At 38.5% G+C, this 54,608-nt stretch overlaps 4 protein-coding genes and 1 long non-coding RNA gene across 5 annotated transcripts in view; 2 read left to right on the top strand and 3 right to left on the bottom strand.

The window, feature by feature from the left end:
• Positions 1–208: 208 nt before the first annotated feature.
• LOC144638828 (uncharacterized) lies at positions 209–17,884 on the bottom strand. Its single transcript, XM_078498110.1, has 10 exons — positions 17,801–17,884; positions 13,710–13,887; positions 12,389–12,583; positions 11,405–11,434; positions 7,465–7,646; positions 6,546–6,696; positions 5,570–5,952; positions 4,269–4,581; positions 2,265–2,470; positions 209–1,299 (listed from the first exon to the last, which is right to left on the bottom strand). The coding sequence occupies exons 2-10, from the start codon at positions 13,879–13,881 to the stop codon at positions 1,090–1,092; spliced, it is 1,842 nt and encodes a 613-aa protein (XP_078354236.1). The 5' UTR covers positions 13,882–13,887; positions 17,801–17,884; the 3' UTR covers positions 209–1,089.
• Positions 17,885–17,927: 43 nt separating this feature from the next.
• On the top strand, positions 17,928–21,025 carry LOC144638896 (uncharacterized). Its single transcript, XR_013568039.1, has 2 exons — positions 17,928–17,987; positions 20,856–21,025. It is a non-coding gene; the product is annotated as an uncharacterized LOC144638896 (long non-coding RNA).
• Positions 21,026–21,113: 88 nt separating this feature from the next.
• On the bottom strand, positions 21,114–27,271 carry LOC144638845 (RNA 3'-terminal phosphate cyclase-like protein). The gene is made up of 9 exons (XM_078498134.1): positions 27,138–27,271; positions 26,973–27,044; positions 24,956–25,131; positions 24,594–24,668; positions 23,928–24,052; positions 23,432–23,557; positions 22,719–22,875; positions 21,953–22,056; positions 21,114–21,798 (listed from the first exon to the last, which is right to left on the bottom strand). Exons 1-9 carry the CDS (start codon positions 27,262–27,264, stop codon positions 21,642–21,644), a joined length of 1,119 nt encoding a protein of 372 aa, XP_078354260.1. The 5' UTR covers positions 27,265–27,271; the 3' UTR covers positions 21,114–21,641.
• Positions 27,272–36,592: 9,321 nt separating this feature from the next.
• LOC144638876 (DNA-directed RNA polymerases I, II, and III subunit RPABC2-like) lies at positions 36,593–42,067 on the top strand. Its single transcript, XM_078498172.1, has 6 exons — positions 36,593–36,635; positions 36,867–36,930; positions 38,978–39,020; positions 39,621–39,714; positions 40,558–40,629; positions 41,726–42,067. The coding sequence occupies exons 1-6, from the start codon at positions 36,613–36,615 to the stop codon at positions 41,814–41,816; spliced, it is 387 nt and encodes a 128-aa protein (XP_078354298.1). The 5' UTR covers positions 36,593–36,612; the 3' UTR covers positions 41,817–42,067.
• Positions 42,068–44,473: 2,406 nt separating this feature from the next.
• The window catches only part of LOC144638799 (protein patched homolog 1-like), a 53,571-nt gene continuing 43,436 nt past the window's right edge, over positions 44,474–54,608 (bottom strand). The window contains exons 14-24 of the mRNA XM_078498056.1: positions 53,073–53,460; positions 52,007–52,243; positions 51,744–51,822; positions 51,211–51,353; positions 50,158–50,268; positions 49,378–49,447; positions 48,969–49,057; positions 48,035–48,364; positions 47,245–47,387; positions 46,235–46,334; positions 44,474–45,798 (exon numbers count right to left, since the gene is read on the bottom strand). Of these exons, the coding sequence (XP_078354182.1) occupies positions 45,508–45,798; positions 46,235–46,334; positions 47,245–47,387; positions 48,035–48,364; positions 48,969–49,057; positions 49,378–49,447; positions 50,158–50,268; positions 51,211–51,353; positions 51,744–51,822; positions 52,007–52,243; positions 53,073–53,460 (1,981 nt within the window). The 3' untranslated portion in view covers positions 44,474–45,507. The remainder of the gene's footprint in view (positions 45,799–46,234; positions 46,335–47,244; positions 47,388–48,034; positions 48,365–48,968; positions 49,058–49,377; positions 49,448–50,157; positions 50,269–51,210; positions 51,354–51,743; positions 51,823–52,006; positions 52,244–53,072; positions 53,461–54,608) is intronic.

The raw sequence follows: 54,608 nt of genomic DNA, 5'->3' as shown, positions 1-54,608 counted from the left end.
TATCTTCATTTGTATGAAAGTGTCATTTACAATGCTCGAAAATCATCCTTGCTTGTTATGTGGCCGTGATTTTGCCAATAAAAGACTTTTGCTCTGCCAATTTAAAGAAAATAAATAAAATTCCCTAAAATACCGTGACCTAGTAGCCGATCAGTGAAAAGCCACTTCGGTTTCATTCAAGCGTGTGCAATCACATTAACACAGAAAATACTCATTTGATCTTTAATTTAAAATGTGTATCAATGTTTCGACAGAAGTAGCCTACATAAGAATTGAATTACAGTGAAAATGAAAAGATCTCACTTAAAAAAAACTCGTTTACGGTACGATTCGGTGATGAAACTTTTTCTTACTATAACATATCACATAAAGCATTTTTGCCTTCACGACGGATGAAACTTTCGCTAGCTAATTGATTTGTTATTAGTTTAAAACCAAAAACATCGTCTGAATTTTAAGTACGTGGTTATTCCTTTCAGAAATTACAATATTTTCTTTCATATTTATCTTTGACACGGAAGAAAAATTATTATTTATATGTTGAAAATGTTCGGAAATGAAACAGTCGAAGAAATTCAATCTTGGAGCAAGTGCCGTCTTCGGTTAATTTTCGTCGAAGCACTCGAGGAGATTCCGATCCGTTTTAGCCAATCAAAAACTAGCACGAGCACTCACGAACGCCCCGGAAAACAGTCATGCCAACATGGCACAATATAATGAGATGACGTCACGTTGCTTAGCAACTTTGAGACAAAATCCGCAGGCTCAATAAGTTCTTGAAGACGAGGCACTTGGTCCCGCGACTGAGATTTCTTGTTAGGAATTATAGGAATATAACTAATCTTGCCTTAATTGAAGTAATTCAGAGATGCTTTAAAGTGTAATAAATTATTTTTACAGTACATTCACGTTCAAACTCTCTTAGTTTCAAAACGTTCCGTCAAACGGATCAGTCAAATGCCTGAAGGCTATGAAATTTCTCTTCCCTCGGGTGGGTCCGCGTGTAGACTGGAAACTAAACTTCTCTCGGCTCGTACCATTCCTCCTCTTGCAGGAGATTTTCTTGGAGATTTGACTTCTAACCAATCACTAGCTATGTCGCACGCTTCGTTGTTCGTCTCCTTCAGCCTGCTGTACTTGTGACGCCGTTATGGCTTGAATCTGTCCCAACAGTTGTTGAACATCAGGCTGATTGGGATCAATAGCGACATACACTGCGTCATTATCTACCAGCTGTACGCCATCTTCTGACGTCACTGGGACAGTGGTACTCTCCTGTATCACATGCTCCGTAACAACCTAAGATGAATTAATGGATGTTAATTGAAGTAATTATGATACATTTACGCGCTTGAAGTTTTTTTAAGGTCTGGATGTGGGTGCTGGAATCTCAAGTATCAGTGAAGTTTTCGGCAATTTCTAAGCTATAAGTAAAATATTTAGCCCATTTCTCGGCTTTAAGTGTAAAAAATGCAATCCCAACAACAGGGGTGTTTCAATACAAATAAGCTAACTGCCAAATAAAACTACAGTTGATAAAATCGCTTAGAAATGACAGCAAATTTTGCAGATCTCAGCTATTCGTTTTCAAAAAAATGCGTCGTTTTTCAGCACTAAAGCCAATATGTTTTTGGTCATTTGCATTAGATTCGATTCGTGTGAAGTTCGACGTTTGGCCCGGAACTAAGTTTCACTTTTGTGTTTGTGAATGGTGAAAGTGGTGCCTATAATTAATTATTTTAGCCGAATAATCCAAATATTTCGTTTATAAAGAAGTGTGTTTGGCAGCTGACTTGATCTTGATAGTGGCTTGATAGTGTCCTTTTCCGGCAGTATCACTTCCGTACATTTCAGTCATATTTATTCAGTTTCTACGGGCAACTACGCCGTCTTTATTGACAACTAAAAGTACACAATAAATCCCGCAAATTCAAGATAACAACATGAAATGATTGAATAAGTCCTTTGCAGCTTTAATACAGTCACATGGTTCGAAATCCGCCTTGCTGGAGGGAAAGCTACGCTCTGGGACATTCAAATCAAAGGAAAGTCAAGCATGACTGGTTGAAGTCGCTTTGTTTTGAATCAGTCCCAGTGCGTAGCTTGTCCTCCAGCAAGGTGTTTCTTTGTACCATGTGATCGTTAGCTGCAAAGGGCCCATTAGGGGGGGCAAAGAGGAAAAAAGAGTCAGAGAGTCTGTAGAACGTGAACCTTTCCACGTTTTTATTTAAACTTCAACGTTGTCTTTACATGACGTAACATACCTCAGAATGTTGCCCATCAGCCTGTTCGTGAATCATAACTTCCGTTCCAACCACCATCCCTGTTTGACCAGTTCCCTGAGAAGCACTAGCATCCGGGACATGTAACAACCCGGCGGGAGTCTGGATCAAGTCAGCTGCTTGTTGCGCTGCCGCCGCTTGACTCACAATCTGTTCCGCTAGTTCAGCACTGATCTCTGGAATGGTGACTGAGGAGATGATAAAGTAAACACAGCGATTTTTTAATAATTGAGTATTATCTGCTGGATTTGGTTTTGCATTCGCCAGGCTCTATAATTGGTCAGAAAAACTCGTCCAACCAGCTCTGACCAATCACAACATACGTGTTGTTTTACAACCAATGAGAAGCAACATCAAATCAATTGACACCAAGAGAGGCGCCGGTTGGCTGTTTTCCCGCGCTTTGTTTTCCCGCCCTTGGCACTGGGTACGGTTTCCCGCGCTGGGCTAGTAACAACCTGCGCTGGGCATTGGTTACATGATTCCCGCGTTTGCCAGTTTAATGTATTTTCTTGGAGTTATTACTGTTGTATTTGCCAGAAAAGTTGTCTTCGTTTGTTGATTACAAGTGATTACTTTCGCATTTATCTTTCTACATTAAAAAAGAAACACTCTATAAGTTTTTTGTACCAACTGCTATACATTTCTTTTAATTGATGCGAGAATTCGGTGGCGTATATCAAGATAATGTTCTCATAGTTGATGAATTTCTTTTTACTCATCGCATCTCTGCTTGGAAAGGCAATCTTCATCTGCATTTATATTTAAAAAGAGTTATCAAGGGCGCTCACGCTAGTAGGCAGTTTGCACTTCTTAAACTCATAAATAGTCCATCAAGTTAAAACAAAGAAAATCATAACCGTGAAGGAGGTTTGGATACCTGGTCTTAATTAGCACTGGTTTTTGCGATTTTATTTCTCCGTTTACTGCATAGTTTTGTTTCGATTAAGGAGGCTCGATGTAGATTTTTTAGCCGAAGGGTGGTTGTTTTGAAAATTAAAATTATCTAGGAAGCCAATGTTCGATTTTTGCCAAAATACACCATAATGATCAAATATGACCAAATTTTATTTTTTTACCTGTCACTTTGTCACAAAGGTTACCATAGCAACCATTGACGTTTTCTTTTGTTCTCAAACAAGCTTGGTTTTCTCGAAATCTAGACTGACACTTGGTATTCATTTTTTGATATGTTCAAGTACAGTAGATTTACTATCTGTGCTCAAAATTTTAGGAAAATCTGTAAGAGCGTTTTAGAGTAAATCAAGAATGAAGTTTTTGGTATTTTCTTATAATTTCTTACAATTGGCAGTCGATATATTTTAACAAATTAAAGCAAAAAGTCTTTCGCTTTTATATAAGCTAATGGTCTTTGATGGTGTAAGTATTTATATTTCAGTGAGAGAAACTGTGCTCAAATAATACGAAACAATTTTAAGGCGCCTATTTTATATTAAAACGGTGTTTTTCTGAAAATTTCATTCTTGATTTACTTGAAAACGCTCTTACAGATTTTTCTAAAATTTCTTCAACAGTTAGTCAATCTACTAAACTTTAACATATCAAAAAATAAACACCAAGTGTCAGTCTAGATTTCGAGAAAATCAAGCTTGTTTGAGAATAAAAGAAAACGTCAATCGTTGCTATGGTAACCGTTGTGACTAAGTGACGGGTAAAAAATTAAAATTTGGTCACATTTGATCATTTTGGTGTATTTTGGCAAAAATCGAACATTGGCTTCCTAGGTAATTTTAATTTTCAAAACAACCACCCTTAGTCTAAAAAAACTACATCGACCTCCTTAAGAAGATATATAAAACACTCAAGACAGAGTTTCATCGGCTATACAAACACCTCGAATTTCGTCCAAAAACTCTGCTGCGCGTTGTATTTTGTTGTATTTTACTCTCTTTTCGGTGTTCAGATATCCCGATGAAACACTGTCGCTCGTGTTTGATATATTACATGAAAACGTAAAAAATCTACCTGTTGTTATTTGAGGCTGTTCCCTGTCTTGATCTCCATCACCGCTGCTAGCCCCGCCCTGTCCTAGCCGCTGTGTTTGCACTTGGTTCAATAGATGCTGTGCTAGGAGCAACTGCTGCGCTAAAGTGATCTTGAACTCACTTCCCGCCTGGTCTGCGCCTTGGACAACAATCTGTGGTCCCCCGGCCCCCTCGGTCAGCTCTGCGCTCAGATTGTGAGGGATGATCTCGCCGAGGACCTGGGTAACTTGCTGAAGGAGAGACGCATCCGGGACCTTTGGTTCTGACGCTTTGGTTGCATCCGGGACTTCGTTCTAGTAGCACGAGAAGAAAAATCAGCCGTTACTAATAAAAACAGGATATTGCAAGTCTCTATATTCTAAGGTAATAAATCACAAAAGAGAAAGTTAAACTGTTTGTAGAATAATAAAAATTCCATAGTCTACCATAAAAAATAAAGAATAACTAAAAAATTGGGGCATGAAAAGGGGGCTAAACAGAATTTTTAAATGTAATTTTTTTGTCGGCCAGTTTGTAAACTAAATTATCTTGTAAAGGCATTGAGGTTCAGGCTTATTCGAATTATACGTTATGTGAAGAAAATGTCTTACTGGACATTTCATCTGCAAAAGCAGTAGGGTAATTTCTCAGGCTACTAAGGGACGGACCATTATTTTCTTAGAGGGGGGGGGGATGAAAAATTTTCCTCTGCAAACTGTTTTTTTTAGTTTATGCACCTCTGCAAACATTTTTTTTCGAAATTCTTACTAAGTTTTGTTATACATATCGTGTTTTCAAACAATTTATTTTGTCTTTCCAGGCCCTGCAAACAATTTTTTTCAATATTTTTCATCCCCCCCCCCCCTCCCAAAAAATAATGGTCCGTCCCTAACACAAAGTTAGTCAGTTTGTGGATTAAGCCAAGTTCTTAAGCGATGCAAGCTTATGAAAAACCGCTTATAACAAAGGATCGAAATTTCCCTTTTTCTTTTGCTTGTTCTTATGTTTGCTTTACCGTTGTGCTCGTTAAAGCCGGAAGCTATGTCACAGTACATTAAGTCATTTTTCGGATTACTTTGAAATCGAAGGAGAACTCAAAATAATAGTTTTGTAATGTAGAAATACACCAGAGAAGTGATAAAAACCCGAAAAAAAGCAAGGATGGTTTCGATTGACGACGATTAAAACAGATTACGATCGACAAACTTAAAAAACTTGCCAATTTTTTCAAGATGCGTTGTCCGTGACATAGCTCCTTTAAAAGAAAAATACGACAAACGCTGGTGAATGTGCAAATAATACCTCTTCCTCTTTACAGGCTTCTGTTTGTAACTCTCCATCAGACTCGGTACTACACACCTCGTTCTCGACCAGTCTTTTACCGTCGTTCTGTATGCTTTGGGCAGCGGATTCCGCCTCCATGGTACCCAGGTCATCCTGGCTATCCACGTCCATGTTTTGACGAGAGGAACTGTCATCGTACTTGAAGTCAGTTTGGCTCTCTTGACTGGAATGTTTAGCGTGAGTGTTGAGGTGGTTTTTCAGGTAATTGAGGCGTGTAAACTTCTTATCACAATGCTCGCAGGCAAAAGGTTTCTCTCCTTTGTGTATGTTTAAATGTCGCTTGTACGTTGTGAGGTAATTGAACTCTTTCTCACAAGTGTCGCATTTATAAGGACGGTCACCTACAAAACAGTAGAAAATTATAACAAAAGTGACCTAGCCACCTTAAGATACGAACTAACAAAGTCACCTTTCTATATGAACTAAAAGAAAACAAGATTTTTTCAAACGCAAGTCTCGCGCGCTCAATTCTTCTCCCGATCAAGTGACGCGTGAAGTCCCCCCCCCCCCCCCCAAAAAAAAATCCATATCGTAGATATGCTTGTGCAGTCGTTTGCTTAATACAAGATGACTTCGCTCAAAACGCCATAGGTCACTTCGGGGTTCCGAGCCGACCCCTTTTCATGGCTAGAAAATAATAAAGCGAAACATTTTTTTTTTAATTGGGTAGTGCATTTAGTTATTAAAGGCCAAGGTTTTCGACCGGACGCCATCTTGGTTGGGGCAGACATGGTGATCATCGACGTTACTCCATACATATCCATGTAGTGTCTCTGATAGGTTGGTACTTTCGCGCGAAAATTCAAAAACCGGGCAACAACCAATCAGAGACACTTCACGGGTCTCTGTAGAGCTACGTTATTAGTATGGAATGTTTCGGGTCGGAACCCGGAGAACGCGAACAGAGATTTCTGAAAAAGCGATTCACTTTTACCTGTATGCAGCCGAATGTGGTTTTTGTAGCTGTCCAAGCGAGTGAATTCCCTGTCGCAGTGTTCACATCTGAACGGTTTGAAGCCAGTATGAAGGCGAAGATGACGCTTGTGACTCCCAAAATCCGAGAAAACTTTCCCGCAGTATCCACACTGATAAGACAAGAAACAACTCGTTACATCAGGCAGAATGGAATTAGAAACCATTGAGGAGTTAGCGGCTTTTCTGGTATTGTGGAAGAGTGATTTGAGGGCTACAGTGGTACAAGGGGGTGTGAAGTCGTGTTTTTATTTCTTATTTTTACCTTTGTTGCTAAGGACAAACTAAAGTCCGCGTGCGAGAAATTCAACAGAAAAATGTGTACATGTACACAGAAAACTGCAAACGCAACTACAAGCTTAAATTTCATCCATCAAATTTGATTTTAGTAAAATCTCTTCTAGCCATTATTTGAAACTGAAGTGGGCGTCCGAAATTTTCTTTAGGGTTGGTTCTAGACAGTTATTAATGGAGCAACATGCGAATAAAATAATTATTTTCTCTTAACAGTTGCCGTCTGGCTACAAGCCTGCTTTTGTTAAAGAAGTGTAGATTTGGTAAACAAGAATGACGAAAATGATTTTAAATCGGATTCCGATGCCAATACTGTATTTTGCACTACTTTGCGCCTTGTGGAAAAAAACCCTGTTAATTTTTCTATTGGCTTTACAGAGAAAAGTTGGCTTTACAGAGAAAAGCTAAGGAAAATAACTTTCAAAAGGCTTCTTTCCTGTGAGTGTCTGTGCGGAAAAGTTAATAGACAGGACGCTTAAATTCCTTCCCTAAAATACAATATCGGTGAAATCTTTTGGCGTAAATATTGAAAAGTATGAACAGGTCTTGCAACAATAGCGTTAAGGAGATCGACTAAAGAAACTTACTTTAAAAGGCTTCTCTCCTGTGTGGGTCCGTGCGTGTCGTTTGAGATCTCCTAAGTTAGCAAATCCGTGGCCACACTCCTCACACTGGTAAGGTCTTTCACCAGTGTGAACACGAATGTGCGTCTTGAGATTGTAGGATTTGTTAAACTCCTTTCCGCAGTATTCACAAGGATAAACTCTTCCTGTTAAGTGAAAAAAGAGAAGACATTTCATTACTAGCTACTACAGTAAAAACCCGCGTATAAGAACCTAGGTTTTTTCAAGTTAGCCTAAACAGGTTCTTATATAAATGGTATTTAGTGTAGAATTAGGCTAACTAGGTTCTTAATTAGGTTCTTAACTTTTGTTCAAGAAATAAAGTAGAATTTTTAAATGATCTGGTCTTTAATGTACAATAACAGTATTCTTGGAGTTTTATGTAACTATGCTGTAACTATAATGTGTACAGACTGTATAAATATATTTTTGAGGAGATTATTTTTTTCTTTTTTTGAAAATAAGAACCTGTTTTAGAATTTTAGCCTAAAATGGTTCTTATGTGAAGGGTGCTTAAAAATGAAATTTTAGCCTAACAGGTTCTTAAATGTTAGGTTCTTATATGTGGGTTTTTACTGTACTAGCGAGACTTGATACAGTATAGAGTGGCAATGCTGGGGAGAGTGCTCCGTTTTTATTAACCGGGCGGAGACTGGGCCCGGTTCATAAATCGCCCGGAATTTTTTCGTCGTAGTAGTAGTAGTCTTGTCGGTAAATCGTTCCAGACCCGCTCGGCCGCTTCCTTGGCCAGGATTCAAAACACGCACTTTTGATATTTACTCGGCAGGAGCTATTAAATCACTCTTCTATTTAAAATTCTATCTAAAACCTTGATTTCTGTTAAGCGTGAAATATATGTTTTTATTTTATTCAAGCGTTTTACTCAAGGGAGTACTGCCGAACCGCTATGTCAGTCACGCAATGTTTTTGAAGCAAGCTTTACGCATATTAAACTGCTTTAAAAAAACGGCTGGTAGCCAGAACATTTTTAGCCAGAATACTTTGAAGATACTTTCCGAATTAATTATGTCCATTTTCATCCGTGCACAGTTGAGCACTTGAGTTCTTGATAAAAAAGCTTTACTTCAGTGTTTTCTTACACACTTCCCAAGACTTCAGAAAAAAATGGTAATGTATAGTACTTCTACGAACTATGATGGAATTTTTGAAAAAAATCCGTAAAGTGAGCAAGTAAAAAAAAATGGTCTGCAAAATTAAATCTTGGTGCGGGAAATTACATGTAATTAAATTCTACCACAGCATGCAAAATTTCACGGTTTTGAAATTTAAATCTTTAAGCCTTTCAAAATGTTTCTTGACCCCATCTTGAATAAAAATTCCGTTTGAAACCTTTGTTCATGTTTCTTTCATTTGTTCGTTTTTGTTGGGTTTTTAGGCTTTTGAAACGAACAACATCTATTTATAGATTGAGGTACCGTGTGATGTTTTTGATTTACCGTGTTTGTCGTAGTAGTTTGCTTGGCCGCTTTCTTGGCCAGGATTCAAATCCCGCACTTCTGATATTTACTCAGCAGGAGCTAAGATTACTCTCCTATTTAAAATTTTGCCCGATACCCTGATTTCTGTTAAGCGTGAAATGTATATTTTTGTGTTTATATTCAAGCGTTCGACTCAAGCGAGAACAAGAGTGCGAAACCGGTGATTGTTTTGACAAAGCTTTTTTTACGTCAGTCACGCAATGTTTTTGCAGCAAGCTTCTGCTTTTAAAAACGGCTGGTAGCCAAAGCTCGACAAAGCATATTTGGGCCAGACTCTACTTTGAAGATGTTTTCTATTTAGCAAGAATTGTGTCCATTTTGTCCATATTCATTCGACCAAGTCGTGTGTCACAGACGAATTGAATGTTTGCACAACAAAATAACTTTGTTTTGGTTCTTGAAGTAAAACCTTTACTCGCACACTTTTCAAGAGCTTAGAAAAACAAAAATGTAAATGTAAATTAGTAATATAATAATTTCTAAAAACTAGAATGGAATTTGGATCGGTAAAGCCATCGAGTAAAATAATAGACGGCAAAAAAAAACTTGCGTTTTGGCTAATTTTACGGCTTTAAAGTATTTAAATTTTTAATGCCATTAAAATGTTTCTAGACCTCATCTTGAATCTTTTTTTTCTTTTTTCACATTTAGTTGGAATTTTTAACAGCATATGTTATCTACGTGACGCGTGATCTAATGCATGCCCTTTTTTAGTCTGTGTTTTGAGGTTTTTCTGTTATTCTTGATATTTATGTAACTCGTTTTATTTTTATTCAATTTTATTTATGTGACTCGTTTTATTTGAGCAGGAGCCAATACTGTAATTTTCTGGTTACTCCGCTCTTTTTTCGAGAAATCAATATATTTTTTGGTTTTTCATTCAAAAGGGTTTTGAGTTTCAGTCGGAACCAAACGGCGAGAGAGAAATTACCTGTAATGAATCACGCAAGCAAGAACTGGTGTTTGCGTGACTGCTTCCCAAAATGCAGCACATAGGCAGGTTTTTCGATCGAAGAATCAGCTTGACTTGAAGAGCTTGCATTTTTAAAAGCTAAAAAGCTTTCTAATTTTTTATTATTCCCTTTATTGTTTGTGATACATTTTTTTTAAAATAAACCTTAAACGCTTCTTAGTATTTAACGAGCTGGTTTGGGTTCATTTATTCAAGATTAGAAATACACAAAACGTAATAATCAGTAATTTATCCAGGCATGTTGATAAAAGCAGCTAATGTAATGAAGGACATTTTGACATATTACAACTCACGGAAACTGCATAACTTATGCAAACCTCAGACTTGTGTGTCACAGCTACTCGCCCCCAAACTGCTTCTCGGCTGGCGCCATCACCGAAGAGTAGAATGAGTGATGGGAGGGAGTAAAGTCAAAGGCTGCAGGAATGGGGGAGGACGGAGTAGGAGGGGAGATATTCGAAGGTTAATGGCTAAGAAAAGAGGAAATGGGGGGGGGGGGAGAGTTTGGAGGGGGGGGGGTGTTGAATAAAAATCCATGCTTGATTGTATCGCGCAACCTTTGTCCTTTTTTCATGGTTTTCTTATCAGAACAGCTGTTCAAAATTTTATGAGTAGTCTGCACTTTGTTAAGTGTATGATAATGTTAATAATCTAATCTTCCATTATCCTTAGGTAAAAACTAAAATCTAAAAATACAGAGATTATTCTTTATTAACAAAAAATTGGAAGCCTAAGCAGGAATTTGTTCAAGCATGGAAAAACTAACCACAGACTTGTGTGCTTCTCAATTAAATGGTATTTTAAAAGTTTTTGCTGCACTTGCCTAATCAAATAGTTAAACACTAACCGCCCGGTTTTAAGCTTTAAGCTTAAGGCGTCTTGTTACTAATTAAAACATGTTTGGTCATGTAAAGGTGGATTTCCACTGACGCGTAAATTTTTACGTGCGTAAAAAATTTAGAGACATTGTATGAACGACTTGCGTACACATTAACGCAAGTCGTTCATACATCGTCTCTAAATGTTTTTACGCACGTAAAAAATTACGCGTCAGTGGAAATCCACCTTAACACACGCTCTGATTGGTTATAAATTAAAGTCGTTTTACATCACTTGCTTTACTTAATAAACAAAATAAAACAAATGTCTGCTCTCTGATTACTAAACACCTGTTGAAAATACTCGATATAGTTAATAAAAATTTTAGACTCATGGAAACCCTTGTCTGTGGCCAAAACTTCTAGGTAACTTTCAAAATTTTCCCGAATTTTCTCTCATTTTTCCATCAGGTTTTGCAAATACGTGCATAGTGTTTTGGCTACTCGAATTAAATCTTATCATTGTCTATTTCTTAACGACTGTAAGTTTGAATGTGATTTCTATGGTATCAATATAGGAGTATAAAAATAAAAAAATATAAGCGTTTAATTACCTCCATTTGAGACGATTCTTGTTGAAACAGCTGGAAGTGTTTAATAAAAATACGGTTAGTAAGGGCAAATGAACTTATTTCTTTACAATAAATTAGACAAACTACACATGTGCACAGTGTTTCGGCCTAGGCCATCTTTTCAAGTTGTTAGAAACTATTGGTTCATCTCAGGAACTTCTGGCTCCTCAGATTAAAATCTTATGCATTCGTCTTATAAAAAGTTGGCTGGTCTCACATAATTCTGGCCTCCACTCCTTATAGAGATACAAAACACCCCCACCCCACCCCTTGAGGGACTCCCGCATAAAAGTGACAGGGTGATTGCAGTATAAATCCATGGCTGCACTTCCATAAAGTTATCCATTAGCACAAAGTAGTACAAAGCTCAGTAGCATAAAGTTATCCCTTTTACAGGTTTCAAGCTGGAAACAAATAGGACAGAAACTACTTATCAGTTCGACTTGGTACATCTTTAAGGGTGAAAACGAGTTGGAGCCACGCCCATAATACCACATTCTGCTACCTTAACCGCCGACCGGTTAGCTCAGTTGGTAGAGCGATGGACTACAGTGCGGGAGGTCTCGGGTTCGAGTCCCAGACCGGACCAACACTCAGGGTCTTAAAATAACTGAGGAGAATATGCTGCCTTTGCAACAACATCTGCAAATGGTTAGATATTGTAGTCTTCTCGGATAAGGACGATAAACTGTAGGCCCCGTCTCCTGCATCTTCAGTGTTATGGTCAGCAGGGGACATAAAAGAACCCACACACTCATCGTAAAGAGTAGGGCATGGAGTTCCCGGTGTTGTGGTCTGGTCTTTGCCCCTTGTACTGTGCTTACTGTGAAATGCTCGGAGATATTAGCTGTATAAGCTACTCTTCAAATCCGAGGGTAAACAAAGTGATGATGATGATTGAGGAGTTCCCTTTAAAATTTGCAACAATGACCCCTGCCCTGTGACCTATTCCACAGTTCAACATACCTGGTGCAGACGTCACTGCATCACCTGGGCCAGGCAATATGGCCACTTCACCACTCTCCAACTGGGCCTGCACTTGTTCGCTGGAGGTGTCTACGACATTAGGGCGCTGTATAGTCTGTACAGCCGTATGAACTTGTCGCAGCACTTCACTGGCCTCTTCAACTTGAACATCACCTTGTACAATCTCCATAACCGCTATAGAAGAATTACGGACTGATTAAAAAACTCATTAATAATTCATAAAGAAAATACAAAATAAATTAATGTTTAATGAGTGTCTTTATATCTGAAAAAGACACGGCGAAACTTTACATCCAATTTTCTAGGCCAAAATAACCCCAAATCTAAATATTGGTGCAAGAATAAGTTGATCTACATCAGAAGACTTTTAAGCCGTTCAATAAATTCGTAGTTTGTGTTTTATCAAGTCAAAAACACTCGGCTGCGCCTCGTGTTTTAAACTTGATAAAACACTGCTGCTCATTTATTAAACATTACGTAATTTGATTGATATTGCCTTTGGGATGTGTGTCTACTACATGGGATCACTTTGTCCTGTTACCACTTGAAACTTTCATTTCAGACTTATTTTCAAAAAGTTGTCACAGAGACATGGTTCATATCATACATGCTGTATTTGGAAATCAAGGCTATACAAGTCAATAAAAGCCTTGTTTAATTTTTGCCTTAACAAGATGATCATTATCAGCAATATTAACATTCACTGGCAACAACACTTATTTATAACCAAAAACAATCATTAAACACAATACTAATTGAGTGGCTCCAGAAAATATCTTTACCCACCCCACAGAAGGGGGTATGGGTCTCACAAGCCAAAATTATGAAATGAAAGTATGAAGCTTAACTGGAATTCCAGAGGGATGGGGTGGGGGTTTTCAAACAAAAAAAGCCTTCCTTGGGGGAAGTATTAGCTATAGTGACCCACCCCCACCACAAAGAAGGACTTGGCAATTCCAGGGGGGTTCAAAAGCTAAGGTTTCGATAGGGAAATATGACTGAAGGGAGAATTAAATTTCTAGAGGGGTTGGGGGGGGGGGGGGGTTCATTCCGAACACCATCCATGGCATGAGTATCCATGGATATTTTATGGAGCAATACATTATCAAGACCTGCAGCTACCAGGAAAGATTTCCTGAATTTTACCTACCCAGTACCTTGACAAAAAGTTGGAGTTTCCTTGACCAGATAAAAAATTTTGTGTTAGTTTCTTGACTCAAAAAAGTTTTTTTCCCGACTTTTTTTTTCTGACCTGCAGCAACCCTGCAATTTTACGCAAAGGGAAAAAAATACCATCTACCTTGAGTAGCTGTGGTCTCCACGTCACAGTGATGTCCAACATTGATAACTGTTGCCTCAATCGTTTCACAGCTTATCTGCTGAATCTGAGACATCCGCGACAAAACATTGGCCGCAGTAGCTTCTTCTTCACTCGACATGACTGAATCTGGCTTCTTTCTTCCTCTGACCATCAATTTCTTTTAATCAAACAAAAATGTTTATTAAAAACAATATGTTCAAAAAGTGATGATTTTAGGTCTTTTTGGTCTATCCCCCTAACTGTTATTTCTGTGCCCTCCAGTGTATTCACATTACCCAAGATTGTCTTGGGTAATACTGTCAGAGAAAAGGTTTGGGTAACAAAAGTCTTGGGGTGAAGAAGTGATTGGAAAGCATCACCTTCACATTTAAGAGATGGGGTTGTAGAGAAATTTGTTGTTGTTTGTGGGCTGATGTAAAAATTAATGATCTTAATATTGCTTAGTATATATCCTATACCCTGCTGTGGTAGTGTGGTCAAGTTAACAGTCACAGGGATGTAGCTAAGATTTCCAACAGGCGAAATTTTCTTGATCATAGGTGCAAAATTTGGGTCACATTAAAAGAAAGATCTAACCAGACACGGTCTTTTAGCCGGAAAAATCAAGTCCTTGGGTGGTTATGTTTTCCACCTTCTGCCTATTATTTACATCACTGAGTCAAGCCTAGTGGCCCATCAGGTTAGTAATTATAATCCCTGTAAGAGTATTTTTTATTCCACCCCCCCCCCCCCCCCGAATGGGATGCTACTCCATCGCAGGATTATAAGCAGCACTTAATCTGCTCTATTTATCATACTCCTAGGAAGAGGGAGGCACTTCAGGTGAAGTGTCTTGCCCAAGAACATGTCAGCCCAGAGCCAAGGATCAAACCAACCTCATTCCCAGGGTGTCTCTCTCTCGACAAGGTTGGGGTCAAACCAGGACCACTCAAACAAGAGTCCAGTGCACTAACTATATTTAGTCCACCATGGGGGAGAAGGGCCTTCCATATATTTATAGCGACAGGGGTGATCACTGGAAATGTTAAAGTTAACATCCAACATAGATAGCAAAGACATTTTATATGAGTGGCTCAGTTCACTAGCTTTCACCCAGGCTACAAGGTAACAATCATTTTCTGACAAGTAGTTCCTGACAAATCTTTTGTCAGCAAACATTGTAAAAGGCCCTTTGATAACTTCATCTGTAATAACTCCTAAGTAGGGCTTGAAAAAAAAGAATATTTTCAGGTGGCCCTTTGGATAAGAAGGTCAGATATTTTTTTTTATTTTTTTCTCAAGCATCTCAGCAGTCCGGAATCCTGAATCCTTTAATCTGATTGGCTAATTGCGCGCGCTCCAGCGGTCCGGTTTTTCACAACCGGACCCCGCATACGGACCGTTCACGGCGCGAAATCATTTTGCACCTTTGAGTCTAACGAACACATGAAAGTTTTGCTCCCCAAAGACAAAAATAGCCTCACCATCCATTGTTAATGCTAAAGGACAAAAAAGCAGTGGAATTAAAAGCCTCAAAGTTCTTCAAAAGGCGAAGTATTTATTTATTTCTCAACAAAATCGAGTTGTAGTTTACCGTTCGCAGTTTGCCGTTGTTTGTTTATCTCGCAATGATTTTCACGCCATTGCGGTAAAATTCATTCGGTTATTTAGACTCTATCTATGTGCTAAACTGCACTGTTTATCTGTCACTTTTTGCTTAAACAGAACACTATTTACCATCATTCAAGGAAATGAGATTCTTTGATTAAAAACGGACAAATTAATTATCGCAATATTGTGCTGTACGTAGACGCTACGCATTTCATTCAGTTTGGCACTGTTTATCAGAATAAAAATCAACGCAGAGATTATTAATTTGTTAAATACAAGTGTATTAATAGCTTGTTAAACTGCTTTTCGGTCAAGGAGTATTTTTGAATTAGAAAAGTAGGCTTAGCAAAGTTGCAAAGCTTCTATCAAGACTTTTCAAAACATTTAAGCTTATAGGAAATTGTTCGGGAAGCCGAAATCGATTTAAAAGTGTTAGGTTTTATGGCATATTTGTGCTATGTTTTAGTATGAGTTCATTTACTTTTCTTGGTTTTCTACATTGTAAATTAAGCTGAACATTTCTTGAGTACGGTTCATTTTAAGCCAAGCTATTTTATTCGAAATTAATGTTTGTCTTGCTTAATGCTTGACTCTAGCTTGCTTGTCAATCGAGTCGGACTTAACATTGAAATCAAATCCGCGCGTATACAAACAAAGATTTTGTGACAGATTTTTTCACGGTTTCTTAAATCCAAACAAACTTAAGTAGGAAAAAAATAAAAACGTTATTTACCGGCCTAGGTCGGTCCGTATTGGAAAAAACTGTACCCTCGGTCTTGAGCACCGCCCTCGGCCTGCGGCCTCGGGCCGTACTCAAGACCTCGGGTACAGTTTTTCCCAATACGGACCTCCCGGCCGGCAAATAACATATATATAATTTAGTCAGGAAATAACTTGCCTGGACCCTTGTCCATCAGGCAAGTGACTGAAGTGAGCATGAAAAGTTACTTGTCCACCCAGGAAATCTACTTGTCTCAGACAACCAGACTGCCTTAAGTACCGGTAGTACCAATTATTTAGCAATGAATTCTTCATCCCACTTTGCAAGCATAAGAGGCTTTGAGGGGAGAATACTGCCATATTATTTTTACAGGCCTGTCTAGGCTGGGTTAGTACTGCAACAACCTCAGGCCAATATTCACTAGTGCAAGAAATAATGAAAGTGTTTAAGTAGGAAATATATAAACTTCCTAGACCAGATTAGTTCCAGACGCCATAAGATTCCTTGTTGACCGGTACCTATGAGTGTTCAGCTGGAGGAGAATGTGGAAAAGTGCGGGGCACAGGCAAGGGATTTGCCAGCAATTACCAGTCTGTAGTGAGGACTTTTGAGTGGACAGTGACAATTAATTTTTAGTGGACTTTTTATCAAATTTAATGAAAGGCGAAGTGGCCTTATGGTTAGCATGCCGGACTCCGGATCAAACAGTCGGGGTTGTGTTCTTGGGCAAGACACTTAACTCTCATAGTACCTCTCTCTACCCAGGTGTATAAATGGGTTCTGGCAAAATAATGCTGGGGGGTACCCTACGATGGACTAGCATCCCATCTAGGGGGAAGTAGAAATATTCCTAGACAGCTCCGGCGGTACAAGCCACTGGGCTTGAGAATTCCCTTTTTTATCAAATTTTAATGAAGTTCAATGACTGTTTTGGTCATCTACAAATGCTCTGGAGTGGGTTGAACAAAAAAATCTCAACCCTTGGGTGTGTTTAAGAGGAAGTAGAGCCACAAAAAGCATAAACAGAAATGGGTGTGATGTAGCTGATCAAGCTTTGTGCTTTGAATTAGATATAAAAAACTATTTTTTATTCTTATTGAATTCAATAAGGTAACAAGAACAGTAAACAGGATTTGCTGATTTGTGACCAACTTATGCAAAATGCAAGCCTAATGTTCACTTTTGCTTTACAAAGGAAATTTTCAAAAAGTTTTACAAGCTTAATACGTCTTGAAATGTATCCTATCCACCCTTGATTTAAAAATAAACAATATTCCTTCGTTAACGTTGCGTGGTGCTACTAAATGCCTATCGTAAAAGCCGATTTCTCCTTAAAACGACAGTAAGTGTAAGTTCAGATTAAAACACTTTCTATTAGAAAGGGAAACATGTTGAATCATATAAACCATTTTATACGCCGACTATTATTTCAAATTCATTTCAAACACGATATCTGCCGTCTGAAATATTAGCTGATCGAAATCGTTGGCTTCATTTGCAGTGAAAAGAATCAAGGTGAATATTAACATCACCTTTTACACAAAACTTTCTTATTTTTGAACCAAAGGAAACCTTAGATTTCGCAAGGAAAACAGCTCAAATCGACGCTCATTTGCAAATACAAAGAAATCAACAAACAGCTCAACCCAAAGCAAAAGGCGATGGATCAATATACGATGTGTTTCTATCGTATTTCCCCATAAAACCGCACTAAAATGATCCTATTCCATTCCCAAGATGTTTGATCGTAAATTCCTACCTCCAAAAGCAAGGAAAGTGGAAATCTTGCTAAGTCACCGCGCCTTTCCAAAACAACACACAAGATGGTGGACGCTAAGCACAAGCGTGGTTCCTTTGCGAAGCCAACGTGCTTCCCGTGAAACCTTGCGCGTGACGTTTTCAAGATGGCGGCTTCAAGGAAAGAATATGCGTGAGCATCAAAAATGGTAAATATCGCCCTTATTTTGCAGTCTTTTCTCTAAATTACTAGAAGAAGACTTTGAGAGTAACTTTAAGCAGTGGATGTATTCACTTTTATGAGTAATAAGTGCATTGATTTAGGTTTGTGGCCGTTCAAAATCACTCCATGCGCGCACGGAAAACCCTCTACCGCATATCTGTCTTGATTTAATAAAAGGTGGCTACAGTCTGGCTGTCAAGAAAATTGAATGGGGTTGAGTTTTTTTTTTTTTTTTTTCTTTTAAGGACATGGGAGATTATTTGGCTTACTTTCAGTGGAAATGAAGTGCTTTCAATTTTATACTCATGGCTTTTATCCCTTCTACCTACCTACCCCCCCCCCCCCTTTTCCATTTACTTTTGGTTAGTTTACCCAGGCTCCAACTCGCCATATCTACCGAACTTTGAATTCTAATGGCGCGCGCTGACTTGTAGAACAGAGGTGATCTAGTTTTTCATTTTGCTGTCTAAAGGAAGTTTGCCGGAGGACATCATTAAGTCCTATGAAGGTGGAAGTCTAACGATTTGCAAGTTTTGCGTCGGCTGTTATTGTACCTTAGAACAAAGCTTTAACGGGTTGAACTCTTGACTCGGTACAGTTTTGCTAGGTGCAAATAGCGTTGTGCTTGCTTTAGACGGCAAAGGTCTTCAGCCACATCAACTAGGACTCGGAACTAGACTTTAGGGCTGATTTGAAGGCGGTCATGGCGATATTCGGCTTGAACTCTTCCTTGGCTGGAGACTTAGAAAAATTCTGTTGTAATGTCCGGGGGTATTGGTTCCCTTTATAACGATTTTTTCCACATCCGGGGTATTACATTGTGATTAAGATGGAAAGGTTGCAAAGAGCGCAGCTGATGGTCGAAAGGAAATCACTTCAAACCCTTATGTGAGTAGAATTCTCTTCATTTGATGATTATTTTGCCGTTTGGCTAAGCTAGCAATCAGAGCGGCCTGTGATTCGATAGTCAGCAGCAATTCGATATGCGGGGTTTCCGGCCGTGAATTGACATGAACTATGACCGAATGGTCTCGCTGAGTCATGAATTATTTAGTTATTTTAATCCCGAATTCGTTGAAAATGAAGCGATCGTCGATGTAAAATGCTTTCTGATAGTTCATTTTAGACCATGCATGGATTTAGAAAGCTTTAGTCCATCTCTCGCTCCGGCGCCTTACAAATTTGTTTTCATTTGATGTTATTTCATGTTGTAAACAAGTTAATTAAATTGGTAGAATTCATGATTTGAACAAAATGCCGTAAATGCAGTCTTTTTGGTTCATAAAGAGATTTATTAGAGTAATTTACGTTGAACATGAGCTACAACTAGTCGATTCATGCAAAGCTTCTTGCAAAAATATGTCTTTAGAACTAGAGCTGTGTCAAAATCTTTAGACACCTTTTATTAAATCAAGACAGATATATAAGAGATTATGTATTATTGTAGGAGATTTTGCCTGCCTATGTCGATGCATATTAGTCACATTAAAAATTTTCTTACGCCCCCGCCCCACTCGATGGGCCGATCCGCAGGGATGACTCATTTTCAACATTTTTTTGAAATTCTCTCTCTGTAGATATATACAGAGGTGTTCAAAAGTAAGGGAGGGGAGGGGCAAGTGAGGACCGACCCTTTTGGAAAAAAGGGAGGGGTGGCCGTTTCTTCCTCAATAAATATAGCAGTCAGTGGACTTTCATTTGCTAGTGCATGGGGGGGGGGGGTGGCAAAATCACTTGCAGTGGATTCCAAATATTTCCCCCCCCCCCGCTTCCTTGCAATTGGTAGGCAAAAAGGTCATATCCCCCCATTAATTCACCCTGTTTTTAATTATTTATGTTTTTGCCCATAATTTGCTGTATTGGGGTTACTATAACCCCCTATTTAGATATTTTCCAAAATAAAATACCCCCATTACTAATAAATGAAAGCCCCATTAATCTCTTGTGAAGAACACTTTTGAGTGTCAGTTGCCACACCACACTTCTGAAATGCCAGTAGATGGCATGCAATGCCCCAGTTCCCTGGGTTATGATGCTAGTTCACTGGAAATTATGTTATGAGGGAGAGTAAAGGAGTGTATTAAGTAAAGGTAAAGTCTGTGTCTGAGCCATGAGGCTCATACAGCCGGAGCTTATCCCGGTTTCCGTAGCATTAAGCGACTAGGAGTATTACTACTCCCCCATGGATGGGATGCTAGTCCATCGCAGGGTTACCCCCCAGCAGTAAATTCGCCGGTACCCATTTGTACACCTGGGTGGAGAGAGGCACTGTGAGAGTAAAGTGTCTTGCCCAAGAACACAACGCAGCACCCCGGCCAGGCCTCGAACCCGGGCCGTTCAACTCCCAACACATCGAGGGATGTCGCTAAGGGCTGGCTGCAGGCTAATTTCACCAGCTGAAAAAGAACTAAAATCCGGCTGAAATATCACATGAAAACAAAGACTTACTAGGTAAACTTTTAGAGCTGCCAACAGAAACTTAAGACTGTCCACAGCCTCTCGATTTTTCAATGTAAAAAAGCAAACGAAGTTCGCTCCCCGCCACCCACCCCCTTGCTTCTTTCGTTTTGCGCTGGCGTCCAGTTCTCTCGCCGTTCTCACCGAGCGCTCATCGATCGAAAAAAACACGGAAAAATAGAGGGCTGTGGACAGTCTACAGAAACTTTAGCCACCTGGGCTTGTTAATCAGCCGGCTAAGTGATTTCTTAGCTACATCCCTGCACATCACATTAATTTTTTTGGAAATGATGAACATATTATAATATTTATGTTATATTATTTTCAGGAAGTACCACATACTGTGAGATATTCATTTCCAAATAAGGGATAACAGCATTATTTATCTGTTAAACAGTTCACCATGATTTCTCGAGGAGCTAAAGTTGCGTTAGGAGGAGCATTTTGTTTTGCTTCTGCCATCATAGTCATGGTTCATCAAATGCAAAACGCTGATCGCAAGAGGCTCAAGGAAGGAGTGATCAGGGATTTGGAACGTCAGGAAAGGAAGAGAAGAAATACTGAGGAGTTAAAGGAACAAATTGAATTGACAAAGAAGTTAACAGAGCAAAGAGACAGTGGTCATTCAAATGAAACCGAACAAAATGACACAAGATGATGACGAACTGGAGTTTATTTATTGTTTTATGCTTCTGTCAGCAACTAAAGTGTTGTGCATAAAAATTGATGCTTTGAAAAGTTATAAGGCTGTAGTGGACTGGACTACTGCAAAATGGGACAGTAGAATTTTTTTAGCATTGGAGTAATCTATGGCTGCCCACTTCTGCAAGACTTGTATGACAGACTCTTAACTTGAAAGGAATAATATACTTTCAAGATTATTCAATGTACCACAGAGAGAGTAGAGTAAATCTTGTACATGTGTAATTTCAAACTTCTCAAAGATTGTAATAATGAGTGAGGACATTTTCTACATGTAGTGTAATTTGAATGTCTCATGCAGCTAACACTTGTGAATGGGTATTTTAACTGAAAGCTAATAAAAAATAACTTAATAAATTATGATTGAAAACGAGGGTTAAACATTCTTTTTTGCAGCTTTTTATTTCAGACTCTGATCTAAGGTCTTTCATAACTTTTTTTTTTTTATAAAAAGATTTAATTTATAAACTATGTCTGACAACTAAACCATAGTCTTATTAATATTTGTGTATCCAACTCCAACACAAGATAACAGGACTTTGCTTTCCCCTCCTGTCGCACTATCGTCATCAGTTTGTTGTGCTTGGATTTTGAACATCACGCCAAAGTATTCTTTAAGATGTCTTAAGAACTGGATGCTGTTTGCAAAGGAAAAGACAATGATAAAGATAATGAATAAAACATGCTTTAAACTGAAAAAAAAAACATACAAATTATAATTAATTATGTCCCGATTAAAGTCTAAACCTTGAGAGGATGCACTAGTATTGCATAACACGAGTAAATTCTTACGTGTAGGGTGTCAGTGGTCCCATCAGAATTTTGGACACATCTCTCTGTCCAAGGATCATGTAGAGAAGCACAAGGCTCTGATGTCGAGAATCAACACAACCTCCCTAATGGCAGAATAAAAAATAAATAAATATAAAATAAATATATTCATGGAAAATTATCTTGTCAAGCAATTCTATGCAATTAGAAGTTTCACTTTGTAAACATTTATGGACTGCAATGGTAAGAGCCATAATTCTTATTTTGTACAATAAACCATAAACTTCAGATAGCACTGCAGTAGTCATGTATTGCACAATACAAGAAGCTACAATATTATGCTAAGGGTTGTTACAATTCATGTTCACGGTGCAAGTTGCCTCACAATTTTGTTGTAACACAAGTTGCACAAGAACCTGCCCAGTGCAGCACACCCTGAAATGTGCATGCCTTGTGATGTTTAGTTACAAAATCTTCACTTATGTCCAGGATTGAACACAGGTATTGTTTAATGAGTACTTCATGTTTGACTGTGTTATTTGACATTTCCATATTACTTCATATTAATTTTGACAAAATTTGGTGTGTTTTGGTGAATTTTTATGAATAAGGACACTTTGTGATGCCTGTCATGAGGAACGTGCATCTCATTAGCGTTCAATCCTGGACATATCTGAAAATGTTTGGTGTTTTTGTTAGCAAAATTTAACATAACTTGTCTGGCAACAGTGCAACAAAGTTGTAAGACAATTTTTTAATTTTTATTCAGACTGTCACAGTGACTGACCCTGTAAATCTCTTCAAGTAACATTTCAGCTGCCTGCTTGCCGAGATCCTCAGGGACAACAGACTGACCCTCCCCTGCTGGAGCAGATGCCGTCTGTACACTCAGAATCCCACCAGTCGTGGTTTCTGCTACCAATGAGATTCCAAATCCTGGTGATCTGCATGAAGAAAAACACAAAATATTCTCTTTATTTCAGGACTAACGACACAAAGTTTATGGTTCAAACTACAAGCATGATGAGTGGGTGGTGTATGAAGAGACAGTAGTATTCCCCCCCCCCACAGAAAAATGTACAATATTATTTAAGGAGGAAGCCACATCAACCCTAGCTGGTTTTCGGGGAGGTCCTCCATCGCGGTCAAACTGGAATTTGGGAATGTTGTTGTTTTTTCAGAAAGGAGAAAAACCAGAGAACCCAGAGAAAACCCCCCTAGAGCAAGGTGAGAACCAATAATAAACTCAACCCACATAATGGCACTTGGCCAAAATTGAACCCGGGCCACATTGGTGGGAGGTCAGCACTCTCACCACTGCGCCATTCCTGCTTCCTGCAACGTGCACTATGAATGTGTTTGACAGATTTGCTCATCATTTGACTCCACAAGGACCAGTCTGTTTACAGCATAGGTCTGTACAATATGAATTTCCTGGGCAAATTTCATATCTTAACATCTCCGTCAATAAAAAAAGTATTGAGCAGTAAGATAACATACTTTCCTGATTGTGCTCCCTTGCAGTGATCAGTGTAAATGTAGATATCAGAGACAAACTGATTCAACACACCGCGTGTTGCGTCAACCACCCTGTTACATACAGCAGGCGACACTCGCATTGCATAACTTTATAAACCAATCAAAATTAAAGGTTGGTTAAGGCTAACACATTCAAAGAATTGAAATGAAATTGTGTCTTTCCCGAAAATATCAGTGTTTTATTTGAATCCAACCCACCCCTCTGGAAATTCCAGTTAGGCCCCATACTTTCCTTAAAAAATTTTGGCTGTTGAAACCCTTCCCCCCCCCCCCCCCCCCCTTCCATGGAGTGGATATGGATATGTTAAGGAACTGAACATTATGGGTACAAATTAAACATGTTTTAATTTAAGAAAAAATAAGAAAAGATACATGCATTTATTGTGCTCCTTGAAAAGGGCTTTTCAGCAGCATTATTAAAAAATAAAAATTTAAAATTTCACAAAGTAAAGGATACGCAAGGCCTCTTATTCTTTTAATTTTACCAGGGTCTGTAAATTGGATTGGTCGCAAGGTTCTCCTGACAGGACAAGAGAATACCACTTCACCTCCCCCCTCAGGAGGTGCTCCTCTTTTCACAATCTGCAATAGTGGAAGTTTAGTTTTACTTAATAATTTATTGTAACAGTTATATAAAGTTCAACAAAGTGCAAGACCTTTTACAACTGTCAAAAATCACATCGAAAATAATAGACTAAAATCTTTGAACAAATGTAAGTAGTAGATAAAATATGAGCGGGAGATCATGTAAGGGTGTTTGTAAACAGCCATGGGATACAGATTGGACGTGAATGTTTTATTCTACTTGTGAAATGAAAACAATAAATTGAATGCAAAGTATTGTTATGCGAATCAGTACAGATCTGTATCAAAAGTTAATGAATACTAATTAGCTGAGCAGGAGTTTGTATCAAAAGTTAATTCTATTGTTTGATTTGTATTGGGGTTTACAGTTGTGTATATGTGATCTGAATATGGTACTGGGATTGGTTTGCATGAATATTAAATGAATTTTACAATCACTTATAAAAGAGACTTGAAGTTGGAAGAGGAGGGAACACGGAGCAGAGACTCCCTCCACCCCACCCCCCAACTCTGTTGCCCTCTTAATTTGTATTCATACCTTCAGATCAAGTCCTTCATCGTCAACCACAAATTTCTTTACCAAAGGAATAGTCACTGTCTTAATAATATCAACCTGAAATTTCAGAGATTGGAGAAAAAACAGTTTAAAATGATCCAGGATTGTGTAATCAGTCATAAAAGTACAAAATTGTAATATCAGGTTTTTAGCAAAATCTTTGTATCTATAGAAGTATGGGTAATCAGATGATTTTGGTTACAGTTTATGATGAATAAACACAAGAAAATTTTTCAAAGGTAAACAAAATGATGTGACACTTTTTCCAGCTTCTACTTAATAACTACTGTCTGTAATTACTTAATACAGGTTTACTAGGTCAATCTAACATTCACTTTACATACCGTTGGGTCATGTCTGTCATTTGTTACTCCTCTCAGAGTCAGTCTGATTGGTTTCTTGCAAAACGGTGCTAGTAGTACCACAGCCTCTAAGTAGTAGCCAATAGACCGCTGAGGATTGCATTCATGGTCCACAAGTCCTCCTGCTAGTAAACCAGGTTTATAAAAGAGCATTGTACCTTTGAAATGGGAAAGAAAGGAGAAAATGACTTCATTATTAGAGGAACAAACAAGTGTACTCAATCATGTCCCCTACATCTGGAGCTCATGCTTGGTCAGTAGCTATTTACAGGTAGATACAGGTCTCCAGGGGTAGCAGGGGGAGGGGGGACTCTGGTATAATAGGGTCTATCCTGGACACCCCAAGTGAGACCAAAATCTGTGATTTACACCTGTATGCAAGACAACGAACATGCCCATCCGTTTAAGGGAGTGGTCATAATTTATGGGGAGGGGTGGTTGGTGAATGGGATGGGGAGTCAAAAAAGTTTGGTCGCCTGTAAATGGAGGGCAAAAAAGTTTTTGCATGACTGATGGGGGGGGGGGGTCACAAAAGTTTGGTTGACAACCACCTGATGTCCATTTCTAGTAATGCAAAGGAAAACTTCTCTTTAAATAAAACTCTGACTAAGGTATAAACACATTGACAAATGACTGGTCAAATTGCTACTATTAGCTTACTTTACAATGTCCTATCAATGTTTTTTCTATCAATTTATCCAGTTAATTTGCTCTGGGTTGATGACAACCCCATTTAGAGGGCTTCCTCACACCCACTTCATTAAGTCTCCATTTTACAATTGGTATCTGGGAGGCCATGGGTTCAATTCCCAGATTTTTCTTTGTCTCACGCTTGTGACAGATTATCATAATTTTTTTTATCTTTATCGTTTTTATTGTTGTCAAGTTTAACTAAGGGTTTGGCTGCCCTCTGTGTATCAAGATTATCAATAAAATGTCAGTAACAGTTTAGCTAGTCGAATGAGGTGTCCAAAAAACATCTTAAAGAGTATTTATTTCTTTGATGAAACAAAAAAATCATTTACATGTCGTTTTGATGCTGGGCAGGTTTTTAATTTAAGCATTCAAGGAGCTCACTCAGCGGCTTCATTTGTTGGTCAGTTTTTGATCCTATGTTGATTGCGGGGGGAAGGGGGGGGGGCAAAAAAGTTTACTTGACCCTAAAGGGGGGAGCTAAAAAGTTTCTGATGTTGCCTTCTCCCATTCAGGTGTACAGGTATGATTGTAAAAATTGTCCCAATTCTTGGATTTCATGTTACGTCATAAAATTCTGAAATCAAAATTCACTAGGCCTACTAAATTTTTGTTGTCATTAGACGTAAGATGAACTAAAAATATATCTTTTTGCAAATTTCCAGATCGATAGTGTCATTCGTTATTTAAACAGAGCATTTTGAATATTTGAGTTCTCCGTCGTATGTGACATCAAGCTGAGTGCCGTGACAAAGCTGTTTTGTTTGACATTTCAGATATAATAAGTGGTGTTTATGTGAAACTGTACTAGCTCATGAACCAAAGATTGCCGCTGTTGTAGGCAGAATTGAGTTCCAGATGGTTTCTCTGACATCACGGCGGCCATATTCGTGTCCCTCGGAAGGACACAGTTATGGCATCTCCATACCAAGCTTTATAAATTTGCGTGGAAAGGTTCGGAAAATAACTCGCGAACGATACACCGCACAGACCTGAAACTTGAAGAAATTGTTTATCTATTTATCGTCTATAATATTTGAAATTTACAGCTTCTGTAGTTGAATGGTTTCGAATTTATTTATTGATTGCGTGACAGTGAAAACAAGCAATAGAGGGCGACTTGGTGCAAGTCTAGGCAAGATTTCCGCAGAGTACCCTACATTAATTATGCATACAATTTTGTAACTCTCGTTCTGTTCATGACTGCCGTTCGTGTGTGAAGGATTATATGGAATATTTGTATGCATAATTAATGTAGGGTCCTCTGCGGAAATCTTTCCCAAGTCTACATATGATCTAGACTTACCTGTTTCATTCACTTCTATTCTTGATCCGTTTGTTAACTTGTCGAGTAGCCGTATAAAACTGGCTTCGAAATCTTTGAAGAAAAAAGGAAAGTTTACCAAATGTTGCTTTTCAAATAAAGAACAGCGCTGCGATTTCTGCATTAAATGTAAGTTAACGGCCGTACCTTTTAACCCAGGATCATCTTCAATAGCTCTTATGTTTTTAATCTTCACCGATTTTCCGCTAAGAGTCGCCAAAACAAGTCTTTGCCGAAAGAAATTGCAACCTTCGTAAGTCAAATCAGCCGCCATATTGAAAACAAACGCACGTGGCTATCGACGCAACTGCTCATGATCTTCAAGTAAAGCTGCTGGCCAGATTACTGCTGACTCTTGTACCGATTAAAAGATTGCGGGGTTACTCCCTATAATGGCCTATACGGGGAGGCTCCGCCCGAAAGGGGTACCTTTTTCAGGCTCCAGGTATATAAAAGGGTAGGGATTTCACAAATTTAGGTATATGAAAGGGTAGGGAAATCTGCCATAATGATATTTTAAGAGGCCTTTACATTAAATATTTCAGACGCAACTTTTGGCTGTATCGTCTTCATTTATTAAGCGCTACATAAAAATGACAAGAAAACTTCCCGTTTTAGGTAAATGTGATGTCGTGTAGGTATATGAAAGGGGTACCTTTTTGCAATAAAAGGTATACAAAAGGCCGGGGGGGGGGATACTCCCTATAATGGCCTATACGGGGAGGCTCCGCCCGAAAGGGGTACCTTTTTCAGGCTCCAGGTATATAAAAGGGTAGGAATTTCACAAATTTAGGTATATGAAAGGGTAGGGAAATCTTCCATAATGATATTTTAAAAGGCCTTTACATTAAATATTTCGAGCAGACGCAACTTTTGAATGTATCGTCTTAATTTATTAAGCACTACATAAAAATGACAAGAAAACATCCCGTTTTAGGTAAATGTGATGTCGTGTAGGTATATGAAAGGGGTGCCTTTTTGCAATAAAAGGTATACAAAAGGGGTACCTTTTCTATCAAAATGGTATATAAAAGGGTAAGGGGTTGGATCTTCGGGCGGAGCCTCCCCGTTAGGCATAAATTAAATAGATTGTGCTCGGCAACTTTTAGCGTTTTTAGCACCTTTTTGTAGTACCAGCAACCTAGGGCAACTTTTGCCCTCCTTGGCAACTTTTGAGCAACAAATTGATATAAAACCATAAAAGGTCTTTTCGTTTTGAAGGATTTTATTAAAACTGGTTTTATCAAAACTGATTTATTAAAACTAAGGAAATACAATAAAATGACAATAAAATAACACTTGCTTTACGCCCACGAAATCTGGACAGCGGCTATCTATCTAACGGGCGCTTAAATCCAGCGGTTATTTGCTTCAACATAGAGCCTGCCGATCTTGGTATTTGCTGAAGTGCGAGTCACTTTTGGCATCGCAATTAGATGAAATTTCAGACGAAGAAAAAGAGAGAGAGCAAGCAACTTCTCTAAATTTTGGTGGCAACTTTTTGATATTTGAGCAACTTTAGAGCAACTTTTGAGTATATTGTGAAGCAACTTTTCCTGAATTTACTAGCACAATCTATTCATGCCTACTCCCCGTACAAAACTTTTTCGAGTACCCCCCCCCCCGGGACAAAAGGGGCACCTTTTCTTTCAAAATGGTACATAAAAGGGTAAGGGGTTGAATCTCCGCCATTCTCCGGCCGGAGCCTCCCCGTACAAAACGTTTTCGAGTACCCCCCCCCCCCGGGGGACGACGACGACGACGATTACCAGTCAGTACAGTGTTGGAAACAGGGCGGGAGAAGCCTTCTCCCGCCCTGGTTGGTAATTAGCACTCGCCCGCTTGCTTATGCGAGTATTTCTAACCAGGGGAGGCCCATCCTCGTTCCTAGGGTCTTCGTTCCCTTTGACAACGGTCAGTAAACCTGGTAAACGAGCGTTAAGGGAAGCTTGCACACTAAGGACCGATCGCAGACTCGAGGTACGAGAATAGCCTGGGGGAGGCCGAATCTTGCAAATGCCAGTTCTCTCGGCATAAGCTTTTCAATATACGCCAAAAAGGTCCTGGAATTCCTCCTCGATAGGTCCGAAGACCGTAGCCTCTGGACAGGGGTGTGGGGTCAGGCCTCCCGCCTCCCGTACCTTTTACTTCCGCTTACCGCACCTTTCAGTAGTGATTCCCTCCGCTTTGTCCATATCAATTGCGAATATAACGAGATGTTGCGAAATTTTACTCGTTTTCTCCCTCTTCCCGCCCTCTCTTCTCCCGCCTAAAGCTCCTTTTCTCACGCCCCCTGTCCCACTAAAATTGGGTATACAGTAATCTTAGCTAAAATTGGGCCTTTCATGGGTATACTGTGTTTTTCCACATTTGGGTGATTTTTGCATGATTTTTAGGGAAAATTTTGTGGTATACTGGGTACATGTTTTTCAGGTTAGTATACCACTTACCCCCCTGGCCGACCCTGTTCAAAGGTTCCGACATAAAATCTATCCGCCGGATGATACTGATGATAGAAAGAGAGAAAATTGAGGGTTCGCATTCCTGTCATCTTTTTTAGGGGGTGGGGGTGCGGATAACGTTCTCCGATCATGACTGTTGTTGAGTGAGAACAAGATCAGCCATTCGAAAACAAAGGACTCACGTACATTTCCCACAAACCAATGCCATTTTTAAACTCAATTAATCATCTCCAGAGGCCCAAAGGAGCCCCATTACCATAGAAAAAAGATAATCATGCATGCATAGAAGTACCATGCATTTAAGGTGGCTCGACCCAGTTTTTTTCTAGCGATACCTAACAACTTTGAAACCCTGATACTTAAAGGGATTGATGTCAATGACAAAACTACTACATCACATGCATTACACATAGACTGAACTTCAATATGATATAAATTTTTGGGCGATCAGAATGAATATCACGTGGCAATGACGTCACACAGGGTTTTGCTCTGAATCGATTTTTAGGCGGTAACCGCATTTTCTCTCGAGATCCTCCACGCTACGTATACCTTAGGTGTTTGCCTTCATCTCAGTGGAGTTTCATCGAAATCTACAAGAGGAATTTTGAAATATCTTGGAATTTCTTTTTAGATGGTATAATTTATGCGTAAAATAAAGCCAAGACTTCATATAAAGAAATTTGCTTCTTTTTTATGTTTAATGAGAGGATTTAGTCCCCATTCCTTTTAGAAATGTCCCATATACTACATCCAAACCTTTAGAAGAAAGAAGACTTGCGCGATTTCGAAATATATGAATCATAGTGAAGCTCAATGTTTACCTCTATTTACAAATTTTCCGCCTACTTTCGCAAAAAAGCGATTATTTCAAAAACCCGTCGATGAATTTTTTCCAAATTTTTTCAGGGTGACAAATAATCAGTACACCACACAATCCCTAAATTTCATGCTCATTGAAAATATCTAAGGTTGTCTAAACTAAAAGCAAAATTGAGTAAACATTGAAGCGTTGTCGAAGTTTTGAATTATTTTGTGCTCTGGGATTTCCTATTGTTTCGATTTAAACACAACATCGAATTCCTGTGCACCACGCGTGTAATGACCACGCTTGGCTACCCTCCGAAAGCTTTCCGAAATGGTTCGGAATATGGTAATATTCTCATCGAGTTCAAGTAAACAATAATGGATGAATGAATACATTTCCAACTGAAGAAAGCAGTCACACAACACCAAACTCAAAGCCGGTTTTTTTTATGCCTCCTCAGTCATTTAAAAAAGTAAAACGGACAGAAAATAGACTTCCCTTATTATAAGCAAGCTGAATCTGGCGTCCAGTATTTATTAGAAAAGATTGTTTACTTGTTGCATTTCTAAGTTCAACTGAAAGAAGTGGCAGCACTTCAATACGAGAAAAAAACCTAATCTTCTTGTTCTTGGCATTTTTAACTTTTATCTCAGCCAAGACGTCGACCCAACAAGAAAAGCTAATGCGCGACAATTTCTTTTCCATTGTTCCATATTTTGGAAAGATTTCGGAAAGCTTTCGGAAGGTAGCCAAGCGTAGTCATTTCACGCGTGGTGCACAGGAATTCGATGTTGTGCTTAACTCGAAACAAAAGGAAATCCCAGAGCACAAAATTATCTCAAACTTCGACATCGCTTCAATGTTTACTCAATTTTGCGTTTAGTTTAGACAACCTTAGACATTTTCAATGAGCATGAAATTTAGGGATTGTGTGGTGTACTGATTATTTTTCACCCTGAAAAATTTTGGAAAAAATTCATCGACGGGTTTTTGAAATAAGCGCTTTTTTGCAAAAGTAGCCGTAAAAATGCTAAATAGAGCTAAACATTGAGCTCTACTCCGATTTAGATAATTTCATATATTTCGAAATCGCGCAAGTCTACCTTCTTCTAAAGGTTTGGATGTAGTACATGGGACATTTCTAAAAGGAATGGGGGCTAAATCCTCTCATTAAACATAAAAAAGAAGCAAATTTCTTTATATGAAGTCTTGGCTTTATTTTACGCATAAATTATACCATCTAAAAAGAAATTCCAAGATATTTCAAAATTCCTCTTGTAGATTTCGATGAAACTCCACTGAGATGAAGGCAAACACCTAAGGTATACGTAGCGTGGAGGATCTCGAGAGAAAATGCGGTTACCGCCTAATAATCGTTTCAGAGCAAAACCCTCTGTGACGTCATTGCCACGTGATATTTATTCTGATCGCAAAAAAATTTATATCATATTGAAGTTCAGTCTATGTGTAATGCATGTGATGTAGTAGTTTTGTCATTGACATCAATCCCTTTAAGTATCAGGGTTTCAAAGTTGTTAGGTATCGCTAGAAAAAAACTGGGTCGAGCCACCTTAATATTTTGATTTTTAGAACACCTTCTTCGTGCGACCCAGAAAAATTCTTCTCCGTACAGTTTTCATTGGGGTTTTACAAATCGGCTGATACTCGAAGGAAAGTAAAATGTATTTCTATTCTATTATCAGTCACAATCGTTGATTTAATTTCACTTGTAGAGTGAACACTTACAATGTACACTTGAAGCGAAACTTCCATGACAACCACCAGCTCGGAGGTTCATTTCCCGTCCGTTGCGGGAATAACTTCATCTGAATCAGTATTAACGCTTGACTTTCACAAAATTGTGGTTTATGTAACACTACTATAAAGGTAAGTGAAACCAAATGATGCACTTCATTTCAATACGTAAAAAAAAATACGATGTCACATACATTCTCTTTATAACTCTACTTCAGATGGGCTCCTGTCTTCTTTCATAGCAAGACCTTGTGTGACCTGTATCTTAGGGTGCGTTTCTTTGGGAAAAATCCAAATCCGGATTCTTGATCCAAAAACGGATTTTGCGTTTCTTTACCTGTATCCGAAAATGGATTAATCTCGGATCAATGATCTGAAGAATCCACACTTCGAGTGGATACATCAGATCATATCTGAATCCGGATTTTTAGGATTCATGATCCGTGCGTTTCTTTGGGAAAGGATTCGAAAAAAGTACCTTGGCCCAGCGGTCTTTGCTGTGAAAATACAGGTTCGCTCTTTGTAAACACTGCCATACGGAAAGTTTTAGGCGGTTATTTCGATCAAAGTACAAAAATATTTCACGATAAAAGGAAACGGTAGCTTCAGATAGGTATGTAGTATCATTTTAAACGGGATACAGGTTTTCTAGAACAGCCACTGTGTGCCTACGGAAGTTGTATCCTTTTGAAATTGTCACGAGTGAAATTTGCACTGATCATTTCGCAATCATTTTCGCTCTCAGATACTTTCTCGCCACATTGTGCTTAACGCTAAAGAAGATCTACTTCGACGTGTGGTTTTTGTAAAAGATTTTGTATGCTTAAATTATTTTAGCTAGGATACATTCCACGAAAAATAAATTTGTGCTGATATTTTATGTTCTGTGCGAAATGTGTTGACGGGGTTGTCATGGCAAAAAATCCGTTTTCGGATTCTTCGTTTCTTTGGGAGCAAAGAATCCGTGTGATCTGAGATCAATAATCCAATTTTGGATTTTCCCAAAGAAACGCACCCTTAGAGCCTGTGTCCCAACGACCCAGGCCAGCCCCATTCTCGTCCCCATAGCCCTTTCGTTTCTCTTAGCCGGCTGGGCCTTGGCACGAGGAAACGGAGGGCTCTGGGGACATAGGATTTTTGAATTAATTCGAATTTTTTTGATTGGCTGTTTGGAACAAAGAATTCCTAAACGGAAGTCGAAAACGTAACGACTCTCTCATACATTCTTTTGAAACGTCGTGACTGCATACATGAAGACCGGAAGTCCTAGAATCTAGGACTGGAAATCCTGTGTCCCCAGAGCCCTTTGTTTCCTCGTGCCAAGGCCCAGCCGGCTAAGAGAAACGAAAGGGCTATGGGGACGAGAATGGGCCAGCCCCACTTCCAACTTCGTTCCCAAAGAGAGACCCTGGGAACGAGGTTGCCCTACTTCCTGTTTATAGCGTCTATTTATAAAGTACACAGCGTCTGCATATTCTTCACTAGCGATTAAAAGTAGTTATAGAAACACACTCTGAAGAATCATGGCTCAACAACGCCTGCGAAAGCGACGACTGGAAGAAAAACTTGGCCTTAATCAAGAACAAACAATCAAGTCGGGTTTTGACCAAGAAACGATGGACATTGTCTGGGATATAATGAACAAGAAATGCGATGGACTACTCGATCATCCCTCAATCAATCAGGAAGATCAGTCATCCTGGCCAAGTTGGGTTTTCTTTCTTATTGTACATGATATCCACGCGGCGATCTGGGCTGTTGAAGAAAAGGACATGCAAAATCTGGATGTTGTAGCACAAGAATATTTGACTCCGTACGAGGTTGGCGATTGCTTAAAGGCCAGTTCCGTCATCCGTCGGTTTCATGTAGTGCTGCGAGAAGACGAGCATTACTACGTGCAAGCCGATGAAGTTTATCTTCATGGAAAAGAACCAGAGTTTGATGTTTGTCTCTATGTTGGCACTCTGACCCTCTCACTGCGAGCACTGAAAGTACTCATGGCTACAATCGCCGACAAGAACTACCTTTTGCTTCAAAGCGACTGTCTCGACTACTGTAAACAGTTTGTTTTTATATATTTTGACTTGATTGAAGATGAGATCAGCGAACAACAAACTGCCATACTGGAAAAGTTGACCGTCACAACAAATGCTTTGTCGGCAGCGAGTGAGCGCTCCGGACGACGAAATCGTTCGTCAGGTTTCTCTCTTCGATCGCTTCTGACAAGTTCTGTTTTTCAAATGTATCTAGCCACGATATTTGGGGGGTTAACATTGTTTGGTTCATATAAATTATACAATCGCCTCTTTTCATAGGTACAGGAGGTTTTGCCCGACGGCATTGTTTAATTTTTTTCCCAAGTAACAAACGAACAGACTTCACAAATCGTGTGAAAATCGGAAGAGAATGCCCATTGCCGTAGAGCCAGTCTCGTATTCATTTTGTCTTATATAATTTATTTGCTTCATTGTTCGGTTAGTCAGTTATTCGTAGTGTTAATAAAGTTTGTTTTCTGTGAAATATGTTTGGTCTTTTGAAGCATTAACGTTACAGAACTAATATTCTTAAAAGCATTTCGTACGTTCCATCGATCGATCGATGGTTCGGACATCTGGGATATTCAAGAAGTAGCCAATCAGCGACTGATTTCTACATGGAGCTGAAATCATCCAATCAGCAGTTTGCTTTTAGGAAACCTGGAGTGAGGACGAGGTTGAGGGGTGGGAATGTTTGAACAAGCAGATGAAAAGAAGTATTTTAGAAACGTCTGGGGTAGGTTTAAAAAATGATACATAAATAAAGGGCAAAGCCTCACTTTGCTGTAACACTTGCATGCCCCATTTTACTTACATCAAATCTCACTTTTTAAAATCATTCAGTGTGATTAGAAACCAATGGATTTTTTTCTAAAACACAGCCTCAAAACCTTTTATTGAGTTCACAACGCTAATTTATAAATTTCTGCAGCTAAATAAGTCTAGCTAGCACTTTACTGATATAATATTTCTAGGGGATTCTCGATAAATTATTTATATTGAAGTTTATAACAGAAGATCTACAATGTATACAAAGATAGATTACTGTCAACAGCAAAATTTGTCAATCCACTTCTATCTCTTGAACCCTTAAGTTCCTGTGGAACATAGGTCGTCCACAATCCACCCCTATAGTCTATACAAATTATAAAGGCTGATAGAAATTGAATATTTTGCTTGCAGTCCTCCATGCATTTATTTGCACAACTATGGTAACCTATTATTTGAGCTACAAGATGGCATTATGCTGTTTTATAGCTTAATGGAAATAGTTTGCATAAATTCCTACACACTTCAAGGTCTGTTTCTAAATCAAATTGTCACTTCTTTATAATAACTATTGAACTAAGAATGGTGTTCCTTTATGTAACAAACTAAATTTCATTAAAAACTGGCATAGATCGGGAAGGGCCGGGGTAGGAAGTGAGAAAAAAGGAGAAGGGAAGAAAATGCCTGCTGTAAGTACTGCACTATTTGTATTTGCCCACCAATTTCGACGAACTAAACCTTGGTAAAGTCCGTCTGCGAACCAGCGACCAAAAGCTTGTTCTGCACCCCCCCCCCCCTCACCCAAGCACCCACATGTTACCCGGGTTTTCTATTATAGCATCTGATTGGTTCCTGCATATGGCCATTCTTTTGTGCGCGATAATTGGTCAAGTGGATTTAGTGAAACCATAGCTATGCTTTTGATGAATAGTTGTAGGTGACAGACCTACACAGACTTCTAAGTTTGTGTCATATAGTTTGTACATTTGTCGTTCTGTTTGGATATATTTGCCAATACATTCGCCAATCAAAAACTGGCACTTGCTTTTATACATGGCTGACTTCATGTGGGAATTCACTATGTTTACCGCCCAGCGCAAATAAGCCAATCAGAATTTTGCGTCCAACAATGCAACATCTGCAAAATTAAAAAGAACCAAAGAGGGTCTTTATCGCAGGCATCCCTTCTCTCTCTCCCCAGTTCCTGAAGTCTGCTATGCAGGCTAAGAAACTACCTACAGAGTTACAGTTGGTATCAGTGTCGGTGGCACCCTTTCCAAACAGTCCCTGGACAGTGCCCTTCTGTTTATGATTGCGAACCATGCAAATCCTCCAAGATTGACTGATCAGAATCCTAAAAGAGAATATCAGTTTTAGTATTTTTAATATTTTATAGATATTTATTACCATTAAATTTATAATGAATTAATAATGTAACAGATTTAGTTAAAAAATACACTACAAGAAGCCAAAAAATTTCTATACTCAGCTATACCTTGTACTTTACCACTCCTATGGAAGGTTTATCAAATGTTCTGAAAAAGAGCTTTGATTTTTGTTTATCACATATAAAACCGGCCGTACCTTTCAACCTTGGACTATATTCAATAGCCCTTATGTTTATAACCTTCACCGATTTTCCGCTTAAGTTTCACCAAAACAAGATCAAGAGATCGAAAGTCAAATCAGCCGCCATATTGAAAACAAATGCACGTTGCTATCGACGCAACTGCTCATGATCTTCAAGTGAAGCTGCTGGCCAGAATACTGCTGACTCGTGTACCGATTCAAAAATGGCGGACGACGATATGGAAGGGTAAGCGAAAAATAAACGTGAAAATTTTGCAGTTCTTGTTGTTCAATCTTTACCACAATTCGTTATATAAGTAGCTAAATACCTTATTCAGGCTTAGACGTAATCACTAATGGTGTTGTTTTCCGACAGCTATTTCGTTGTAAAATAGTGGAGATTTCAAAGAACACGCGCTCTCAATGGACGCGAAATGTGCTCAAAAATTTGTATTTACATGCTGTTCTTATGCGTTAGATACGATGATGACCTCGACGAGGTCGAAGAGGAGGACCACTTTGAAGATGTGGATGATTTAGAGGTGAGTTTACCAGCGAAGACAAGCTTGACACTTGTTTGAGCTTTCTTAAAGTTTGACATGACATCATTAGTCTAAAAGAGATTGTTATAATCAGATACTCCTATAGCTAGCCGCTTCATGCCTCATAAGCCAGACACTAATGATTTTCAGATTTTTTCAGATTTTTATTATTTCACACTATTTACAACAATTAAACAATATTAACACTATTTACAGAAAATGCAATAATTAAAATAAGGAAAATATACAATAGATACAAAACCAAAATAAAATGTGCTCAGTGACCAAAGAAGCATATGCTATCGTGTTGGTTACTGACACGTTCAAAAAAACAGACAAGACACATAAATTACTAGAAATAATTATAGAATATGAACAACAAACGTATGTAGAATAAATATGTTAAAAGATGAATAAATCAAACTAAATATAAGCTAATATGCAGAAAACAACGAAATTATGCACAAGAGTAGGATTGGTTATTTAAGAGATAAATTTTATAGTGCTTGTAAAAGGAAGTATAAGGCAGTTTTTTCAAATCAGTTGGAATAGTTTCCCAAAGTTTTGATGAAACAAAAGAGAAGGTAATGAATCATCTGGCTCCTCTGATCTCCAGCATTGGAACAGATTTAACCTTATCATCCAACAATTCTTGGTTTTCAACCACATAAATTAACAAGGCTGCCATGTTGGTAGACAAAACAATAATAAAAAAAATTCCCGGAATTTGCATGATAAAAGAGTTAAGTTCCCAGTGGAGGGAAATGCTTTGTTCATGTCCATAAGCATGGCAGCCGTGATGTCAGCTGCAAACCAGCCATAAAAATAAGCGATATATTTCACTTAACTAAGGACTGTAAAACAAAAAAGTTACATATGAACAGTTTAGTTACATTTGAAACTGTTGCGTGCAAAGTTTATAAATTCCACGATTGATCATGTGCGAACTCATGTAGCCTGATGCAAATCACAACAGGGCTCTTTGTACGTTCTACGGCGATCGATAGAAGTTTTCTGAGGCTTCATGATTGGAGTATGGAAACTGCAAATTTATGTTACCTGTAAACACACTGCAATATAAATAATTAGAAATTTTATCGATTGATCGATGAAAATTTCACTTTGGGATGCCAGATGACACGTTTTCGGTGAGTCGCATTCCTTCAAATGAAAATACAGTCGCAACTGAGTACTCGAGCGGCAATTAATAAATTTTATGCTCGTGCTAGTGAAAAATGCTAAGATTGACAAGCTGGCTTTAACACACAGCGATTTTGCAGTCAACAGTTCGAAAAATTAGACAGCTTGTCACAACTTCTGCGCTATGTTTGAGTTGACTGCACATGCACAACAGTAATATGAGTGCTGCTAAATGACTGCCACAGAACATTGTTTTATGCTGTTAAATTGGAGATAGCATACAGTTTTCGCTAAATTCTGCAGAATGTCTGCCATTTGTAGGCAAAAGGGCTATAGAAAGGCTTCCAGTCCAGTAAAATACAGCCTTTTTCCAGAACTTCCTAATAATATATGGGCAGACGTTATATTTTGTTACCGAGATGTTTTGTGAAACCGTTCCAAAAATTACTATTGGGAAACTTTCTTAAACAATGTATCTTCCTCCTAAGTTCAGTAATAATTATGCTCAAATAAATTTGGCATTTCAAACCCTTTGAAATGCATTTTCTGCATTTGAAATGTTCTTAATTCAAAAGGTGTTTGAAATGCATTTGGAATATGTTTGAAACTGTTTAAAACGCGTCTTTGATGCGTTTCAAACGCTGCGTTTAAAAGCGTTTGAAAGAAATTACGTTAGGCCCCCTTTTCACATGGAGGGTCACATATCCATCCTCCTCCCCCTAAGAAGATCTTTTGGTTTGAACCCCCTACCCCTCTTGAAATTCCAGGTTACCTTTTAATGCTTTCATATTTCATACCCCCCCCCCCCCCATCCCTTTGGAATTTCGGATGACCTTCCATGTGGTGGGAATGTGTTCATATTAACTGGAACAGCTCAGCTTTATTATCTTTCACTATTCTTTCCTAGCCAACAGAAGACACTGACAATATTGACATTTTACCAGCATCAGGTCAGTATGTTGAACAGAGCAGCAATTATTTTTTCGCCCACCTTATAGACCATGCATTTCCGATTTGCTTGTAGCCTCGGTTTCAAAGCACGTCCAGGTGCAATTAAAGCGTTCATATGAAAGTGAATGATAATGGAATGACATGTTATTACAGGACAAGAAATCGGAAAAAAATTCTGAGTTCACAGATGGGATTTGAACCCACAACCTTCCTGGGATTTAAACCCATGACCTGAAATTAGGTTAACTATGTTAATTTTTATGCAAACTCAATTTTATGTTCACATTTTGTACCAGGCCTCATTTAAAAACAGGGGCAAAAAAGTGGTTTATTAATTTATGCCTTATATGGTAAAATAGATTTATACATATATCTGGTTAACAATTTCCTGATACAGGGAAGATTTCCAATAAACAAAATTTTCTTGATCACAGCCAGAAAATTTGGGTCACATTAAAGGAAAGATTTAACCAGACACAATCTTTTAGCCAGAAAAATCAAGTCTTCAGGTGGTTACTTTTTCCGCCTTCCACCTATTATTTACATGCCTTTCTGATATTGTGCATGTTTTGTTCTGAACATTTTTCTTTAATGTGTAGAAGAAAGCCAAGAACCTGCAAAAAGAATTACCACACCATACATGACCAAATATGAGAGAGCAAGAGTACTAGGAACAAGAGCATTACAGATAAGGTACTGCACAACAAGTTATCATTCAAACTACCTTATTATAGAAAATCAACACTCCATGAAATTAGGCTCTTAACCAGGGTATATCATTTGAGGTAATTTTGTGCCCTCCTTGTAGTAGGAGCCATGGCATAAGGGTTAGTGTGGTGGCATTTGGATTGAGTAGTCTAGATTCAAACACTGGCTGGAGTGTTCTTGAGCAAGACACTATACTCTAAATGCCTGTTTCTAAATTATTTCCTAGAGAGTAGGGAGTGGGGATGGCGCAGTGGGGAGAGTGCTCGCCTCCCACCAATGTGGCCCGGGTTTAATTCCCGGACCCGGCGTCATATGTGGGTCGAGTTTGTTGTTAGTTCTATTCCTCCCTCTGAGGGTTTTTCTCCGGGTTCTTTGGCTTTTTGTCAACACTGCTAAATTCCAATTAGATCGGGAACAGTGGAAGAAGAGCCACCCTGTGGAAGTGCCACTGCAAATTCCCATTTATTTAAATTATTACCGGTATATAATTTTCATGTAGTATTGTATATAGCTGCAAAGAACTACTATTTTTCAGTAAAACAATCTCTAATTTAGTTTTTTTTTTAGATTTGGTCATGTTTATATTTTTCAGTGCTTAAAACCTATTTTGTGTACTTCAATTTTACTTTTGGCACAATTTGGTATTTTCCTTTGTTTTATGTTCGTTATCTATACACCATAAGCCAGAACAAAGGAAAATACCAATTTGTACCAGGGTTAGAATTGAACCACAACAAATATAATGTGCATATAGGTCACATTTAGTTCAAGGAAGCTTTCTCCATATTGCATGCACAACTCTAACCTGTGTTGTTTTGTTATTCCTAGCATGGGTGCTCCTGTGATGGTGGAATTAGAAGGTCAAACAGATCCTTTACAGATAGCCATGAAAGAACTCAAGTAAGGCCTTAAACAACACAAAGTGTAAAGTTTATAGAAGTATCAATTCGTAGCCCCAGTAACTACAAAAATATGAGCACCGAGACAGTGGCGGCATGGTGCTTCAACTTACATTTACATCCGAAAGTAATGATAAATGACCCACTCTTTCAATAAGCACCAGCAGCTGACAAAAAGCGTCACTACTTCACTCTACTTCCCAATAAAAAAAAAAAAAAAAAAAAAAAAAAAAAAATTTTTTTTTTATATTTTACCCTCTTCTCTTCCCACCACCCCACCATTTTTTTCCAAAACCCCCCCCCCCCCACCCACCCCCCTACCCCTATTACTTCCCTCAGAGAAGTTGGCTACTTTTCCCCTAAATTGAAGTAATTAAAGAAAAATAAAGATTCTTTCAAACATTCAATTACTTGACTCAAACCAGCTGCCTACTCGGAATTTTATTGAAACCCCTCCATGAAGCAAGTAGACTTGTTATGAGAGACAATGGAAATTAAAAGATACAACAAACTGTTTCAAAATGATCTGATACTTGTTTTAGATGACCCTTTTCCAAAAGACAATATATTACTCTCTAATTACAGTGGCCCATCATTATCACTCCATTTTACCCCATAAAGTGTGATATTTCGCTTTCATAATAAACTTCATTTCAAATTTACAATCCTTTTAAGTTTTTCATGGCATAAACTGGAGTGTTAATAATGGGCCACCATACTCTGTCTTGACATAACATAAATTCATTTCGAGCAGAACTATTCTTTTCTTCCTCTTAACATGTACATGTATATTGAAAACACTTTTTAAGTCACACACCTCCCCAAAATTTGCAACCCTCAGAAATTAACGATAGAAACTGCTAAATCCAAAACTAAGAAGGGACATTACTTTAGGAACTTAATGGATCTTAGTTTTGTAGCTGGATGGCAGATTTTCTTGATCTAAATTTATCATCAAAAAGCTTATTCCTCTGGAGGCATATAATTCAGTGTTTCAAATCTAATTTTTGTGGTTGATGTTTTTGTCAATTCCCTTCAGCCACATCCCTCCCTGAAATGACCATTTGGCCCAACAATAATTCTTTTTTCTTTTCCAGGGCAAGAAAAATTCCAATTATTATTCGTCGATATCTTCCAGATGGAAGCCACGAAGACTGGGCAATAGATGAGCTCATCATAACAGAATGAAATGCATTTCTCCACTTCTTTTTTTTTCTTTTTTAACAATTCGTTTGTACAGAAATCTTGTTCTTTCCTTTTTATCCCACACTCAAAGAGCTCTGCATGTCTTTGTGTCTATTTATTTTAGTTTGTGCCAGCGGTAAATGTTTGTATTAACGCTTTAGTTTGTCGTGTTTGTAAAACGTTTTGATAATTAAAGACATTAAAAAGGAGATCCTTTACTCCTACTGTCGAGGTATCTTGTGAAACCATCCAAAACTGTCTGCCCTCCTTGGCGAGGCAAGCCGTATGTATACCCTTAAATGTCAGTCGTTTTCCGCTCTCTGCCTTACACTTGGGAAAGAATCTCTCTCCCAGGGTAAGGCGGGGTTAAAGCTGAAGGACGGAACTGCCGTTTCAGGCTAACATCAGTATAAAGGTTGGTGTGTGGTGGTGCAAAACTGGAAAAAGTTAACGAACGTGCCCTCCGATTCGTTTTTAATGAAAAACAAACTCATTACCATGAATTGCTCAATAAGATAGGATTACCCTCATTGTTAAGTCAAAGACTTGCAAAAATAGTTTGTACGGTTTTTAAATCACGCTCCCAAGAGCATAAAAAAGTTATTGGATTTTAGAGACGTCAGATACGATCTGAGAGGAACCGACATCCTGAAACAGCCAAGGGTCAACACAACCACCTACGGCCTCAAATCGTGGCGTTGCCTAGCGCCAAAGCTGTGGAACTTACTCCCAGATTCGTACAGAACCAACAGATCTCTTAAGGCCTTTAAAAATAGTATAATGAAAATTGACCTTTCGGGCCTTTTAACCTAATTTTAGTGGTATCGACTCATTTATTGTACATCATATTGTATATAATTATAATAATTACTTTAGATTTTATCTCATCATCCTGACTTATATAGTTTTATTTATTTATTCACTTATTATCATTTTTTTTTTTCTTAACTAATTTAGGTGGAATACCTGTAAACTAGCTGGTGTGACATTTCTGCAATGTCACACCTTATTGCTAAGTGTATGACACATTAAACGACTATTGTATTGTGTTGCTAGCAACGCAAGTGTACCATAAGAAAAGCGCAGGAGGCTGCATCATTAGTACAAACACGAGCACGAGAACAATAAACACACTTACTCTATACTTGTGTTTTCCTCTCAACGACTTACCGTGGCATAAGCACATATGCACAAGAAACAGAGCTGTTCGTTCTTTTTGTACCGAAAAAAATAATCAAGATAAATGACAGGGTATAAAAAGGCGATAAGTTCTGATCCTTCCTAGAAACGTTAAAATTTCATGGTTGTTAGCAATTCTGGAAAGAAGCGACCTTGGAACATAACTTGGCTTGTTTTGAAGAACAATGGAACTAACATCTAATAAAATATGATATTTTCTTTAGAGGGCCTTGTTTCCAAAGGCATAACATTACCCTATTTTGTTGTAATTTAATTATTTTCGACAAGATTTCGCGGAAGGTCCCTTTCATCCTCTCTATATTGAAAACATGTTTAGTTTATTAAGACAGATCGGCCCAAATATTACACGTTTTAGTAACCCAAAAGTTGCGACCTTCCCCCCACGGCCCTCCATCCCCGGAAAGTTACGATCCTCCCCCCCCCGAAAATAGCGTCGGTTAGAAAGAAAGGCGTAACGACAGAATTTTGCCGCGGAATCTTTTCTGTCCACCGGTTTTAGTTGTAGCATGTTTTAACTGGCTGTCTCATGCCGGAGAGTTGGGGAAAAGTGGCGTTCGAAACGGATGACTGGGAGAAGCGCATGTCCAGTTTCCATCAAGGCTGGAAAGAGAAAGGCTGAGAGGCGACTGGGGAAGAATCTGGTCAGTCATCCAAACTGCAAGAACTGTATAATTACAATTTTTTTTTTTTTTTTTTTTTTTTTTTTTTTTTTTTTTTTTTTTTATATTTTTTTTTTTTTTGTTTTTTTTTTATTATATTATTTTATATTTTTTTGATTTTTTTTTTTTTTTGTGTTTATTTATTAATGAGGACATTTTGTGTTGCTTGTTATTAGGAGGTGCATCTCTTTTTTGTTTAATTTTTTTCATATATGTGGGATTATAATAAAAATAAATATTAATTCGAATTATAATATTAATAATAATTTAATCCTTCCAATTTTTTTCCGTGCCTTAATTTATTATTGGATTATAATAATTTATTATTGGATTATAATAATCTATTACTGGATTATAATAATCCTATTATAATCTATTATTATTATAATCCGCGGATTAATATTAATCCGACTTGTCCTGTTACAATGAGATCCAAAAAGAACAGGTTTATAGAAAAAAAAATTTTTTCTTTATTTTCCGTGTTCTACAAATATTGAAAGTGAGCTTTCAAAGCCAAACAGACTACGAGTAGACTTTTTTTAAGGAGTTGTCCTCTATGGCGCGAGGAGAAAAGAAAAGCCGTGCGAGAAATGCCAAGAGGCGACAGAATAGATTAAATTCCGCTCACGAGTACTGTCAACTCTCACTACATTTGGACACCTTCGGAAGTCCGTAGTAGCTGTCCGTAATAACGGGGTGTCCGTAATAGCGAGGTGTCCGCAAGGCGAGAGTTGACTTAACTGAGGAACTAAGAAAAGAGAAAGACTACGAGGACTACCAATGAATTTTTTGTTTTTTGTAAAAAAAAACTATGTTTGGGTTTAAACTTAAGTGTGCACCATTAACGTTTTTTTACAAAATAATATCACTTTTTTCCTATTCAATAAAGTACCCAATACAAAAACGTATTTTGACCGAAAGCAAAATAAGTTGAGTCTATAAAAAAAGACAAACTGTTTTATTTGAAGAAAACAACTCGTAAGATAACACTGAAATTGCAGTCAGGAATATTCATAACTCAAATATTTGTCAGTCAGTAGTCAGTGACAGACAAATATTTGAGTTAAGTCGTAAGATTACTGTAAATTTGTAGGGGAATTTGTATAGTCTTAAAATGCTTTTCTTCTCAATTGAAAATAACCACGTTACGTTAAATAAACGAGGAATGACTGCTTTCTCGCTTGAAAATATCCACATTTTAACTTAAACATCATTTGATAAACGAAATGAGTAAATTTTTGGTCACTGATGTACTATCAGTATATATCCATTGTTTGAAATAAACTGTTTTTTCCTGTATATTTTATAAATTTTAAATGATTTATAGGAATGAGTACTTAAAGTACATAGTAATATACGGCAATGTTTGAAAATACGAAAATAATACCTTAAAATAGATAGAAAACTTAGCGACAATAAATATATGTTACACTGTAGTGATGATACACTTAAATACAGGTACTTGAAGTACCTACCCATTCTGATGAAAATGCCCGCTGAAAAAAGCAAACATTTTTTGGCGGGCATCAGTCAATTGATGGAACGAGAATGGACTAAAGTTAATAGATTGACGTGTTCTATTGTAGCTATATATTCGGTAAGTGATTATTAAATTTGAAGAAATTATTAAGTGGGAGTTTATTTTAACCCCTATGAAGTAGGAAAACAAACGTGGAAAAGCAGAAGCTTATGACTTCAAATTTAATACAGTTTCTCTTAGTCTTGGCATAGTCTTCTTTAGAGCCATCCGGAAACGAGGGGCTCAGGAACGAGAATGCCTATTCTGTCACGACTCTGTGGGATGGGGTCCAGCTCTCCTCTTCCGTCATTGGAACTTAATAAAATTCAACAGCGTTTAGTCTTCTGCTTGGCTCTTCGCCCGTGGTCATGCCTTCGATCCTTGGTTCATTATCAGATGGCTCCACTTGTGCCCCATGTTTAATGCTCTGATAGGTCCTTTCTAGAACGGATCCCTGATCATTGGGTTTCTCGTCTCCTTTCTTAAAAGCAGTCAGGTTAACGTTGTTTTCTTCTAGTTCCATAGCATTAATTGCTGACTCAGCGGAAGAAGGGTTTTGAATTGCAAGTGAATTTGAGGTGTCGGCCAGTGTTGGGATTTCAGTTGCCTAACAAAATAAGACACGGATTCAAATAGTAAGAAAATTCTAAAGTGTATAAAAAATTTATTTGTAGTGCACCGGCCGTATGTTTAAATAAATATCAAAAAGTTCTTGTGCTTATGTGTGCTTTTAAGGCTATTTCTTTATGAATTTTGGAAAAAAATTTGCGTCTTGGTTCAGTTTGATATTTCAATTGCTGAAATCTCAAATTAGTCCACAAAGCTCGTGCAAAAAAGTTCTGACCAATTAGAGCTTAGATACTTCCTTTTCGGCCAATCAGATTGCCGAAAAACATGGCGCACGTGACTTTTACCGCGCTTGCCACTGGCTACACTTTTTCCCGCGCTTTACGCCGCACGGTTACGTGTTTTCGCCCGCTTTTTTGCCGGTTACATTTACATTCATAACAAGTTTCTCACAATAAATAACTATTTTGACTTACCGATGCTCCTGGCCCGGCTAGTGAGAGAAAAACAGGTAAAAAGACGACGCCATTTAACATGCCAATATGTATTAACGCCACAAGTAGATTAAAAAAGTATCTGCAAAAAGAAAAATTTAAAAATTGGTTAAAGAAACAATCTTAACCCCCCCGGGGGGGGGGGGTACTCCCACATGTGGCCTATATAGGTATGTGCCGCCTGATAGGGTATGGTTTTTGAGGTTCTCGGTCCTTAAATAGGGTATCATTTTTGCTCCTTTTGGCAATGAGTTCCCGGTGTGATCCTTAGATAGGGTACCTAAATTCTATAAGCTAAAATAAACGCCCAGCTAAACCAAAAAAGGTATTTTAAAACTGAATTTACTGTTCAGTTATTAGTAAAGCGATTTTATAGAGATTTGTGTGTTGCCGTGCGCGGTTAGCCGTTATTTGGGTCGTCATGGAACGCTTCTCCTCCCCTTGAATAGGGTGTCATTTTTCGGTTTTGGGCGTTTAAAAGGGTATCAATTTTCGCTTTCTTTATCCTTAAATAGGGTAATGATAATGAGGGTCAGGGTTTAAGAACCTTGGCGGCACACCCCTATCCGAAATTTATGGGAGAACCCCCCCCCCCCCGGGCTTAACCCTGGGCTACATACACAAAGAGATCAAAATTAGGTCAAAGTTAAACCGGAAAGTGCTCGAGTTGGCGGGGAGTTCGAAATAAGTGAGTTCGGAATAGTTAAATCCTACTTCATTCATCCCATTTTTGTGAAACTCTCCAAGGGGTTTCAGGGAACAAGGGAATATCGCCATTAACGAAGAAAATAAAACTGAGAACACGGCAACAGAAGTATATTTTAGGGAACAGGGAACCCAAAATCGAAGAAATACTTTTAGGGAACACGGTAAAACAAGGAAAATGTTGTTGGTGTAACAAGGAAACATGACCCCTCCCCCCTCCCTGGAGGCCCTCTTATGCCATTGAAAAATGTGACAATGATAACAACTGACTTGGTAACCTGTCTTACCTGACTATAAATTGAAATTCGGATCCTGCCAGCATTACAACACCAAGACAGGTTGATATGGCACCATCCACGATAGGAACAAACACGTGTTCTATGGCCCTCTGCATTCTTTGGTTTCTGTTTCCGGGGGAGTGTAAAAATGCCTGCAGAGTGAAGTACAGCAAAGTCATTAATGCTTATTAAATGTTGCTAAACTTTTTAATTGGTTAGAAAAAGTCGTGCCCGTACTCTAACCAATCAAAGCTAAGATGCTGCTTTTAAACCAATCAGGAGAAAAGCTAAAAACAACTGTGACTCGTCTTTCGGGCGTTTTCCCGCGCTTGGCACACGTTGCATGTTTCCAGACGCGCTTGACGCATGTTGCATGTTTCAAGGCGCGTTTGACGCATGTTGCATGTTTTCAGGCGCGCGTTTGGCGCATGTTGCATGTTTTCAGGCGCGCTTGGCGCATGTTGCATGTTTTCTCGCGCTTGTTGCGTGTTTCGGATTATTGGGTCATTTATGTTAATTGGGTAGACGTAAATGCTTTAATTTCGTTTTGCTCAGCTTACGGCAGCGATTAAAATATCTCCCTATCTTGCTACACACTTGACCGCCTTGAAATGACTATTCTCAACTCGTGTGCACTTGTGAGTTAACTTGCGAGTCTATTTAACCATCTAAAGCAAGCCTGTACAAAAGTTCACCTTGTGAAAACTTGCGCCTCCGTTTGATAAGGCCTCTTGTACGATTTTTTTTCGGTTCAAAAACCACTATATCGCATTAACAGAAACAACTTTGATCAACTTACCATACACATGTGTACAGTGAATTCCACACCAACCCCAACAGACAGAATAAGTGTAACTGCAGGAACAGCGCTGAGTTTGATACCAGCCAGACCCATAAAGCCATACACTTCTACTGTAATCATAAGCAGGACAAGAACAATTACAGCCGCCGCCCAGATGTCGAACAACATAACCGCCATTGCTATGAAGCTCACCCCGAGTGAGATGGAAATCGCTATCAGGATTTGCCTTCCCAACCAGATGTGCTGCTCCCAAAACGTGAAAGGCACACCACTGGGGTAGTTAGGTAGACCATCGTCCGAATATTTGTCACATATCTCGCGAACGTCCTGTTGAAATGAAAGCGATCAAGATGAGATTGGACTAGGTGAGAACCCAGGACGGATTGAGGGGGGAGAGGGGGTGTGGCTCCCATAAAGGTGGCGGCATGTTCGTCGGAAAGTTTGTATAAACTATACCAGAATCCATTTTTGGGTGTTGATCAAGCTCATTCGTAGGCAGCCAAACGTTATAGACATAAACAGCCATTGTTAACATTTTTTACAAAAAAATCGAAGGAGGTAAATGTGATTTTAGTTGATATTTTACTCTCGCGTGCAAAGGGGGAATTAATATGGGGGATTCCTCTCCCCTTCCCCTTCTCCAAGGGGGGATTGCTATTCTATTCTTGATTCTCAGTTCCAACTCTGTCAAACGGCAATAATCTTATGTAGATTAGATAATTTTATTTTTATTTTATTTTTCTTGGACAGTTTGGTGTCAGGATAGAATTTTTGCTACCAAGGTAGAAACTTTATTGCTAGGGAGCGATGTCAGCAAAACGGTTTTCAGATACAAGGCAACAAAATAGAGACAGTTGCACTTAAATATTTAAATGTTCGTTTTTGGATTGTTTGATTCTTAATAAATGGCACGAAAGTACTGGTAACCTACCTGAATCAGCTTCACAAAATCTTTGGTTTCCTTAAGGCCTATAACATTAAAGTTGATCTTTGCGAATGTGATTGGCTTGGCAGCGGGCACTGAAATGGCAAAACAAAGCGAAACAATTTATATCACCTCGTTTATTCTAGTAAAGTAGAGTAAAATATCGCTTCAGCGTGCGTTCAATATTAATAAAATAATATTTATAGCTAATATTAATTAACGTCTCATCTCTCGCATCCATGGTATGCAGTTAAATATCCATAACCTTGTTCTTCTCTATCGTTTTCACTCGGTGGCCTGGAGAGAATTAGCGAGGATAGTCATGACGTCACAGCTTTAAAAACTTGGGGTCTGGTAAGGAGACTAGACGATCTGTAACAGCGCTCCACAGGTCAATCTAGAATGTGATTATTACCTTTCATTGCGTTATCATCTTGTGGAGTTCTGGTGTTTGAAAAATCGACGGTCTCTGGCTTTATATCTGCCTACAAGAAACAGATGGACAGTCTTATTGAGAGAAATAAATCTGGTATAATGAATAAGTTAAATAAGCTTGCGGTTTCCTCAGTTTCTTAAACACGAAGCAACTCAAAGTACTTGCTACTCCCCCTGGTTGGGATGCTAGTCTAGCAGAGGCTATTTATCCTCCCGGTTTAGATTTCTCTCATGGTGACCAAAAACTAACTGGTATCCCATTCAAACTCCTTAACAAAACACTCGCTATCCACCGGATAGTGATTTTCCTGGATGCGCTTCCACCCTTCACAACTGGGGCCTGGTTAGAGCTAGCCACGGACGAGAGTGCAGTTTGCTATCCAGTGGCTCGATTATTCAAAGGATATAACAACGCTAACCACCGGATAAATCACTATCCAGTGGATACGCGTTTCTGCCCACTTCCACTGTAGCGATGTATCTGGCGGTTAGCGTTATGTACCCTTTGAAGAACTACTCTTTAACGAACAAACCATTAGCCAATCTCGCGTCCCGAGAAATTGGTAAAACGTCTATTCATCTTTCATAATCCGCTTCAATAAACAATAGAATCTAACAGTAATGTAGGGTGAGAAGACCTCCAAAAACTACCAGGCTTATAAGCGAAACCACCTCGCATATCATTTGTGTCAGTAGCAAGGTTCATGTTTAAATAGTTTCACGGCAAACATATATGACATATATTGCATTTTCAACTTACTTGTGCAAATGCGTATCCCAAAACGTCCCTGTCAATCCAAATTGTAAGAGCTTTGTAAAATACTTCAGGGCGAATGATTCCATCTTTATTGACAAGTTTATAGCTTCGAACCTGCAAGGAAAACATTGAAATAACGGATCACTAAGGGTACAGGTCACTGAAAAGAAATATCAAACCAGATTTATTAAAAGAGCGCATTCAAAAATGTTCAGGTTTTTCAATATCAAAATCCACTTCTTTCCTCGCCATCTTTAGTCATCCTCACTTCCTAATGACGAGTACTGTTCTATAAAATTCGCTACATGAAAGATCGCCTTTGTCCCATATATCTTTGGCTTAGGGTAAAGGTGGTAAAGGCCGTCTTTGCGGCCAAACCTTTGACATACCTTTGATTGCGGCAAAAGGCGTCTTTGATTTTGATCAAAGGTAATACGCCCTTGACGTTTATCAAAGGTGCGATAAAGGAACCGTGAACTGCGACTTTGTCTCTTGTTAAAAGTACCTTTTATTTGCATCAAATCTGTTACTACTTTGATACGTGTGAAATCCCTTACCAAGGCAATATCTAAGGACTTGTTTGCCTTTGACATCTGTTTCAAAGTTAGTCATCCATCTTTGTCTCACTTTTGATGCGAATCAAAAATGTGACAAAGCTAACTATTCGTGCAGTGATTAAATCAATATTCTTGGGTTTCCTGTAGCTAAGACAAATTTGTGACCTTTTTGAAGTAGATTGCAAATTTTGTTTAAACTACTTTACTGCTTTTTCGAGTAAAAAGTCTTTTTGAAAAGATTTAATCACTTTCGTTTCACCAACGTGAAGCCGTTATAGTCCAAGTAATCTGAGATTCGACCCGAAAAATTCCATACTGATGACGTAGCTCAGCAGACATCCGTGCAGTGTCTCTGATTGGTTGTTCTTTTGATTTCGCGCGCAAGTACTAGCCAATCAGAGACACTTAGTGCACGAATCTCTGTAGAGCTACGTCATCAGTAAAGAAATTTTTGTTCTGCCACAAGACTCCGCGGCCGATACCCTATTAAAGTGCTTACCTTCGATCTGTCAATTTTATCACAACTGTCATCCTGAGAGAGTAGTTTGTAGGCCATAACCCCAGTGCTCGAAGCGTTTTCTTTCCAGCCGGATTCTGTTATAAATTTATTTGCCCAGTCCTGATCAAATGATGTTTGAGTATCTAAACAGATAAAAAAACCATTGTTAGTTTGTTGTACCTCATCTAAAGCTTGCTCTTCTTTCTGAGCTCTGAATTCGCTGCACACCGCCATATTGAATGTTATGACGTCACGATGTTTGCCCTTTTTTGTTATAAAGCAAAAAAATCTATTGTTTCTTGTAATAAAGGCAGTCATGGCATAAAAAAGAAATGCTAGTTCAGGGAAATACAAACCTTCAACGATTTAATCGTTTTTTTCCAAAACTAGGATACTTCCCATTTGAAGAAAATAGGTTAAAGAAAACCCTGGTCTTTCATAAAAAGGGCCAGCCATTCAATTTTACCTTCATAAATATACCTCACTTGAAAATACCATAGTTGACTTCATACAATTTAATTTGCATCTCTTACCATTAAGCCAGTCTCGAAAGTACATCAACCAAAATCTAGGAATTTCTTCTGAGTCTGGAATTCTAATTACATTTGGAATCTGTTGACAAGGAAAGAAACAGAAAAACTTTTAAGTTGAAAAGAACGTTATTCGAAGGGAAAGTCGTTTCTATACCCGGGTACCTGGTAGGCGGTGCTTTTCACAAACAGTTTACCTCTGGGTGCCCAGGCTAAACTAACCTTTGGGATTCCTGTGGCAGACCGTGCAATTCCTTAGAACTTACCTGCTTAAAGTCCTCATGGTATGAATATAACTTCTCCTGTTGATAAGCGTAGTCAAAATCATCTTTAGTAACAAGTGTCATTGGATAAAACGAAAAATACTTGAATTGAGCCTCGACAAATTTGTGTGCCACGCTTTTACTTGGTACGACATCTGTAAGCTCCAAACCGTCTTCAACTTGAAAGGCACCGTATATTCCAACGGCGAGGAGACCAAGGAAGAATAATATCACAACCACCTAGAAAGGAGAAATACAATATTGTTTTATAAGCCAGGATTCAAAGTTTCCACCCATGTTAGGTATTATCTATGGTAGGCGAGGTGGCCTTATGGTTAGTCCACTGGACTTCGGATCGGGCGGTCCGAGTTTGAGCCCTGGCCGGGGTCATTGTACTGTGTTCTTGAGGAAGCCATTCTCAAGTGATTCAAAAATCTCTCATTGTCTCTGCTCACCCAGCTGTATAAATGGTAATCGGAAAATTTTAATTTCAGGGGGTGTTAAAATTCTCCTAATCCGGAAACCAAAATTTACTTATGAGTTTGTCATGAAAAACGGAAAGTTCTAACGAATAATTTTTGCCTCTTATTAGGTCATTCCACTGAAATAGAACCTGCACTGAGATTTTTGTCAAAGCTATGCCTATAGATTGTTTATGTTATAGGGCCTTAAATTTTGAAATAAAAATGGGGGTGCTCATGCTCGTTAAAGAGCAACAGCACCTTGTTTATACCCAATAAATCCTTATGATATCACCATGATTATAGTCACGATTGTTTGCTAAATTCACGTTTCCGACGATTGTTTCTTATTCTACCCTGAGAAATGGTCCATATTTATTCTACAGAAAGAACGTTCATACTCAATTCAAATCAGAAAAAAAATGATAGGTCACCATACTCGTTTTCGGGAAAATGACGATTTACCTCTCTGGTGAGGTCCAGCCGTAAAGAAAAAGCCGCCATTTTTAATGTGCGCGCGCTAAATACTCGTGAAATTCTGCGCAGTAGGGATGCGCAATGCAATACTGGGGAATAACGTTAACTGGTGTTAACTTACGTTAACTTACCTTAACTGGTGTTTTCTGCAAAAAAGGCCCATAGTAAACCGTCGCAAAATGTTGAAGAGACAACAGTGCGCACATTGCACTTATGCTATCCATTGAAGAATCAGTCCCACTGCCTGGGGCACTCTCTTGCGATGCATTAGAACTGAGATGATTTCTCATAATGCTCGCTTCACTGTCATACGACAGTTTTGACTGTTTGTCCACATTATTAGCGTACTCGTTGACAAGAACTTCGGCGATGGAAGAATCAGACTTGTCCCTGCTTATCACAATGGTGTCGATTGGTTTAGGTGGGGCCTGACTGTTTGAGAGCTCATTTTTGTGTGGAATCGTTTCTCCGTTCGCTGTTGGTAGCTCTACTCGAGCCCGACCTTGCGTCTGTGTAGATCTGCCAAGTGATGTCAAAATCAAGGAACGATTAGTTCTTAACGTCATTGCCCAGAAATAGAATGAACTGAACATAGATTTCCAACCAAACTTTGCCTACTGGTTGATTACCTTTTAAGTCCCCTTAAAAGGAGACTTAAATTTTGAAATAAAAAAGTAGGGTCACCGTATTCGTTTAGGAGCAGAAAGACCTTGTACATACCATTACTCTTCTTAATAATTCCCTTGCGAGTACTGGCGAAGTACACTTTTCCAGTGATAATTTATTCTTTAAACATAGAAATTGATCTGTTTTAATTTTACAGAAAGATTGTGATCGCTACGCTTAAATTATGAGAAAAAATTGATAGGTCGCCATACTCGTTAACGAGAAAGCGACGAATTATTTTTCACGCGGCCTAAGCTGCACAGAACAAAGCCGTTATTTTGTTAATGTGCGCGCTTATTACGCGTACAATTCTGCGCAGTAAGGTATGCATGCAATACAGGGAAATGAAGTTAATCAAACAGTTCGGTTGAGTCCCGCCTCGTTCAGTTAGTAGCTTTACGCCTTTGTGTATAACCATCAGAAAATAAAGAAGATTATTATACATTAGAATTACTTTGAAACATGTGATTGGTCGAGAGCATTCAGTCAATATGCAGTAGCATGTGAACTTGACATGATAACCCAATATCTGCAGCAGATATTGGGTTATCATGTCGAGTTCAAAGTCCGTCTAGTTTCCAAGCCCCTCGTCCGTGTAGTGCTGTCAAACTTTTGAAAATATGGCTGAGCGATTCGCCTCCGTTTCCGAAGAGGAATTGAAAGTTTTGATCAAGAACAAAGATTCTAAAAACAACAAACAACAAAAACAAGTGTAAAAATTCTGAATGATTATTTGAGGAAGAAGAACCTGGAGGGACCACAAGATAAAACCGCTTTGGCCCATGTTCTGACGAAGGTTTAAGCCGGCTCTAGAAAAAGTGATGGCAAATTGTTTGAAAACGTATAATAAAACAATTATTGAATTCGGTTTTCGCATGATATCTTGAATTATCAAAACCTTGTGTCTGTGTTATCTGCCTCAGCCTTCGGCTTCGGCAGATAACACAGACCTCGGTTTTGATAATTCCCGATATCATGCTCAACCTCATCCAATAATTGCT

Source organism: Oculina patagonica, chromosome 14, assembly GCF_052425735.1.
Source record: "Oculina patagonica isolate OP01 chromosome 14, crgOcupat, whole genome shotgun sequence".
NCBI lineage: Eukaryota > Metazoa > Cnidaria > Anthozoa > Scleractinia > Oculinidae > Oculina > Oculina patagonica.
This window is presented reverse-complemented; position numbering and strand designations above follow the sequence as displayed.

Coding starts and splice junctions, on each gene's coding strand:
- LOC144638828 (XM_078498110.1), bottom strand. CDS start 13,881: ATGGTCAGAGGAAGAAAGAAGCCAGATTCAGTCATGTCGAGTGAAGAA. Junction 12,584..13,709: donor GGAGACCACAGCTACTCAAG/GTAGATGGTATT, acceptor ATTCTTCTATAG/CGGTTATGGAGATTGTACAA. Junction 5,953..6,545: donor CCACATTCGGCTGCATACAG/GTAAAAGTGAAT, acceptor ACTGTTTTGTAG/GTGACCGTCCTTATAAATGC.
- LOC144638845 (XM_078498134.1), bottom strand. CDS start 27,264: ATGGCGGCTGATTTGACTTACGAAGGTTGCAATTTCTTTCGGCAAAGA. Junction 24,669..24,955: donor ATGACAGACATGACCCAACG/GTATGTAAAGTG, acceptor CTGAAATTTCAG/GTTGATATTATTAAGACAGT. Junction 23,558..23,927: donor AAAAGAATAAGAGGCCTTGC/GTATCCTTTACT, acceptor TGGTTTATAAAG/TTATGCAATGCGAGTGTCGC.
- LOC144638876 (XM_078498172.1), top strand. CDS start 36,613: ATGGCGGACGACGATATGGAAGG. Junction 39,715..40,557: donor ACAAGAGCATTACAGATAAG/GTACTGCACAAC, acceptor TGTTATTCCTAG/CATGGGTGCTCCTGTGATGG. Junction 40,630..41,725: donor ATAGCCATGAAAGAACTCAA/GTAAGGCCTTAA, acceptor TTTCTTTTCCAG/GGCAAGAAAAATTCCAATTA.